Source organism: Jatropha curcas, chromosome 1 (genome assembly GCF_041381405.1).
Source record: "Jatropha curcas cultivar XTBG-Jc1 chromosome 1, XTBG_Jcur_1.0, whole genome shotgun sequence".
In the NCBI taxonomy this organism is placed as follows: domain Eukaryota; kingdom Viridiplantae; phylum Streptophyta; class Magnoliopsida; order Malpighiales; family Euphorbiaceae; genus Jatropha; species Jatropha curcas.
Window position 1 is genome coordinate 21369289 of NC_143151.1, and position 72089 is coordinate 21441377.

Below are 72089 nucleotides of genomic sequence, written 5' to 3' on the forward strand. Positions count from 1 at the left end.
TTTTATTGTTTCTTAGATGGCTATTCAGGATACTTCCAAATTCCTATAGCCCCTGAAGACCAAGAAAAAACTACTTTCACTTGTCCTTATGGCACTTTTGCCTATAGGAGAATGCCTTTTGGGCTATGCAATGCCCCCGCAACCTTTCAAAGGTGCATGATGTCCATCTTTTCAAATATGGTGGAAAAATTTATTGAGATATTCATGGATGACTTTTCTGTGTTTGGTTCTTCTTTCGATGCATGCCTTCATAATTTATCTTTAGTAATGCAACGATGTGAAGATACTAACCTTGTGTTAAATTGGGAAAAATGTCACTTCATGGTTAGTGAGGGAATTGTCTTAGGGCATAAGATCTCTCAAAAAGGGATTGAAGTAGACAAGGCAAAAATTGAGGTAATTGAAAAACTACCTCCTCCTAACACAGTGAAAGGTATAAGAAGTTTTCTTGGACATGCAGGATTTTATAGGAGATTCATAAAGGATTTCTCAAAAATCACTAAACCTCTTTGCAATCTATTAGTTAAAGATGTTCCTTTTGATTTTGACAAAGAGTGTTTAGATGCTTTTAACAGGTTGAAGAAGGAGTTAATTTCAGCCCCGATCATTACTACACCAAATTGGACTTTACCCTTTGAATTCATGTGTGATGCTAGTGATCATGCTGTAGGAGCCGTGCTTGGACAAAGAAAGGACAGGAAGTTGCATGTTATTTATTATGCAAGTCGCACATTAAATGATGCGCAACTAAATTATGCAACTACAGAAAAAGAATTGCTAGCTATTGTTTTTGCTTTTGACAAATTCAGTGCATATCTAATTGGAGCTAAAACAATAGTCTACACAGATCACTCCGCCATCAAATACTTGCTGGAAAAGAAAGATGCAAAGCCAAGACTCATTCGTTGGGTACTTCTATTGCAAGAATTTGACCTAGAAATTCGAGACAAAAAGGGGACCGAGAACCTTGTTGCTGACCATCTTTCTAGACTTGAATTGGGGGTAGAAGATACAAGCGAGCTACAAATCAATGAAAGCTTTCCTCATGAGCAACTTCTTCTAGTAGCAAATGCTCAAACCCCCTGGTACGCTGACATAGTTAATTATCTTGTTTGCAAAATTCCTCCTCCCAACTTTTCTTACCAACAAAGAAAAAAAATTTTTCATGATATCAAATTCTACTATTGGGAGGAGCCATTTTTGTTCAAGTATTGCAGTGATCAGCTCTTCAGGAGATGTATACCGGAAACTGAAATAGAAAGTGTCCTTAAATTCTGCCATTCAATGGAATGTGGAGGTCACTTTGGAGCAAGCAAAACAGCTGCGCGTGTACTAGAAAGCGGTTTGTATTGGCCTAATCTCTTTAAAGATGCTTATAACTATGTTCGTCTATGTGATCGTTGTCAAAGGTTAGGTAACATTTCGAAGAGACACGAAATGCCCCTAAATAGCATCTTTAAAGTCGAAATCTTCGACGTATGGGGTCTGGACTTCATGGGACCTTTTCCGCCATCATATTCAAATCAATACATTCTAGTGGCGGTGGATTATGTATCAAAACGGGCAGAGGCTGTTGCTCTTCCAAATAACGATGCCAAAAGTGTGATGAGCTTCATAAAGAAAAACATTTTTACAAGGCATGGTACTCCAAGAGCAATAATCACGGATGGAGGTAAGCATTTTTGCAATAAGTATTTAGATTCCCTTCTTGCAAAATATGGTGTCACTCATCGTGTAGGTACTCCATATCATCCTCAAACAAGTGGACAAGTAGAGGTCACTAACAGAGAAATCAAAAAGATCCTCGAAACCACTGTTGGACAATCAAGAAAGGATTGGTCCAAAAAGCTAGACGATGCTCTATGGGCCTACAGAACGGCATTCAAAATGCCTATAGGTATGTCTCCATATCGCATGGTGTATGGTAAGGCTTGTCATCTTCCTGTAGAGTTAGAACATAAGGCATTTTGGGCCATTCAATTTCTCAACTTTAATGCCAAAGAGGTGGGACAAAAACGCTTGTTACAGCTAAACATGATGGATGAATTGCGCCTCCATGCTTATGAAAGTGCTAAAATATACAAAGATCGCACTAAACAATGGCACGATAAGCGCATTATCATGAGGGATCTAAAAGTAGGCCAGCAGGTGTTGCTCTATAACTCTAGGCTCCGGTTATTCCCTGGTAAGTTGCGCTCTAGATGGTCTGGACCATTCACAATCAAGGAAATCTTTCCTCATGGCGCGATTGAAATAGTGGATGGTAAGTCGAATCGAAGTTTCAAGGTAAATGCTCAACGTTTGAGAAGCTATCATAATGAAAACTTTGAACCCATCAAGAGTACAATTGGTCTTGCTTAGCCTAAACTAAGATAAGTGCGTCGAACTTAACGACGTTAAACAAAAGTGCTTATGGGAGACAACCCATCTATTTTTCTTGCTTAATTTTTCGTGCATTTATTTATTTTTATTTCCTATTTCATTTGTCAAATCCCCATATTTTCTCCATAAGTGTGCTTTTGTCGTAGATAGAATTTTTGTAGGAAAAGTGGAAATCCAGAGCAGAGCACGCCCTAGCCGTGCTGGTTGGCACGCCCGTGCCATGAGGTGAGCAGCCAGCACACCCAGCCCGTGCCCCAAAGCACGACCGTGCATTCTTCCAGGGTGCTTCCACTTGAGAGTCAGAGAAGAACACGCCCTAACCGTGCTCAGTAGCACGCCCGTGCTACGTAAATGGAGAAAAGGCCACTTGAGAGTCAGAAAAGAGCACGCCCTCACCGTGCTCATTAGCACACCCGTGCTACGTAAATGGAGAAAAGGCCACTTGAGAGTCAGAGAAGAGCACGCCCAAGCCGTGCTCAGTGGCACTCCCGTGCTACGGACGAGGGGAAAGAACAATTGAGAGGCAGAGAAGCGCACGCCCGTGCCAGGTACGCTTCTCCTTTTGTTTTGCAGGTCAGAGGAAAGCACGCCTAGGCCGTGCTAGCTAGCACGGCCGTGCCACGATCAGACCCACTTATTAATTGGCGCCCCTATTTAAAGAGCACGCTTCCAAACCCTCTCTCTTCCATCCCGCACGCCCTAGCCGTCACCTATTTTCTCTCAAACTTTCTCTTTTCTTCTCCCTTTTCTCTCAAATCAAACACTCTCCACCCAAAATTTTCACATAATCAACTCTAACAATGCCTCCTAGATACAAACGCAGCAGACCCGCATCCTCCGTTGCTGCTCGAAAGAGTACAACTACACGATCCTCCACGGCTCCTCAACCTCCTTCACCTCCTGCACTTCCATTCGAGTTTGCCTCATCCGATCAACAAGAAAGGTACACAAAACTATCTCTTCGGCCTATTTTACCGAATAGATTTATTGATGAGGCTGCTTTAGCACAAGTGGGTCTTAGAGATATTATGTTAGAACCACTTAAGAGAATAGGATGGGGAGAATTTCTTGCTATGAAGGATCTAGTCTATGCACCGCTTACTCTAGAATTTTTGAGTTCCTATTCCTCTTTTATTCGGTTTTTACCTACATCTCCCCCAAGCATAATTAGGTTTAGGCTGTCTAGCCAGGATTTTGAGCTGTCTGTGAATGAGATTAGCCAAATTTTCGGGTTTCCCACAGAAAACAGTCAAATACAAGTGCCTAGTGATTTTAATGCATATAATACATGGCAAGAGTTTACCGGTGAAGTAAATTATAATCCTAGATATTCAAAGGCATCCAAATTGAGGAAACCTTCCTTGCGATACATTCACAAATTTTTGTCAAATACTATATTCGGAAGGAGTGAGAGCGACGGAGTGTTAAGCTTGAATGAATTATATTTCCTGTGGGCCATTGAAAATGGGGTTTTGTTGAATGTTGGATATTGGCTCTGCCAGAGATTTGCAAGGGTGGCTAGAGCCGACAAAGGAGCTATAATGATGGGGTGTTTTGTGACCCGCATTGCTAGATATTTACAGGTTTGGCAACCACCTAGATCAGTACATGAGAGTGTTGGAGGTGGTAAGGGCACCCGACTAGATTTAGATGTTATGATACATATGAAACTGATTGAGAAGGTCGGGGATGCATACCAGGTGGTGGGCGCTCCAGAGGTTAATACTGATGATGCAGAAGCAGAGGCAGCAGGAGGTGCTAACATGGAAGAGGATAATCCTCCTCCTTTTCCCTCTTCTTTTGGTGCAGGTACTTCCGGTGCTGGCCCATCGTTCCAAGGCACATCCAACATGTCGAATGATGAAGTCCTTGCAAGAATGATGTCTCGGATGGACCTCTTTGACACACGTCTTAATGGGATGGAAACGATGATCGCAGACCGTTTCCAGTCCATCGAGATTATGAGCGGCAGTATTGATTCTCGGATGGACACCATGCAAGGCCAACTCCAAACCATCCTCCAACTTCTGCAGCCACCCCCACCGCCGGAGAATTGATGGATTTTTTCTTTTCTTTTCTTTTCTTTTATTTCTGTTTATTTTTCCAATACATTGTCTTGGTTGCTTTCATTTTAGTTTATTTGTTATTTGACTTTTTATGACTTTTTCGTAGTTTGTTTGTTCTTAATGTTTAGTTACTCTTTTAGCTAAGACACATTCCACAACCATTCCATTGTATTGTTCAATACAATGTTGGTAAGATTTCTTCTTCTCTCTTACTGCTTTCCTTCTAGTAATGCAATAAGTTTGGGGAATTTATGCACATTGGGGACAATGTGATTGATTGAATTGGGGGAAGGGAATTTTGGCTAAAATTTTGTTTTTGTTTAACATGTTGGAATGATTACAAGGAAGCTTGAAGGTTCTCATGTCTAGTAATGAGTGTTAAATATAGTTGATTCTCAATTCTAGCATATTTAAGTTTTGAATTTGCATTTTTGACTCAATCATGTTCATTAATCTAAACTATTTGTTTCTAGACTTTTAAACACTGATTTTTATGAAAGTTATGATATAAAGGTGTGTTCTACTCTAAAGTATTTTAAACCCTGGCATTCCTAGAACAAAAATTAGAACTCCCTTCGAGGCAAAAAATTTAAATGTTTACATTTTGAAAGAGATGATTTAGGCAATTTTTGTTGATCCTTATATGTAGCCTAGACCACCTAAATGAAAATATATGACCTTTGAAACCAACTTTGAAGCCTTAAACCGTTAAATTTTCTTCGTTACCCTCAATGAACTGAGCCATTAAAGCCAAAGTCAAATCTCCTACCCTAAGTACAAAGGATTGTATGATTAAAAGATTCAACGTTTAATTAGAATATAGCAACAAAAGAGGGAGAACTCATCAATTAATGCTAGCAAATAAAGAAAAGAAGAAAGAATCAAGAAAGAGGCACATGAAAAGCAATCAAAAGAAGGCAAGAAGAATGAAAAAAAAAAAAAAAAGGCAAGGAAGAAAAGTGACAAAATATTAAGAAAAGACCTTGCACAAGATGCCTCTAGCTAGTAAGAAAGTTTCAAAACAGACACTCCCTAGAACTAGTAAAAGTGTACTTAAAATAGAATCTTGAATATTATACATTCTTTTGTACTCTTTGACTATCCTTTTATCCCTTCTTTTGATTAAGCAAGAATTTGCACCAAGAAAGCCCCATTACAACCCAAAATAAAGACCTTTTGATCTTTTAATCGTATGCATTTAAATCGTGGAGAAAGGATGACTAATTCTGCATATGGGAATGCCACTGTTACACTATCAATTGTCTCATTTTTGAAAGGTTGAAAATTCTTTAGATAATTCATGTCCTACTTATCATAAACTGAATAAATATTAGTGTTGACAATCTCTTTAAACCTATATTTTACTCAATGAATATGCTTTTATTCAAAAATAAAAGTCGAGCTTAAGTATGCATAACATGGAGAACGATTAAGTTTATTCACTTATTTTCTAATCATGATATCTTGAAAGATTATGGAAATCATCTCCAACCATGTTAAACTAGTGTCGTCAACTTATTTTTCCTTTAGTTTTCTGTTACTTGAGGACAAGCAATAGTTTAAGTTTGGGGAATTTTGATAAGTGTAAATTTTATAGTGTTTTTAATATAGTTTTTGTTAGAATTTTAGTAAGTTTTTATTACCTTAATTGATTTTTAATCACTTTTAGTATAATTTTGTTCAAAAGCTTCCTTGATATTTAATCCACTTGATCTAAGGGAGAATTGTAGGAATTTGTCGAAGAAAAGAACCTTAGAACACAAGGCACTCAGCTTCTAGCACGCCCGGGCCGTGCTAGAAGGCACAACCGTGCTAGAAGCCAAAGAAACCAAGGGAGAGACAGAAGAGAGCACGGCCAGGGTGTGTCACAAGGCACGGCCGTGCTACAATGAGGCCAGGGCGTGTCAAGCATAGCACGCCCATGGCAAGACTCGGCAGACTTCCAGAGAAGAGCACGCCCTGCCTGTGCTTTGTAGCACGCCCGTGCCTCAGTGCTTCACTAGCCCGTGCTACCTAGCACACCCCATGCTTAACTTGCCAGACTTCCAGACTAAAGCACGCCCAGCCCGTGCCATGAAGCACGCCCGTGCTGCGCAGGCGGAACCAGCGTGAATTTAATACGCAAATCAAGCTTTTCTCACCTGGGCCGACTTCAGGGAGTTTCCTAAACACACTAAACAAGACCTGGACCTATTCTAGGAGAAAAAGGAGTCCTAATCAAGAAGAAATCAAGAGCCTAAACAGTCATGATCTCCTATAAAGGATTTTGCACTAAATAAGGATTCTATTTCCTAAAAGGAGTCAGACTTGCCTTCAGGACCCCTATATAAAGAGGGGAATTTCTCATAGCAAAGGATCTCGTTTTCTGTGCAATTCTTTACATAATTCTCTTCTTCTCAAAGATTTCAAGCATCTAATAATTGTGCCAAGATTCAAGGAAGCCATCAACATAGTTGTGAAACAGTTTTTATTCTAAACTCTCATCTTGTTTCTTTCTTTTACTATTGTCTTTAATATTGATGGATGATTCAAGAATGATTGAGTTTAATTTAATCGCTATGTCTAGCTAAACTATTATACTAGGGATTTGATGTAATTTAATTCGATTCCAGCTTATAATGTTAGATTTATTTTTCTTTGTTCTTGTTATAACTTATTATTGTGCTTAAGGCCTCCAGGCAGAAAATTTCCCCTGGATTGATTTATTTCAATAATCACATTCGGGAGAAGGGTTATTGATATGAAAAAGATAATAATTTACTTGAGAATAATAACTTGATGTGGAAACTATATGGTTTGACTCAAGGGGGGTTTTCATAAGTTAATAAAGTATTAAGTTGTGGATTCACAAAACAACCATAAAACCTAATGATCTGATTTATGTTTAATTTCACTATTAAGATAGGTAATTAAATTGGATTAGAATAGCTAACAATAAATCGGGAGAGCTTGTTAGTAATCTTAGGGTTGTTTCTCCTACTTGAACAATTAAACTTGATTAATGAACTAAGAGAATAAGCTGGATAGAATTGAATGAAATCAAATTCCCTAGTATCTTAATCCTTTGATTTCTTTTCACCTGAATTTTGTGTTTGATCTCTTTTGTTTTTACTTTAAATTTTATTTACTTTACAGCGGAATCCTTTACTCATTGTCTAAATAATAATAGGTTAACATAATTTTGGTAATTGATAAACAATCCCTGTGGATACGATACTTTCTTACTCTATATTACTTGTTGCGATTTCGTACACTTGCGAAAACCGCCTGTCATTTGTATAATCAGAAGGTTGAGTTTTTATGACCACATTAACCGTCCTGTCAGGTAAGTATTACGATCCACTTCTATTTAGTAATTAATTTTTATCGTATTTCATTTTAAATCCATTATTTTATTCCTTATTTATTTCATTTTATTTCATTTATTCATTTATAATAAATCGGTCCATTGACCGCTAACAAGTTGAACCATTTTTGTGAATAAATTGGACACCGTTATGTTGTACCTTTTGTGTGTTGTATTTCATTTTTGCAGGAATAGATCTCACAACTGTAAAACATAAACAGGTATGATGATATAATAAACAAAATACCTTAAAATAATAATAAAAAAGAAAAAGAGAGTAAATAATATCATAAAAATAATATAACTGTACAACCATCCTAAAAAAATAAAAATATAAAACTCCTAAATGTTCAAAAAAGTGTTCAAAAAAATGGCTGAGACACGGAGCAGGACTACCGCTGCCTACGTCTCGGACCAGCAGCAGCCTGAGGGGGTGGAGACAGTGGCACATCATCAGAAGAAGAGCCGTCATCATCTTCCTCAAAGGAGTCGAGTGGGATGCCCTCAACCTCCAACCTCGTCCGAAGCCGGCCTACCTCCGCCTGGAGTCGGCTCACAGCACTAGACTGACGAGACTGATGCCTCCGCAGCCTACCGATCTCCAGGTCCTGTAAAACAAAAAGGTGTAAGGAAAGATAAAAAATAATAATAATAAAGAAGAAGGATAAGACACAAAAAGGCTATACTTACTCGCTCATGTACATCGGAGAAGAGCCGACCGATGTAGGATCTGGCGAACCCAAACCGCTGAGAAATCTCCTGGTACCTCTGGGCCGGCACCTGCAAACAAGAAAAATCCATTAAAAGGCTATTCAGGTAAAGTACTCCCAACTTTATAAATTCGGTTTATAACTCACATGTGTAGTGTGCTTAGGGTCCAGCTGCACTGGGGGAGGAGCCTGCCGAAGATCAGCAGGAATGATGATGCCCGATCCTAAGCCTAGACCAGGATCCAGCACCACCTCCATGCCCGGTGGGAACAGGACATCACCCAGTACCACACCGGCCGGTCCAGCCGCAGCACCCGCCCCAGCCGCTGCCTCTGCCCTGTAGTGAGCCGCAGTCTTATGCGTCTTCCGCTCCTACATCAAGTTATAGAAGAAGTAATGGTATCAGTGGTCTGAGATAGGGAAAATAATAATGAAAGTAAATAAGACTGAAGATCAGGAAAGTCACCTGGGTGTACTCGAGAATCTCGGGAAGCCGCGCTTGCATCCGAGAGGAGAAGTAAGTAGGGAAATCACCGACGAACAGAAAATCGTTCGCCGAGAAGCCCCTGTACTCCGCCTCCAGATCCTCCCGGGTCAAGCCCTCTAGTACCAATCAGCCCAGTACCCCCGCATCAGCAGCCTCGACCGGGTGTGCAACTCAGCCACCTCCCGACCCGGGTAGGAACTCCAAGCCTCGGAATCCCATGGAGTCAGGAACAGCTGCAAAAGAATAAGAAATCAGTGATTGGTGTGCATTCAAAAAAAAGAGAGAAAGAAGGGAAAAAGCTAAGCTAAATGTTCAGAGATTCTTTTTATACTTACATCGGACAGCTCCCGGTCGTTAAGGAAGCTCCTCCAGTACTCAGGATCCTCGCCACTGGCATAAGTATGATGACAGTGGGCCAGATAACGAGGGATCCTCCTAGACTCGGCAGGAGAGTCACCGCTCGGACCACCCGGATAGATACGATACTCGTATGACCATACCTGCAACAGAGAAAGAAATGGTATCAGTCGGTTGAACAGTTGAGAATGATAAAGAAGAAGCTGAAGAGTGAAAGAATGTTGCCTTTAGAGGCCGGATGAACAGCCAGTTTGACTCACCGCTACCACGGGTCCAGACATCCAGACCGTGATAGAGATGAGCCAAAGCTAGCGTGGCCCAGTCGAAAGACCTGACCTGGCTCAAATCCCTCAGACATGCCAGCACCGCCGGGTCTCCCTTATTCTGGGAGGTGCATAGCAACTGGGATGAAATGATGTAGAAGAGGAAGGACCGAGCAGCCTAGTCCCTCTCCTCCCGAGTGTGCAGGAGCAGCAGGTCGGGCCTCCACCGACAACTCCCTCTAAGCAGCCAGTCTGGTCCTGATCCTCTTGGCCCAGAACCGGAAGACCACCTCATAAGACACGCATCCCTGCGCGGTGTACCTAGTCTGTGTGGTCACACCGAGCAGAGAGCGGACTAGCTGAGCTCCGAGAGTAGCCGTCTGGTACCGAGTATCCAGTGGGGGAACTGGACCGGTGAAGCGGAGACCGGTGATGGCAGCATAGTCTACGGGCGTGAGGGTCATCTTGCCGAACCCGAACACGAAGGTGTGCGTACAGTCGTTCCACCGCTCCATCAATGCATATCGCATAGCCGGCGGGAAACGGGGCTGTGTGCGGCGTAATCCTGCAGCATAATCCCTGAAGCCTGCAGCGACAACCCGAGCTCGCATGGGCGGGTCCAGCAAATCCCAGAAAGCGGAGGCATCAGTGGCTGATCCACCCGAGCGGGCCTTGCCCAGATCAACCTGTAAGAAAAATTTCCAATTTCAAATAAATATAGCACTAACAATTATTCATTTTCTTCTATGGCAAGAAAAATAGAAAACCAAACCTCGGTTTGAACCGTAGCTGCGTCGTGCAACTGAACAGCCGCGTCACGCGTCTACACAGCTGTGTCACGCAACTTGACCCAAGTTGCGCACCTTGAAGCACAGCTGCATCGCGCACCTCAACACCCGCGCCACGCCCCTCTACAGTTGCGTCACGCAACTGTTTGAAGTTTGTTATCCTAAGAACAGATGCGCCACGCGACTACGCAGCTGCGCCATGCATTTCGACAGTTGCGTCACGCAACTGCTCAAGGCTCTGCCTCGTTAAGAACAGTCGCGTCACGCAACTGTTCTTCCAAAGAACAGCTGCGTGACGCAACTGTCGAAGGTACGTAGTATTCTAATTTATGCCTAAATTCACTGTGGGTCCTGTTTATATATGGCACAACCCAAGAGGGGGGTGAATTGGGTTTTCTAAAAATTTAACTTTCAAAAACAAAAATCAGAATTCTATTGCAGCGGAATTAGAAAGCATTTGTGAGAGTTAGTTATCAAGTTTAGAACTTCCTCACAAAGCTTATTGCAGGATTAGAAAGACTCTGTGAATAACAATTATTGCATTTAGAACTGCTTCACAAAGCTTAAGCAATTTTAGAAAGACTCTGTGAAGAACAGCTATTGCGATTAGAACAGCTTCACAAAGTTTATTGCTATTTTAGAAAGACTCTGTAAACAACAGTTATTGCATTTTAGAACTGGTTCACAAAGCTTTAAGCAAGATTAGAAAACTGATTATAATTCATATTGTGAATTATACTGAATATAGAAGGACAGATTAGAACTTGGTATAATCACAATACAGAAATCCAGAGTTCTAATGTTCCACAGAGATAAAGCTTATTCATGATTAGAATCAGAAACTCATTAACAACTTTGCATTTCTAAACAGATTAACAGTTGCATAAATAGAATATAATCAAGCAGAACTTCAGAAAGTAAAAGAAGATAAACACAGAGATTTATAGTGGTTCGGCACTAACCCGCCTACATCCACTCCCCAAGACGCATCTTGAGATCCTCCACTATGTTATCTCTTTTCAAGGGTAAGAGACAAACCAACAATACAAGGAAATAGATCAACACCTAGATCTAACCTTTATCCCACTAGATTTTCCAAAGGTTCTAGTTAACCTCAACCCTTTCTGATTTTGCAGAGATCAGAAACTCAAATCAAGACATTAGAATCTCACACAAGGAGAAGGTCGCTTGATAACCTATAACACCATAGCTTTTCACCTAAGCTATTACACAAAAGTTTTTCAAATAAAAAGCCTGTCTACAACAGATTACTGAATCTATATAGACAGAGAGAAATGCAAATATAAGCACAGGAAGAACAGAAAACGAATTTAGAAAACAGATTTAAAGATTAGAACTGTTCTTCAGAAAATGTTGTTAATAAATTTTCTTTTCTCTTAAAAATTTTTCTTGAAGCAAAGAGACGAAAAGAAATAGGGGGATTCAAGAGAGAGCTTAGAGAGATTTAAACTTTGAACAATAGACTCATACTCTTTTGCAAAACCCGTTCTTTTTAAGAGAGGAAAGAGTTTTTATATGAAAAGATGATATTCTCTTTTGAAGTTAACGTTGAGATTTTAATGAGCAATAAAGTTTCTGATGTTTTTAAACTAACGAGGCAATGCATGGGTTGCAATTAAAAGGGTTGTTTGACCACATTTAATATTCACACATGCAAGGTTTGGAGATGAAAAGTTCAGTTTAGAAAACAGTGTAATATTTATATCAGAAATAGCCAGCTGTATCAGAAACAGATAGTTGTATTAAATTAGTTTAGAAAACAGTGTAGCATTTATATCAGAAACAGCCAGCTGTATCAGAAACAGATAGCTGTATTAAATTAGAAACTGCTTTTTAGATCAGAAAATGCATTTTGCAGAATTTCATTTAATAGCTACCAAAAAAATATTTACTCCAAAAATATTTTAGATGGAAAAACGTGAAGAGTAAAGATTTTGGCTATAAATTTATTCAAAAACATTTCAAAACAATTTTGAGAGAGATAAAATAGATTTGTGCTTATAATATCATTTACTCTCTATCCTACAATAATTTCCTAAGACTCATTATAATACTAACCAATAGAAAATATCTTCATTAATCTTCATGGTCTTCAAATAAAAATCTTGGGATGTAGGAACTTCATTTCTTCAATAATTTTCAATAATAATTTCTGCATAAAATAATATTAGCACATACAAGAATATTAAATTTATTTGTTTTGTATAATCATCAAAATCTCAAGATAAAATTGACCCTTGAGCCAACATTCACTATGTTTGTGTTATTCTCATGCAATTTTCAGGACAAAATCAAGTCGCCTAGAGATACCAATAAGCAAGCATCAATAAATCAAGTCCTAACACAATGTAATGGGATAAAATCCTAAGTTCAAGGCGAGCTAGGGTTTTTTTGGCACCTCGAACAGTTGCGTCACGCAACTGTTCACACAAGAACAGCTGCGTCATGCAGCTGTTCACACAGGAACAGCCGCGCCACGCAACTCCTACCTGCGTGACGCGACTGTTGACGCGCGCACAGACTACAAAAATCAACCATATGCTACAGTTATTGATCAAAAGCAGTAAAATCGAAGAAAATCTTTACTTACCTCAGTCTGAAAGCCGCGCATCCGGCTCGTCTCGTATCTCACCGGAACTCAGTGCCCGGCAACGGAAGGAGCTGCAACGGCTGCGTCCCTGGAGTCAGCGGGTTCCGGCTCACCGGCACCGGCTCGCCGTCAAAGGTCGGAATATCCGGTAGCGCCCCGAGGGTCTCCATCTCCAGAGTGTAAGCGAAAGTGGGGATTTCTGATATCTGAGACATCGCTTTCAGTTGAAAAGTCCAGAGAGTTTTCAATTGCTTAGGGTTTGTGAATAAGTGAGAATGAATCGGTTAAGAAAGCAGTTACTTATAGTAAGCGGTTGGGCCCAAGCCCACTTCTCCAAGCCCAAAAAAAGCAACGGGCCCATTATCTTCTTTCAAGCCCAATAGGCCCATGCGGCCCATTTAAAAGCCCACGATGGTCTGTTTCAGCAATTTGACGTCGATGTGCGGCTCGTACACTTCAGCAATTTTGTCTACTCAGCGCACAGGGGGCAGAAACACCAAATTGCCCAGATTACCCTCAGGTCAGTTTTCTTTCAACCACTATATCATAAAGGGGTATACTTAAAAATGCAGATAACAAATTTTTGTTAAATCTTTTAAGCCAAAATTTTTGCTAAAATTTTTGCAAAATAATTAAAATATGCCTACAAAAGTGGATATTTTTTGTCCTAGGCCGGAATTCCGGACTGGGGGCAAAAGTATAACCTTTTGCCTTAATGCGAATCTTTTTTGTAATTAATGCATGGGAACATGTGATGTTCCAATATTTTTCTAACAAAAGGCAAGGTCTGTTTGTACACGGATATTGCTCTTTTTCTTGTAAATAATTTTTCAGGCCAACCGGTGATGGTGCATTGCGAAGCTGATTGAGTCAACCCTTCCACCGAGCAGTGATGATGTATTGCGAAGCTATTTGGGTTTTCTTTTCTCGATTAGTGATGATGAATTACGAAGCTAGTCAGAACAATTTCAAAACAGTGATGATGTATTGCGAAGCTGTTTGAAATCCCTTCCCCAGTCAATGATGTTGAAATTGCGAAGTTGACCCGGATAAAACCAACATCTTTCGAGCCGATCAAACCGAGCCTCGAGGATGCCTCCTTCAATCCGACTGGAGCCGACAAAGCCGACCAAACCGAGCTGAGTGGGTGGCCAGATAACCAAATCAAACCCTTCAAGCCGATCAAACCGAGCTTTGAAGACTTTTTCATCAAACCAACATCTTTCGGGCCGATCAAACCGAGCCTCGAGGATGCCTCCTTCAATCCGACTGGAGCCGACAAAGCCGACCAAACCGAGCTGAGTGGGTGGCTAGATAACCAAATCAAACCCTTCAAGCCGATCAAACCGAGCTTAGAGGATGATTGCCGGATAGAAGGCGCGTCAATGAACCACTTTAACATTAATTGGTTATACAATTAATAATAAAGTGGGGGGCAAACTATTGACGCGTGGTTTTATGCCCCCACCTAACCCAATGATGATACGAGGATAAAGGATAAGGTATCACGGTCAATCAGAAGTGTTTGAACCAAAATTTGAATCGAACCGGCCCAAAGGAGTCTGACCCGCGTTAGGGTTGCGTCACACAGCTATCACCTGCGTGACGGCACTCTTAGTTGCGTCACGCAGCTTTCGGTTGCATCACGCAGCTACTACCTGCGTGACGCGACTATGTTCTGTTGCCCTACCCATATAAATACAACATTTTATGCTAAAAACGGGGCTTTTTTCACTTTTCTCTCATTTTTCTCTAAGAATTCTAAGGATTTAAGCTAAGTTTTCGATTAAACGGCTAGGGTTTCTTCCCCAAGAACTCAAGTGAGTAGACTTGAGGAAGATCAAGCCATCAAACATTTAGTTTTGAAATCAAAAAGCATAAAAATATAAGAAGAGAAAAAGAGAGAAAAGAAAGAAAGAGAAAAGTACTTTGTTTTGTGGAAAACCTGATAACTACATTTCTGGGATCGTGAAAAAGGGTCCTTAAGCTAATCCAAGTGCATGCAATCCTCGAATCTGAGGGCTAGGTAACCATTTTAACCTTTCTTTTTCATTTCTAGTCTTTTATTTCTTAAAAATCCTACTTTCATAGTATTTAGTTGATCTGTTATTGGTTAGACGTAATTTTGCCCCATTGTTGGACTTTTCTGAGTTGAGTTTAATCATTTTTGATAAAAAGAATACGTAAAAAGAGTAGTTTGAAAGGTAGTTGCGGACCAGAGCAGCCGCATCACGCAGCTATTACCTGCGTGACGCGACTGTTCATGTCCAAAAAGCCCTTAACCTGGACTGGACCACCCGCGTGACGCAGCTGTTCGTATACTTAGTTTATATTTTGTTTTTTTTATATTTGTATCTAGAATTTTGCTTTGAATAAATAATTAATATACCTGAGGATTTTAATAAAGTCACGAACAGTTCCGTCACGTAGCTAGGAGTTCCGTCACACGACTGTTCTTCATAGAACAGTTCGTCACGCGACTGTTCTTCATAGAACAGATGCGTGACGCGATTGCCTTGAAATTAGAGAACATTTCGTTTATATTATTTCAACTTTATATCATTATGTAGATTTTTAATCTTAATCCAGAAAATGCACAATAATGGGCAAATTGTGTTTAAATCAAACCAAATCAATTAGTTTATTGTGATTATGAGATTTTAAGATTTATTTTTTGTTGTTTATTATTGATTATATTATTAAACTCGGTTTGTGGCCCGCCTTTAACCATAAGGCAAGAGCGGGTCTTTTAATTATTTTTGCCATGTATTATGGATGAATGGTGGATGTGATGATTAATTTATGATGAATGCAATGAATGAACCTAGTTGGGACGATTAATTAATTTTCCGTGTAGAAACTCGGTTCGATTTATTCGGGTTGGGTTTAGTTAAATAATTGACTTTTCTAAAATAAAATCAATTAGAAATCGTAGGTTAAAAGAGGCCGGTTTTCTGAGCGTCGACTTCCAACGGGCCAACGTACCCAATTCCCTTACCCAGAACCTCATTGGTTTGTCTGACCAGTTTTTCTAAATAATATGGCCTTGAATAAAAAATGGGTTAAATGGAGTGATTTAATAAAAATAATATTGGAAACAGTCCCATTGCCGAAATAATGGGTGGCGACTCAAATGTTTTATAAGACCGATTTATCGACATCGCATATCCAAAAAAATTTTTTTTATCACCTTTTTCCAAAACAACAACACCAAAGAAAAGATGTTTTTCGGGATCCTTTTTCCGGGGTTTTGGGATTTCGACGAAAACAAGCCAACATATAATTGTAATTTTTATGCTTCCTTAGTTTCTAGAAAATAACTTACTAGAAAATAATTTACTGGAAAATTTTTATAAAAAAAAAATACATTAATTTCTAATATTTGGCTATTAAATAGAAAATCACTTAAAAATAGTAATTTTTCAGCATTTGGTACAATATTAAGAAAAAAATTAATTTTTCACCATATAAATAATGCATTCCTATTTATTATATTTTACATTAATTGAAATATAAATCTAATTAAGTACATGAAAAAGAAATCAAATAAAAGATTAATCATTGCAATAAAAAAATTATTGTAATAATTTCATTTTAAGTCCAAAATAAAAGTTATATATTGGCCTCAAGTGCTAATATATGTGTCTGTATATACGTGGATCCTGTTTTATATGACAAAGCCCAAGAGGTGGTGAATTGAGCTCTCTAAAAATTTAACTTTTAAAACTCAAGTTAGAATTCTAAAGCAGCAGAAGTATAAAATTTTTATGAGAGTTAGTTATTGTAATTAAAACTTCCTCATAAGGCTATAAAAGGTTAGAACATTAACTATAACTCAGATTTAGATTTCTTCAAAATGTATTAGGATATGTTAAAACTGGAGAAATCATAAACAAAAATCTAAAATTCTATTAATCCACAAAGATGGAGGTTTTACACTTTCAGAATTAGAATAATATAAACATCTCTGCATTTCAGAAAATATAAAACAGATATGAAAATATAGCAAGTGCAATCAAACAAGATCTCAGAAATTAAAAGAAGATTAACATAAGATTTATAGTGGTTCGGCATAAAACACCTACATCCACTCCCTAATACTCAGTTTGAAATTCTCCACTATATTGTCTCTTTTAAAGGGTAATAGACAAACCAATTTTATAAAAGAAATAAATCAAATACCTAGACCTAATTACCTTTAACCCACTAGATTTATAAAAGTTTTAGTTGGCCTCTACCCTTCTGTTTTACAGAGAACAGAAAACTCAAATTCAAGACTTTAGAATCTCACTAATGGAGAAGGTTATTTGATACTCCTTACAACACAGCTTTATCACAAAAGCTAAACACAAATGTTTTCAGCTGGCAACATTTCTCCAAAAGTTTCACTAACTTGGGATGAATATGCTTTATTAATGACACCCCAAAATCCTGAAATCCATAAGTTCCATTCCTACTTGGATTACTAGCATATAACAACCTAGCAACATTGATATTGTGATTATTGATTAGTTTAAAAAGCATTTTATCAGCACTAGAAATTTTACCAATAATTTAACATATATTAAACAAGGAAAATAAATCATAGCAATAAGCTTATAAGAAATGGGATATAAATTGATACATAAATTTAGTAGGTTTGATTAACGAACTACAAAGAAAAGTCAAAGACAAGAATTATAAGGCTAAACAATACAAATGAGAATAGAAATATTTCTTCCGTTCCAATTTAATAGCAATAAATAAACATTTTACTTTGTTTCGCTTTTAAGTGTTCATTAGGATTTTAAGAGTATATTAATAATTTTTTTTAATTTTATCTATATCTATTAGGTGTAATTTATTTTTATTGTTTACATTTATTTTTCTCTTTTTTATCATTACTTTAATTGTAGCTAAACTAAAGTTTTGACTAAACATATAAATAAAAGTTTTTCATTATCTCAAGGCATGAAAAAATGAAATGGATGTACTACTGTAATAGCGGTACTTTAATATGAGATAAAATTGGCATTAATTGGTTTTATAATAAAATTAAATGAGAAATTTTTAATTTTAAGAGGGGCAAAATTTAATAGCAGTACTAAATAAATGTCCTTAAAAAAAAAACAAAATACATGAATATATAGTCATCCACATTTTATTAACTCCAATGAATATTTGTCATTATCATATGAATATTTGTGAAGAGTTACATATTTGTGGGAATCAATAAAAATTAGTAGTTCCCTTTAACAACTCTTTAATAAATTATAAAAATTATAGTGAATAAAGCACTTGATTTTCAACTCTTCATATTATATAAAGAGAATAAAAAGATGAATCAAATTACATATGATGAGCTACTATTTTTTTAAAAAAAAAAAATCTAGAGTTTGATCTCAAATGCTGCATTGATTACTTTTTCCTAACTATATATTTATAACTTTTAACTACCTTACGACACAAATTAAGAATGTTGTAAAAATTTTCTTGAGAGATAATAATAATATTTAATAGGTAAAACGTTTTAAAAACTAGTGAAATTAAATGCAGCTAAAACCAACTAATCACATATTCTTTAATCCAGTCAAATTGAATTAGAAATACAATATTATCAGTGTTGCCTGTAAAGATCAATTTATAGATGATTCTAAATTAATAAATAGAATAAAAATAATGCATATATGAATGGATAGAGGGAACCTTATTAGTGATATATTAAAACGAAGGTCCCATTGTAGAGCTGCAAAAATAATATATATAGACAAACATATTTATATCGGCATATAGGAATATATGGATGGAGATTCATTATTTTTGAATTGAGGATTTTTGAAGAAATTTGAAGAGAATGTAAATTTTGGGATCTAAATAATTAGATTCCAACTTATACAAAATGTGTTCTCCATTTTTTATATTGAAGCTACTATTAACAATAACCATGTCAAATTAGTTTTAACAGTAAAAACAAAGCTTTTTGTTGAATAATATTAAAGTTTTTGAATTCTTAGATTAGATATTCAATTCTAATACCATAATTAAACAAGTAAAATTAAATATTTATATTTTTAAATTACAATTGCAGGTTTGGAAAGATTATCAAATTTGAAGAAATTAAAGGCTTTAGACCTTAGCTACAATAGTTTTAACAGAAGCATATTATCATGGGTAAAGCCTATGACATCGATTAAGATTTTGAAGCTGAGTTCAAATTACATGGGAGGTTCCTTCCCTTTTCAAGGTATGCTTTCATTTTTAATTTCCATTATTTTTGTTTACAATAATTTTTTTCTCTTTTACTGAAACTTTAATTTATTTCCCCATTGCATGGTTTAGAGCTAACTAAATTGCAAAACTTGGAAGTATTGGATCTAAGTCGTAATGATTTCAATGGCACCTACCAATGCAAGGTAAATATGTACTAATCCTTCTGCTTATTAGCATATTATCATATGTTTTGACTTTTGAAAGTAACAATCAACCAGTCATTGAGTTTGCACAAGAGATTTGATTTTAGTTATATTATTCAAGTGTTAAGTTCCGGACTTTATTAAAAAAAATTTAAAGAGTTCACACAATTTTTGAATCATCTTGTAATTTGACTATTATCACAACTAATATTTTTGAAAATTTTCTATCATATATTTTAAATGCAATAAATATTAGCAAAAATCATATAAATTCAATTGAAAGTTGTAAAAATTATAATATATATAATTGTGGGCCAAAATATGTTAGCTAGAAGTTAGCTAAAAGATTCAAATTGTGAATTTTGTTCCTCAACTCAAAAATGAAGAGAAAAAGAAAGAGTTCGATAAAGAGAGATCAAAAGCGAGAGGTGGGATCAAAGTGCAAGAACACCCAATCCATTTTTCATTGTCCATAGTTGATTAAAACAAGCTTCCTCTAACTCCGTTCAGGTTTTACTTGTTTAAACTTTTATAAAGAAGTGAGATTTCAAATTGTTAGAAGAGAAAAGAATTTTAAAATTATCATTTTTATTTATCTAACCATCCCACTATATTTAAACTATAACAAAAATTAAAACTTTAAAATGCTAAAAAAAAAATTGATTAATCTGCAAAAACACTGTGAACTTCGCGACTTATTTGAAGATCACTTTAAGATGAACTTTGTTCGTCCGACACTCTAACTTATAAATTTAGATATATTGTCACCCTAAATTTAAATTTGATCTAGAATTTAATTATAATATAATAATATAAAAGTAGGACCCACCAAACTAGTTTGAGTTATCTTAACCCAAGCTCCTAAAATTAATGAATAAAATGCAGCATATGATTATCGGAAAATCAAAGCTTTAATTTCTTTTCTAGATTCAAATCTCTCTCGCTTTACACAATCGCTCTTCCTCCATGGCACTTTCTTTAAAAAGCAACCACAACAAAACTAAACCCCTTTCGTCTTTTCTATGTTGATCTTGTCCGTGAGGAGCTCAATGCCTTCCACTGAGATATAAAAATAGTGTTTGGGTCAAGGTTTCAAAGCTCAACCATTCAACAATAGATTGAATCACAACCTATGATTGATGGACATCTTTCTATCACAACCTATGATTAAAGATTTTATTTCGATTTTGGATTTATGAAATGAGTTTCAGCTGATTTCTTTGAATGTGGTTTTCTCAATTTAAATAAATATTTTGATTTTTATGAGAAGATTACTTAAATTACAGTTTTTCTATATTGAATGAAAGAGTGCAAAAGTTAAAGAAAAGAAGTGGGAAAATAGAAGGTGGTGACGGTAATATCATAAGATTTTTTTTTTTTTCAAATTTAGATCCACCCATTTATTGTATATTTTTATCATTATAATAACAGTTATTAATCATAGTAGTTAATTTTACCATTATAATATATCTCTTTATTTTTAGAAATTTTTTAAATTTAAATAATTAATTGATGTGGTGTATTCGTAATTTGAACTTATTTTCATGTTAATTGGTGAAGTGAGTTTCTAGATTAAGAGATAATCTATCTATTTATACTATATATAAAAGTGGAAATGGGAGGGTGAAGGGGAGGGGGGAAAATGATGGGATCGCCTATCTATTTATACTATATATAAAATTGAGAACGAGGGGGAGAGAGAGGATAATAGGATTGCCTATAATAACCTTAGTTAGAGTTTAGAAATTCTAAAATATCCTTAGTAATTGGTTAATTGATAATAGTTTCAGTTTTTAATAATTGATAAATTAGAGTTTTTTTAATACTTTTTTAATTAATTGATTAAAATAAATATATTATTATATTATTTTAATATATTATTCTAATTGAATTTTCAATTATTGATTATTTACGATATTAATTGTTTTAAAAAACCGATTATTATTTTAATTTTAAAATAAACTTCAAATCGCAAAAAAATAAAAAATAAAAAATAAAAACATCTATAAAAAATATGTTTCACACGTTATATATATATATATATATATATATATATATATATATATATATATATATATATCACTTTTAAAATTTTAAATTTTTTTTTATTTATATCTATTTATCTATATCTAAGTTTTTCAATTTTTTTATTTATAAAAGCAACACTTTAATTTTTCTTTTCTTTTTTCATGCATATTGGTTGTCAAAATATCATATAATATTATATCATTTTCAATTCCTTCAAAACAGTTAGACGATTTTCTTCTGTAAACAAAAAAACTGCACGTACTATAGGATTTTAAGATATCTATATATCTCAATATCTCAATATAGATTAATCGAAATAAAATACTCTAAAAAAATCAAAAATGAATATAATGGTCCTCAAAGCTTTCAATTCATCGAAATTTACGGATCCCAATACTATTAATCTAAACGGGTATGAAATCGAAAATCAAAACGATCATTTTTTTTACTGATTGAAATTTGTTTATATGGAGGTTCAAGTATATTTGAGTTTTTTATTATTATTTATTTTAGAGTTTTGTTTCTTTTATTTGATTTTCATGAACTCAAATCAACATCCAATAACATATGATCATATTTTTTTAGTTTTTTTTTTTTTTAAATCGATGTTAATTAAAGTCTAACCTTATCATTTTCAAAAAAATATAAAGTCTAATCTTATAATTAATAATAATTTTTCATTTTATCGTCTACAATTATTTTATTAAATATACTTGGATTTTAATGTTATCCTATCCTATTAAAATAAGTTTAAGAAAAATATTATTCGCTTATAATATGAATATTACTTAAATAGAGATAAATTTTAATTTAAGGTTGTTATACAGACAATCATGCCTTAATATTATATAAATATCTAGAGAATATAAGAGAAAAATTATAATCATACTTAATACTATATAAGAATAAATTAATGAGTATAAACAATAAGTAATATCGAATAAATAATAATAAGTGACGCGTGTCACAAAAAACACTAGTTTAAATAAATGAACGAACCAAAGATAAATAAACAATGTTTGACAAATGTGAATGCTTCAACACTCCACTCTTTAGTACCATGTTGTTTATTTGCCTTAGATTGCTTCATTTTGCTTCGATGCTTAACATAATTGGAATATATATATTTGATTCTCCTGATAAAATTATTTAATTTCTTTCTTAATTTTAATTATACTAATTAATTTTTAGCATCGACTTTGATATTTAAAGTTCAAGCATTACTTTTTTTTTTTGTCTTATAGCAATAGATAAGTTTGTTTTAGGATTTTAATCTTATATATAATTGTAAATTTTATGCTTCATTAGTTTCTAGAAAATAACTTACTAGAAAATAATTTACTGGAAAATTATTTTTAGAAAAATACATTAATTTCTAATATTTGGCTATTAAATAGAAAATCACTTAAAAATAGTAATTTTTCAGCATTTGGTACAATATTAAGAAAAAAATTAATTTTTCACCATATAAATAATGCATTCCTATTTATTATATTTTACATAAATTGAAATATAAATCTAATTAAGTACATGAAAATGAAAAAAAGAATCAAATAAAAGATTATTCATTGCAAAAAAAAAACTATTGTAATAATTTCATTTTAAGTCCAAAATAAAAGTTATATATTGGCCTCAAGTGCTAATATATGTGTGTCTATATATATATGTATTAGGATAAGTTGGAACTGAAGAAATCATAAATAGAAATCCAGAATTCTATTAATCCACAAAGATGAATCTTTTACACTTTCAGAATTAGAATAACATAAACAACTTTGCATTTCAGAAAACATAAAACATATGTGAAAATAGAGCGAGTGCAATTAAGCAAGATCTAAGAAATTAAAAGAAGATTAACACAAGATTTATAGTTATTCAGCACTAATCTGCCTACATCCACTCTCCAAGACTCATCTTGAGATTCTCTACTATATTATCTCTTTTAAAAGGTAAGAGACAAACCAACTTTATAAAGGAAGCTAGTCGAAAATCGCGCTTCGCGCTAGGTATTTAAATATTATTTTATTAATTCTTATAGTTGATTATATTATTATTTTTCATAAACTATTATGCATTGTCAAATTGTTAGGTAGAACAATTAAGAATCCTACTTGAAATAATTAATAATGGTCCAAAATGATTTGTAATAAAATGACTATAACGTTGTTTGCAACAGCATAATATTGTAATCAAGTTTCATTATCAAAATAACCCCATAATAGAGGAAGTACCATATATTGAAATTTGCCAAAGATGATTAAAGAAACTTGGTAAATTTCATTATTAAAGATACTTAGATACTTGGAATTAATTTTAAAGATAAACATATGGGATAAATGAAAAAAGAAAGTACAACAAACGGGAGCCTCAATTACAATCCTATAAATAAAAAAAATTTATATAATAAAATTGAATCATAGAGTTTTATAACGACTGTAAACAACATATAAGGCATGTTTTATATAGAAGCTACTATTAACAATAATCATGCCAGATTAGCTTTAAAAATAAAAAACAAAGCATTTTGTTGAATAATATTAAAGTTTTTGAATTGTTAGATTAGATATTCAATTCCAATACCACAATTACATATTTAAATTTTTAAATTATTATTCATTGATTTTGTTGGCTAATAACTCAAAAATTAATTTAAAACAATAATTAAATAAAAGCTTTTGTTAAATAATATTGGAGTTCCCACATTGTGAACTTAGAAATTCAAATCTAATTACACCGCAATTAAGCAAGTGAAACTAAAAATAGACTTTTTAAAATTATTCTTTGAGTTTGATGCCTAATAACTTAACAACTATGAACTATGCAGTTGTGGAAAGATTATCAAGTTTGGAAAAACTACAAGTTTTAGATCTCACTTATACTAAGTCGGGCAGAAGCATATTATCATGGATAGCTACTCTTGCATCAATAAAGATTTTGATTATGAAAGAAATGTACAATCTTTTTAAAATGTAACAACAATAGTAATAATTTTTCTCTTTTTCTAAAATTTTAATTTATTTTCTCATTGCATGTTTCAGAGCTGGCTAGCTTGCAAAACTTGAAAAAATTGGATCTGAGTTTAAATAACTTCAATCTAAAACAAGGTAAATATTAGATTCCATATATGATTGCAGATTGTTATTAGCTTATTATCATATTATTTGGCTTTTGAAAGCAATATTCAATTAACAATTGAGTTTTCAATCACTTTGCATGCAAGAGACGGAATCAAATAAGGAGGAAAAAAAATAAATATTTATATCAGTTTTTGAGAGATAATAATGTGTATTAGGAAAAATGATCTACGTTAGTATCAGAAGATTAGAATTCCATTTAAGTACTTAATACCTTAGATATTTTAATTATTTTTTACTTTCTTTTTTCAGATTTTATAGCTCTTAAAAGTTTGGAGATTTTAGATTTGAGTTGGAAGGACTTAAGTGGTACTCTTCCACCATAAATTTCTCTCAAAGCATTATCTTTACGAGGCAACAAGTTTAATGGCTCCTTGTCAAGTAAGTATATTAAAATTTATAAATTTCTTAGTTTATGGCTAATCTTTTAATATTTTTCATTTTCCCATCTAAATGTTAGCATAAAGTAATGGTCCTATTCCCATCATTACGTTTTTGGTTTCTCATTGAAACGTAGAATAAGTATTCTCATAATCAATGCCAGGTCTTTGCGAAATATCTTGTAACAACCCAGACTGACCAAGGTCTTTGCGAAATATCTTGTAACAACCCAGACTGACCAAGATATTGTTTGTTTTGGGCCTCGGCTCGCATGGTTTTGTTCCTGGGTGCCGAGACAAAATAGGCCCGTAGGCCTCTTAACAGTCTAAGGTCTGTCCATACTTATGTACATTACTTGCACCTTACACTTAACCGATGTGGGATTCGCCTAGGGTGTTACATTCACCCCCCCTAAGGGACTCAGCGTTCGCGCTAAGGTTTGCCCCACCACTGGCCAGAGGAACAAGGCTCGGGCTCTGAGCCCAAGCTGTAACAGCCCAGACTGACCAAGATATTGTCCGCTTTAGGCCTCAGGCCTGCACGATTTTGTTCCTGGGCGTCGACACAAGGTAGGCCCGTACCCTCCTTACACCTTGGCCAGACCACCCAAAAGGCCTCTTGACAGTCTAAGGTCTGTCCATACTTTTTTCTTCATTACTTGCACCTTGCACTTAACCGATGTGGGATTCACCTAGGGTGTTACATATCTTATGCAACAAGTCTTGCTTTGTACCTCACAATTTCATTATTCTCATTTCATTTTCGCACTGATACCCAGTTGTATCCTACTAGCTTAACATTTATTGGTGTTTAGACTACTGGTCCAAAAAACTTTACACTTTTCAAGTGACTTTAATTTTGTGTCAATTGCGCTTTCCATTTAGGCCAATCATCTCCTTGTCTACATTCTTTGATAGATATAGGTTCAAGATCCTCGTCATCTTTTAACAGGCAAAATTGTAAGTGTACAAAATCGCAACAAGTAATAAAGAATGAGTAGACTATCGTTCCCATGAGGATTATACACCAAGTACCAAAATTATGTTAACCTAGTATTATTTAAACGACAATAAAGAGAATAATTGTAAAAATAAAAGAAATAAAATAAAGTGATGAAAAAGAACTCAAGCAAGAATATTTGATGAAAAGAAATCAAGGATTAAAAACTACAGGGAATTTTGACTTCACTTAATTCTATCCAATTTAATTTATTAGTTTGTTAATCAATTTCAATTGTTCAAATAGGGGAAACAACCCTCAAATTGCTAACAAGCTCTCCCGATGTATTGGTAGCTATTTTAACCCGATTTAATTACCTATTTTCTAATAGCATAATCAAACATGAATTAAATCATTAAGTTTTATGGTTCGTTTATAAATTCACAATCTAAGGTCATTAACTTATGAAAACTCTTAGAAGTCAAACCATATAGCTTCCGTATCAAGTCATTATTCTCGTGTAATTTATTACCTTTTTTCATAGCAAAAACCCTTCTCCCAATAGTGATTAATAAAATAAACCAATCCACGTGAGAAACTCTGCCTGGAAGCATTAAGTTTAATAATAAATTATACTTTGAACAAAGAAAAGCAAATCTAATATTATAAATTGGAATAGAAATTAAGCTACATCAAATAAAACTCAATTAAATTTGAAAATAATTCCATTGTCAATATGAATAATAAAAAGTAGAAACAAGAATAAGAGTTTAGAGATAAAAACTAGTCAATGAATAGCATAGACGATTTCCTTGATTCTTTAAACAAACTTGAATGCTCGAAGTGTTAAAAGAAAGAAAACTAAGAAAAGAGTAGATCAAAGATCTCAAATCCAAGATTCGATATCGGATTGTTGTAGTGATCTCTCTTTATATAGACTTCCTAAGGTGTCTTTTAATCCGACTAGGAAACTAACTGGCCTACTTAGGAAGAAATATTATTTGAATAGGAAATTGGTTTTATGTTATATTTTTTCCTAATTAGGAGTCTTATTTGACCAAATAGGACTGGAACTGAAACAAGATAAGTCTGCTATTATTTCCATATAGCTCCATGCACAAGCCACGACTAGACTTCAAATTGGCACAGGCTAAATAATTCAATTTGGCCCACTTTAAATTTTCAGCTTCCTTGGTAACACCATGGCCAAGTCGTGTACTTTACTGACTTGGCCATGTTGAGCATTTAACTCCATTTTTCAGCTTCAATGTTCTTTGATGCAAATTTTGGCTATTTTCCTACTAAAAACCTTCAAATCAAGCTTATCAAGAATCAAAGAAACTTAACTAAAAATATAAATAATTCTAAACAAAAATTAATCAAAGTAATTAAAAAATGCTAAAAATCCTTATTAAAATTAAACTAAAATACAATAAAAATAAGACCTATCATCTTTTACAATATCAAGCGCTACATTATGTGCAAAAATTTCATCGACTTTTATTTTAAATGGGTATAACCTTTGTCCAGACATGACATAATTTATTGAGATCTCATTATTTTTAATAATTTCAGGTACCTGAGTTTCTTTTAGAAACTTATTAGTCATGTCAGGAACTTATTAGTCATGTCAAGAACTTCTTCCGTAGTTTGCTCTTCTAAAATTTTGTCATATTGAATATTTGCTCTTTTTCTTTTTCTAGAATTTTTATCCTTGGAACTAATTGGTCTACCACGCTTCAGGCGTGCCTTAGACTCATTTGCACAGGCAATTTGTCCTTTAAGGGCTTCAATTCTAATATGAGCATTTGCAGCTGATATATAAGATTTAGTTAGTAATTTTAGGTCAGTAAATGCGTCTGACAATTGTTTTGCAATATTTTACAAATGAATTATCTTTTGTACATTTCTAAAAAGGTTCAGGTACCTAATTTATAATCGGGTTCGAGTTTAGATAGTGCATTTTAAGCGGGTACTCGACTCGCTACCATCTTTAGACCCTTTTTTTTGTATAAATTTTAAGTATAAAAATCTAGATTTTTGTTTATGTCTTTATTTATGTATTGTCTCATTATTTTAATTAATAATTCTTTACTACTCACATATTTTTAAGATTTAATATCATTAACATAATTAGTATAAAATAAATTAAAAAAACATCAATTAAACTATTAAACATTTTAATAATATTTTTTGTTAACGTTTTAACAAACATCAAAATTAAATTGATTTGTTTCCATGTATCAAAAAAAATTGTTTCCACAATACTTTAGATTTAAATTTGATGTTTAAGAGAGTATTGATTAGGATTTAACTAATAAAATGTATTAGAGTCTTATTTAAACACTACAACTATATTAGAGCTTGAGTTAGAGATAAATTCATAAAAAATAAAAATAATTTTTATTCATCAATTAAACTATTAAACATTTTAATAATATTTTTTTGGTTAACGCTTTTAATAAAAATAATTGATATTTGTGATTTATGAATTATATTTTATTTTTATAAAGTTTTTTTTTGAGAATAAAAATAACTGAAATATTTTAAATAAAGTTTTAATTATAATAATATTTAATAGTTGGTTATTTATATGTTAAAAAAAATAAATTATTTGATATTTAAAAAATTTTAATATGTGGCCAATCAAAATACAAACAACTAAAACCAAAATCCTAAAAAAAAAAAAAACAATAATTGATGGCTTAGTCGAGGAAGAGCAAAATAAGATAGAAAAGTCTATAAATAACATGCCATGATCAATTGCAAGTACAAAGTTTTTGAGCATTTACAGCAAGCAACAAAAAGTTGGGAAATAAATTGAAGATAAAAACCTCAAGTCATGTTATCTTCCCTTACAATGTGGGCAAAGGATGTATAGGCCATACTTTAATGTCACGGGCATAGAGCGGCCCAGCTCTCAACCAGTTGTGCCCGAGCAGAACACTACCCGCCTGCATGCAGACTTTGCATAGGGTAATGGACCACTAGGGCAGAACGCCTTAATCCGCTAAGCCGCCTCAACCCATGCAGGTTGAAACGCAGCTTGGTACGCATCTTCAATTAGGCCTCACACGGTTACGGAATTTGTCCGTAACATTAAACTCTATGTTTTAACGGAATATTTGAAGACAACAAACAAAGATTTCAATCCCTAAAGAATGCAAAGTAAAGTAAATCTGCATCTAATAACAACTCCATGTTCTTGAAGTAATAAACATCTAATTCTGAGACACATTTATCCATCCATTATGTCTTCAAATTGCTGTTTGTTGTCAGTATAGATATCAATAATAATACAAAAAATATCAGCTGATATATATCAAGACTCTAAGCAAGATATGTAAGAGTTAGAAAACAATACAAATTCCAAAAAAATAGAAATAGCATACATACAGAAACCTTAATTTATCGATTGATACCTTAATAATCTCATTTACAAATCTTTTCCAGCAAATAAAGAAAGGAACACCCTCCAATCAATTTCAATGCAATCCCAAAATTTCCAAATTTGACCAAATTCAAAATCGAAAAAAAAGAGAGAAGCAAAACAATAGACCTTAAAGACAGCCTCTGCAACGAACTCCTCCGGCTTGAGAGTAAGTTTGTGCCAGAGTTTCCTGGGCATAACGATTATATGCATCAACAAAACCATAATTTATAAACAATTTTGAGTTGGTTGTAAAAATACTTGAAATAGCGACGACCAGATCACCAAAAAAATTTTAAAAATTTTTAAAGTTGTAATTATCTAAAAGTAATTTTATTAAAAATAATAGTTAGTTAAAATAAAAGAAATTTAAAAACTTCAAATTCGTAATAATCTATACATACCTATGGAACTTTGAAAATACATTCAACATCCAATTAAACTGTAGAAAAATAAAATAAAACTATAAAAATGCCTAAAAAAAGAAAAATAGAAAGCTGAAAGGAGAGAATGGCTTAAAACTTTTTCTTTGTTTCAGCTTTCATATATATACCAGTCGAAATTCCACGCTTGGCTCGCGGTGGGTAATTGATATTGTTTAAATAAGTTTGTTATGTTTCTTTTCAAAAAAAAAAAAAAACAAATGTTATGCTTAAGTTATATTATTATTATTATTATTATTATTATTATTATTATTTAAAAAATATTATTTACAATTTTATGCTAAAGTCATTAACAAAATTGCTTGCAGATTCAGATCAAACATTAAATTCATATCAGTTGAATAATAAAATCATTCATCCAATGAAAAACCAGGTTAAATGACAATGATACAACACGATAGTTGATAATGAAGAAATGAACGTACTAAACATGCACACATATCTAACTGATAAAAGAACACTCAAACCAATAAAATAATACATGTGCACATTATATATTAGAAATTATTTAGAATAGATGATAAATAAATGAATTACCTTTAAAGAAGGTGAAGAGTTATATATAATATGTGTTTTAGTTGGGTTAGGTTAAAATATCTATAATAATTCAAAATTTAAAAGTTAAAGTTGCAGTTTAATTAGGTTATATGATTAGATTAAATTAAGTTTTAAAACTTATCAATTATTCATATTAAATTAAAAAATTAATTGCATTGGCCAATCAAAATACAGAAAAATAAAAAAAAACTTAAAATTTTTTTAAAAAAAGAAAAATATAATGCTGAACAAAGAGAACTCGTTAAACATTTTCTTTGTTTTAGCTTTCATATATATATATATATATATATATATATATATATATATATATATATATATATATATATTGTTCAAACATAATTTAATATGGACATTAAATGAATTCAAACTCAAATAAATCATAGCATATATGGATTCATTAGTCAACTAATAAAGATAGATTTCTTTATTTAACATATGTATATTAGACATAATAATTATATTACATTAAATCTATTCCCGCGTTTAAGTGAAGTATTATTTATTATTTATTTATTTATTCAACATTTGGGAGACTTAATTTAATCACATCAGAGATGGTTAACACTATTGCTTTCACAGGTTTGTGCTACTTGAAGCGACTTGAACAATTAGACCTATTGTCTAATATGTTTGGAGGCAATTTCCCTCTTTGTCTATACAATTTGACATCTGTCAGATACTTAGATCTATCCTATAACTATTTCAGTGGGCAGATTCCTTCATCTTGGCTATCTAGTCTCAAATCCCTCAATTATATTAATATTGGACATAATCTTTTTGAAGGGTTATTCTCTTTCAACTTGTTTGCTAACCATTCTAGTCTTGAGTTGGTCGACTTCAGTGACAACAAAATTATGTTTCAGACAAAGTATTCGGGTTGGGTTCCACCATTTCAGTTAAAGGTTCTTGTCTTGCAAAATTGTCATCTGTCTCGTATTCTTGAGTTTCTCTATCATCAGTTTAGATTAAAAGTGGTCGACTTGTCTAACAATAAAATATAAGGAAGGTTTCCTGTTTGGTTGCTTGACAACAATACAGCACTAGCCCAACTGAGCCTAAGGAACAATAGTTTCATTGGTCCATTTCATTTACCAGCAAACTCTAGCTTCAATATTTCTTGTTTGGATGTCTTGGATAATTACTTCAATGGACAGCTTCAAGAAATTGACGAAAAGATGTTTCCCAACATTGAGTTTCTCAATTTATCTAAAAATCATTTTCAAGGCGATTTTCTTTTCTCGCTCGGCGACGACTGTATATTGGGAAGCTTGGATTTGTCTTTTAATAGCTTCTCAGGTGAAGTACCGGAGAAAATGATTTCGAGTTGCATTTCTTTGCGAATTCTAAAGCTATCTCATAATAACTTCCATGGCGAAATATTCAATGCCCGATTTAACCTTACTTAAGGTCTTTGCATTTGAATGACAATAGTTTCATGGGAACTCTATCAAGAATTTCAGCCCCCCAGTTCTCTTTCCTATTAGCATTAGATCTGAGTAACAATAGATTTCAAGGTGAGATTCCACGCCGAATGAACAGCATCACAGATTTGCATCATGTAAACCTTTCTCATAATTCTTTTAGAGGTGAAGTATCATTTGAATTTTTTTCAGCTATTTACGTAGACCTCTCCTATAACAACTTTTCTGTATCATTGCCTTCTTGTTTCAACCAGATTCCTTCACAATTTGAAGAAACAAGGTATATAAATTTGTAAGGTAACAGGTTGATTGGATCAATACCAGATGGTTTTCTCAACAAATCTGGACTATTGGCATTAAACTTGAAAGATAACAACCTCTAAGGCAGCATTCCCAATAAATTCAGTACATTTTCAAAATTACGGGCTCTTCTATTGGGAGGAAATTGTTTAAATGGTTTCGTTCCAAATTGGCAGTGTGAACTAAATGAGCTCAACTTCTTAGATCTTTCAAGAAACTCTTTTTCTGGCTCCATACCCAACTGCTTATATAAGCTCTCCTTTGGAAGGACGAAAGTTGATGGTGATCTTTTTGAAACACAATTATTTTTTGGTGGCATATTATTGTCGCAAAATGATGTTTACATTAGTGGAGGTGCCCTAGGCGAACTTCAGTTCTATGGAGAGCAAGAATTATATCATTGTCGAACCAAAAATTGAGTTTGTTACAAAATATATGCCTTACAATTATGAGGGTCATATTCTGAAGCTCATGCCTTACAATTACTAACAGGTGAGATTTCATTTTAGCTAGGGAAGCTATTTCAGATTCATTCCTTGAACTTATCCTATAATCAATTGATAGGATCGATTCCGGAAACATTCTCGAATCTTAAAGCATTAGAGAGCTTAGACTTGTCTTATAATCATTTAACTGGAGAAATTCCTTATGGCTTAGCAGATCTAGACTCCCTAGGGGTATTCTCTGTGGCTCACAACAATTTATCAGGTAGGATTCCAGACGAACGACATTTGAGTACTTTCGACAATAGAAGCTTTGAGGGAAATCCATTTCTCAACCGATCTCAGGTGGAGAAAAAATGCAATCACGAATCACTGAAGTCATCACCAATGCCACGTGCAGAACCAAAAGATGGAAAATGGTATGAGATTGACCATTTGGTCTTTTTCGTAAGCTTCTCAGTATCTTTTGCAATTTTCTTTGTGGGGTTCATCACTATTCTTCATGTCAATCCTTATTAGCGAGGAAGGCTTTTTCATCACACTGAGCAGTTTGTGTTGTCATGTTATTACTTTGTGTATGATACTTTCTCCAAGTTGTTATTTGGTCGTCTATTCCATTAACAAGTAATGGTGGTGGAGGTTGATGTATTGGTGAAACTTATTTTAGATTTGCCATGGTTTGAAGTTTGCTTATGAATAAAAGACAGTGAGTTCGATTTGGATATGTATTTACTGAGTTTATGACAAGTATTTAGACCGAAAATTCTCCAGGAAATAAAAGCAGCTTCTCAATTATACAAGGGGAAAATAATTATTTCGTCCCTGAGGTTTGCCATAATTATTTAAGTAGCCCCTGATATTTATACAAATATTTATAATGTCCATGAGGTTACTTCTGTCATATTAATTGGTCCTTCCATCTAAAAAATATACTTTTTCCGTTAATTTTGAAAGGAAAAAACGAAATTATCCTTTATAAATTTTTATAGATATTATGGAAAATAATTATTTCGTCCCTGAGGTTTGCCATAATTATTTAAGTAGTCCCCGACATTTATATAAATATTTATAATATCCCTGAGGTTCACTTTCGTCATATTACTTGGTCCTTCCGTCAAAAAAACACACTTTTTCCATTAATTTTGAGAGGAAAAGACGAAATAAAAGCAGCTTCTCAATTTTACAAGTCATCTAAAAAATTCTCATTACCACATGAGAAGCTTGAATTTCCCTATAAGCCTGAATTAAATATTCTACTGTAGTTTGTTAATACAAGAATGAAGCAGATTCAAATTTATTACTACAAATGCTATTATTGGTAAGAGCATTGAATTATTTGACGTCTTCTATTTAGTGTTTTTCAATATTAAATAGACCGAGAGGGATGTTTGGTGAGAAGGGGATGGAAAGTACCTTTTAAACACATTTCATATTTTTTATTAATTTAATTTTTAAATTTTTGATTGATACAAATAAAATATAAATTCAAACATAACAAATAAATTGTCTAAATTTTTATTATTAAATAAGCTTTAATTTTATATGCCTAAACTTGAAAATAAATTTTCTAATTTAGAACTAACTATTTATAAAAAAATTTATTTTAAAAATTCAGTTATTACCATTGTTCTGTAGACCGGACTTGTCGGTTCGACTAGTTTAACTGGGAATTGGATTGTGATTATAATATCCGGTAATTTTATTTTTAAAACTTTCTGAATTAATCAAATAAAAATCCGAAATTTTCTTTATGGAGCTACGTGGGATGGATCTTTTTAGCCCGAAAGATCATATTGGGCCTAAGCCTACATCGGAACGCCAAATTTAAAACCGAAAACTCTACTAATAAAGTTATATAAAAAAAAATCTTAATTAAAATTAGTTATTTATCTTATATCAAAAGTTGTATTTATTGTTTCAGGACTTTTCTATTAAAAATAAAAACAAAACCCATTTCAAAGTTGTATTTATTGTTTCAGGACTTTTCTATTAAAAATAAAAACAAAACCCATTTTATAGCATTGTGTTGTTAAAGTAATATTCTAAAACTAAATATTATTGAATCAACTAATAAAAAGCCTAGAGTTTAAAAGAAATCTTAGAAACATTGAAGCCTTGAAGAACCCAAACCAAACCGCTAACTAAGTTGATCGAACCAAGCATAAAGCATTAAACCCGTTAAAAATCTTGAAGTTTTCCATTTGAATTGACCGAACCAGTAAATTGAGCCTGACCAGATATAGACCAATCAAGAACAGAGAGAGAAACAGTCCACAAAAAGGAAAAAGGAAGCTCGAAACCTCCTCTTCGCAATCGCAGACTGCGATTTCCCCCTCCCTTTTCCCGATCAGATTTCCGGCCACCAAACTGACGAAGCCAGGTGGCGATCGACTTCCTGGACACTGGCGATCTCAATTCCGGCCTCCATTTCGCCGATTGGAGCTTGACTAGGACGAATAGATGCTCTCTCTCCTGTGGTGACGCTAGCCTGCTCCGACCAGCTTTTCCGACTTCCGGCGAGTCCCAATTGGCAAGACTGCTATTGGGATGCTCCTCTCTTGCTGCTGACTATTTCCTTCTCACCGAACAGACCTCCAATAGCGCAAATCAAAGCTGTAAGGATTAGATAGCTAAGCCAAGCTCTTTCCGGTAGTTTCTTTCACTAAGGTAAATCGAAAACTAGTCATTTCTGCTTTACTCAGTATTCTTTGAATTAGTTTGGCTTTAGGCTTAGAAATTGAAGGACTTTGAAATGTTAGGTTTTGAAGTTGTGAATTTTGAGGATTTGTTACAATATGGTATTTTCTATAGAGTTTGATCACAAAATTGAACTCCTTATATATCTTGCTTTGGTTTGATGTATGATGGCGAGATTTTGGGTCTGCCACCCTCCGGCCACAGTGGACGGTGACGGTGGCCGGCGTCACTCTGCTGACCGGAATAGTCCTGAATAGGCAGAATGTTGGATTTGTCATGTGGTTTCCGAATATGCAATTAGAATTGCAACCTGAGCTCGATTAATAATTAAATCGTTCATTAGCGCATATTTTGTGTATAGACTTTTAAAATTGAAATTGTCCAGAACTCAGTTATCCTTGTATTGCATAACTGACCTGTTACAAGGTAGCTAATAATCAGAAACTACGTAGAATTGTTTAGCTACTTAAATCTATATATGTGGAAACATAGTTAATAAACTAAGAATAGTTAATAAACTAAGAAGTAATGCAAATTCGGTACATAGGCTTCTAAGCTGAAAAATCGCAGAAATGGATGAAATAGCAGTTAGCATGACCTTAGAAAGACTTGGTCAGTTAATTAGATAATTGTTAATTTAGTTTAACTAGAATCGATTACTTTTGTGAGCTAAAGTTGAGGAAGTTTTAGTTCTATATAAATATAACCTTCAACCTTAATACCTCCAAGTATAAATTATAAACCTAAGAACAAGCAACTACTGTTCTTAATTAAAATACAATTTAGGTTAAAGTTGAGGATGTTTTAGTTCTATATAAATATAACCTTGAACCTTAATACCTCCAAGTATAAATTATAAACCTAAGAACAAGCCACTACTGTTCTTAATTAAAATACAATTTAGTTGTTAGTAAAAGAATATACTAACATGTAGCTCAAATATTGATCAGTTGAGCTATTCACTATAAAGGGAAAAAGAACTATTTGTGGTTTGTTTATTTTGATAATGTAATTATATAGCGTTTTGATAAACTAAGAATATGATGTTAGTTGGTATTAATTATGAATTGAGTAAATGTTTAGATGAATGAATAACAGTTATAGCGGACGGGATTAGTTGTTTTGAATTGCCCAATGGATGGGCTTTGAGAATTTATTATTGAATTGTAGTTTTAAGCAGGTGGTTTTAATCCAATTTTTAGGGGAGGTTTTGTCGAAATTTCTACAGAATCTAGATCAGTTTTACCTATAAATAGGTTGTAGGATTTATTTAGGGTAATCCTTTATTATTATCTAGGAGAATGCTTTATTTAATTCTTTCCTCTCCTTCCAATTTTATTTTATTAGAATCACTTTAATTCGTTCATTGCTCCAACAAGTTTGAATTCAAATTATAGTCTTTCCTCATCTATCATTGTAAGTAATAATAAATAGTACATACTATTTGCATTATATGGAAAATCATTATTATATAACGCTTTGTCTATTTATTTATTTATTTTCCAATTACCAATTAGCATTTGTTGCTTTTATATTTATATGTATTTGCATAAGAATGTCTATTTGTGCACTTGCATTATAATATTTAATTGTTTGATGTACTTACATTTAATTGTACTTCTTGATTACATGTGTTGTGATAATGATGTGCTTTGTTTGTGTGGAATTGAGATGAAGTGCGTCATCGTAGGTTTGTGAGGGCAGTCTATGATACCGTCGGCCATGTATGGGGAGATCGGTGCCCCTGTGTGCATCTGATGATATATATTATATAGAAAATCACAGGATGGCCTCCTATTGGTAATGGAAAAGAAAAGATGGAATAGAAAAATAATGAGAGGACTGGTTAAGTGAGGATTAGATCAGTCGGTCAAGTATCAGCTCCCTGATGCACACGTTATGAGGGGCGGGCCATGTGTGAGAACGGCTTGTCGAGGGTTTTAGTGACCTACAGATCAATCTCCACTTATTTGATTATGTGAAGATGATATTGTTTTTGGGTGCTGTTGATATGCCATATGTGTTTAAATGAATGTTCACTTTTAGAATACCTAGGAGCACGTTGTGTGACTGTATGAGCATGTATTATTTAGTATTATTTACTGAATTGAAGTACTTGCTTCCGCTTCACTTAATTTCTTTCAGGAATCTTGGTTACTGCCTCTATATTAGCCAGAAGCTCTGTATCCTTTGATTTACAGAGCTAGGTAGAATAAAGTTTAGTTGAATTATAGCCTCTTCTGAACTGAATTTTCTTGTTATTGTATATTTTGTAGAGATCCGCAATTACATTAGGAAAGTAATGTATGTAATAAGATATCCAAAAATATTTGATCTTCAGGAATAATTATTTGAAAATTGTGAATGGAACTTAGTGCTAAATATTGTCGGGCAAGCTCCATAGATACTTTTATGAATGCTGATGGATTGATCATAAAACAGGTCCGGGTTACTAATAATTATCGAATGATGATGATATATCGAATTGGGCCTTGGTTTTCAGGTATATATATTCATAGAGAGTTTGTGTTGTGAATACCCTTATTGGACTTGATGAATATTACTGGTGTCAAAGGCTTACTACGGGTCTCGGTAGCCTCGATCCTATCTGGGCTCTAGTGCCGGTCTGGCCCATGCAATGGGTCGTGACAAATTCGGTCCGAGTTGTATAACAAAACAACCAGTCTTAAAAATCGTAGTGAGCCAGTAAAAATTGGATAAAAATGGGCTAAAAATCGGTGAACTGGATCGTAATCAGTTCGATTCAAATTCTTGGTTGTTTTGAAACATGTGGGCCTTTAAAATTTACTCTTAAAAATTGTGCACACTGATTTTTTTAGTTTTTGAACCTCTTTATATCTAAACTCAAGTCCTAATATATTTATTAAAAATAATTAAATTGCCTAATTTTAAAGTCACATGTGAAAATTATAATGTATTTTATGATAATTTTTTTAGTATTAAATTTAGTAATATTTTATTCTTTTTGTATAAAATCATTTACTAATTTTTTAATTCTTTTTGTGACAGTCAAATTTGAGATTGTTTTTTATTTGATATGAAAGTTTTTTTTTTTTTGTAACCTATATTTTCAATTTTATTTAATAAATACATTTTAAATATTATATATAAAAACTTAGTTGAATCGTATTGAATTTGATTGCACTCTTCGATTCAATAAATTCCTAACTTCACTGGTCATTGGCCGTTTATGTTCTTAGAACACTGGGTATTACAACAATATATATATTTATATACATACAATTTAGAGCAAAATATTTTTTTTTTTTACCCTTAAAATTCATGTGCAACTCATGTTTACAACTGCTTAAATCCATGTATGAACTAATATACGGTCAGATTGTAGCATAATTGCACCGGTCTCCACTACTTAAATTACTCTTCGAACATCTACATACAAAATTATGAACATGAATATTTCTTTTCTCATATATAATATTAAGCATTCTACAATAACACAACCTATCAATTCCATAAGCTTTTTTTTTTTTTTAAGGTAAAAGGAAGAAATGCATTAAGAAACAAGATAATAAGAATACAAGCATTTGGGAATTGAATCTCACATGCATAAGTTAGCACAAAGATAACCTATAAATTTCATGTCATCTAGCAGTCTCCTAAATTAAATGTACTTAAAAATAACTTGGCTTAGAGGAAAGGAAGAAGTCTCACCATAATTCATAAGTACTTAAAAATATGTGCATTAACATTAATAAGTACTCCTTATATCCCATTTTATTTGCTTGTTATTCTTTTTTTAGATATCTCAAAATGTTTGCAAGATTTCTAAATTTATACATACAATTATTTTTCCTCTAATAACATTTATGATTGTTCATTAAATGAAAGATTTTTATTAATATTTAAGGATAAAAAAAAGGGTTAAATTGTTTTTGTTGACTAAATTCTTAATATACTTGTTTTGTCAAACCATGCAAACAAAATAGAACAGAGATATAATATATATATCACAATTCACATCATAACCTTTTTATAATCATAAGCATCCATCATCATCATTTCATTCACAATATTTCATATCATGAGGCAATCATTATTTGATCATCATAGTTCATGTTTTCGCTTGATTTTTACCCTTATGCTCGATGATGAAAATCCTTTAATTCTCTAATTAATTTAATGTTGGTAATTTTCCGGATTGGTAGGTTTATAATTTTTCTATATTTGGGCTTTTGCAGAGAATAAAATTGTTGGGTCTAAAAACTGTTAAAGGTTAATACTAGCTCATGATTAAAGCTTAATTAAGATTAATTAAGATTACCTTAATTAATTAATTAATTAATTGAGGAGGAGTCTGCTAAGAAAAAAAAAAAAAAAAGGAAAACGTGAAGAATAGTATGAGAGGAATTAAGAGAGTGAAACATAATTGAATACAAAGACTAAGGTGTAAATTAAAAACCCAGTCGCATGATATATAAAAAAAAGGATATCACGTTAAGAAAGGGGAAGGAAGAACAAAGAAAGCAAAAACGTGAAAAGAGGATAAAGGAAAAGACAGCAAAAATGCAGCAAAAAGAGAAAAAAAAAAAAAAAAAAAAGAAAGAAAAACCCTAGCAAAAAAGAAGAAGAGAGAACATAAAGAAAAGGTAACTCGGCAATTAACCTACAAAAAATTCGATTTGAGAATCAATAAAAGGTAAAAAATAATTCCTTGAGCTGAGAGCATCAATCTATTTAATCCATTCTTATTGTTTTTCTCTCTTTAGTTGCTTGATAGAGTTGTATTTTGATTCATTTTATTTTTTTCATTTAATCTATTTGTTCTGTTGTAAATAATCATTTAACTATGATTTTTATTATATAAAAATGAATCTAAGTAGTGTATAATCAACTCAATTTTGTATTAATATGAATGAAGAATATAAGTTTTTGTAGGTTAATTGAATGATTTTTGTCCTAAGAAAATATTGAAACTCATTTGTTTATATTAGAAATATACTGATATGTAGAGGCTCACGCACCTGTTGTTAAGCCTTATATACCAGTAACAGTTCTGTACGCAGAAGTTGCTCGTTTGTTTATCAGATATAGATTGGTACGTAAAAGGCTTACATATCCATTGTCAAGAATTTTAGTTTTAGGAGTTGCCACCCTCTTTAGGGAAAATTTTCGAATTAGTTCATCTTTGGAATCGACTAACTCAATTTTAAACAAGAGATAGGATTTGAGAGTTAGGTACGATATTGGAAAGGTATTAGGCACCCATATCGCTTGGTTAAACCGGCCTTCTCGTTGTCCATTAATTCACAATGATTTAATAATATAATTAACTAAAATTGAGGTGTAAAATACTTTTTAATGCAATTTTTGGAAACCATGTCAATCAAGCACACAATCTCATCCATACAGTATGAAATAAACCATCCAAAGAGAGAGGGGGGGGGGGAGGAGAAAAGATTACAAACCATTACCTAATTGTACAATCTACCCTTTAACCCTCCAAATTTCCCAACCCGTTTAATATTACAAGCAAGCAATAATAGGAACCCACTTAGAACCCTTTACATTTAGCCAATTTACAAAATAAAACAAAAGCAATAAAGAAGCATCCATTCAACGTACACAACATAGATAACATTTACAGAATTATGCAATACACTCAGAACCATAAAACATTCATTCACCAACAAATGATAAAATGATGCATGTTTATGTTTAAAAGTTAATGAATAACGAGTTAGTGCAACAATAATTATAATACAATGAAAAAAAAGGGTAGAAATTTAAAGGACGAAAAATTAAAAGTTCTTCAAAGTAAAGAACATTAATTTAAAGGTAATAATTAAATATTAGAGCAAGATTAGAGTGCAAGGTCTTGATGTTCATCATAAATGATGAATAAATACACCCATCACTACTCAAAGTCTTGTTTATTAATGTTTATTTAATCCATTTGTGGACAAAAATGCATCCCAGACCAATTAAGATTGGAGCTTTGCCCACGGATATCTGAATCGAGATAGTTTTATTGATTATTAACATTTTGGACTTCTGAAATGAAGTGCTTGGCACCACAGGGAAAGTGGCGTGTGCCATATGGGTGTGGTGTGTGCCACACATAATGGCGCCAGGCCCTTCCCTAATCAGGAAGCCACAGAGAATAAACAGAGCATAAAGAGCATGTCGTGGGGAAGTGGCATGAGCCACTTACTTGTGGCGCATGCCACACGTAGAGGAAGAGACTCTAAGGTAGTATGTCTCTAAGTTCCAAAGGATGGCAATGCAGGTGGAAAATTTGAATGATGATGTAACATCCTACTGAATCGAATCGTTGCATATACCTGAGTCGAGTCGGGTCAAACTAGAAACCGGTTAATGCCAGAGTGGGTAAAATGGGATGTACCATAAATAAGTAAAAGAAGTGGACTTACTTGAATGAAACAAAAGCAACAGCTTGACATCATATTCAGCATACAGAATGATATTAGCATGAAAGGACATAGGTTCAACCAGATTGTAGCGTCTCAGCTCGGTTCATTCGAGTTAACGGGTGGACCGGGAAGGGATGTTACAGATGAGGTAGTTATCAGTGCTATGGCTAAGGATTGCAGGTACAACAAGTTATTTGAAAGTTTGAGTATAGACCACTATGACTTTTGTCGAGCTCTTGTACGAGCGCACAAATACACAAAACTAGATGAAACCTATGAAGCTCAGAATCATTGATTACTTAAAGAGGTGAAGCCCAGGCATAGAAGACACTCTTCCCCAATGAGCAGACGTTAACCTAGAAGGAGATCGCCCCTCCAACTTTCACAAACCAGTTATGCTATTAGAACACCATATTCAAGGGATGAAAAATCATAGCAAGACCAAGAGTTTAACCCTTTGAATAGTTCTCACCTAGAGATATTGTCCTGGGCAAGAGGGCGTGGAGACCATGTCTAACTCTACTACCCCAAAAAGATGAAGGAAGATACTTCGAGTTACCGAGATAAGAGTAAGTATTACGAGTTCCACAGGGATGCTGACCATGAGACTGAGGCCTCCTGCAGTTAAAGAAAGAGATCGAGCACCTCATGCAAAAGGGCGAACTAAGAGAATTTGTGGGGAGAGCCCGAAAGGAAATTGAGAAGAAGGATAAGTACAAAACAGAATGCCATACCCTAGGCACAATCACACTATCTTTGGGGGCTCATCGGGAGGCGATAGTAATTTAGCTTGAAAAAGGAGAGCTAGGGAATTTTACTCCATTTTACCTAATAAAAACTGAACACAAGACCACCTATCTCATTCTCTAAGGCTTACGATGAGCATGTACGTGCTCCACACAATGATGCCTTAGTGATGGAGGGATCTTGGAGAATTTTCTAGTAAAGAGAGTCTTACTAGATGAAGGTAGTGTGGTTAATCTATTAACTATGGAAGTCTTTAAGGCATTAAAGTTAGACTAGGCGAAGCTGAAACCTGTCCGAACCCTAATAGTTGGCATAGCAGGGAAGATTATACAAGTGTCTGGATCCATAGATGTAACTTTAGAGCTCAGAACCGAAGATGCATCGAGAAAAATCAAGTCAAAATTCATGGTAGCAGATATTCACTTCCCATATAGTGCCATACTTGGCAGACCAACCTTGTATGAACTGGAGGCAGCCACATGTATCAAGTACCTCACTATGAACTTTTACTCTGATAAGGGCGAAGTTGTTGCTGTGAGGGGAGATCAGAAAATAGTTCGGGAGGCATACGTGATGCCATTGAAAGGGTTACCTTTTGCCCTACCAATTATGTGGCTGCCAAAAGGGGGAACCATCCACAAGACCAACCGAGCACCAACCTTTTGACATACCCAGACACACTTCAAATTCCAACCCAACACCTGTGGTTGAACTGATCAAGTGGAAAGTGAAACCAGGGAAACACTTAACATTGGGAGCTGAGCTATCAGGAGAGGTACATGACAATATTAAGATAGTTTTAGAGGGTAATGTTAACAGTTTCGCGTGGACCGCTGAATATATAATTGGGATTAAACCTGACATCACATCCCACAAGCTCAGCATTTACCCAGGTTATAAACTGGTAAAGAAAAAGAAGCAAAATCACGGTCCATAAAGACAACGAGTTATAGCAGCCGAGGTAGATAAGTTGTTGCAGGCAAGGTTCATAAGGGAGGTCAATAACCCTGAGTGGTAAATGTAGTTTTTGTGCCGAAATCCAATAGGAGGTGGAGGTTATGTGTCGACTTTACTGGTATGAACAAGGCATGCCTCAAAGATCCTTACCCTCTATCCAACATAGATCAACTGGTAGATTCAACAACTGGCTATGAAGTGTACTATTTTGTAGACAGAACAACAGGATACCATCAAATAAGAATGAACGTGCTGGTTGAGGAGAAGACGAGCTGCATTACAGATAGGGGAGTCTATTGCTATCAGGTCATGCCCTTCAGGCTAAAAAATGCAAGTGCCACATATCAGAGATTGGTGAATAGCATGTTCCAAGACCAGATGGGGCAAACTGTAGAGGTAGGTGTAGATGATATGATCATCAAGAGCACTCAATCTGCCAACCATCCCAGAGACTTACAAGAACCATTTGAAATTTTAAATAAGTTCAATATGAAGATCAATCCAGACAAGTGCATATTTGGGGTTAAAGTAGGTAAAATTCTTATGTTTCATGATATCACAAAAAGGGGTTAAGGCTAACCCTGAAAAGATCAAGGCAATCTTGGAGATGCAAGCACCTACTAACATTCATGAAGTTTAGTAGCTGAGTGGCCCAATCACAACTTTAGGCCATTTCATCTTATGCTCGACTAAAAGACGCATGCCTTTCTATCGAATCCTTAAGCAGTTAAAGAGTAGCAGAGTCATAGACACAAAAAAGAATTCCTATCTTCTGCTCCTCTTCTAAACAGACACAAAAAAGATGTGCCTTTATACTTTACTTAGCTGCTACTGAAAACACGGTGGCATCGGTGTTAGCCAGTGAAGAGGAAGGAGAACAATACCCATTTATTACACTAGCAAAGTCCTCAGTGGTGCTGAGTTGTAGTATCCAAATGTTGAAAAGCTGGCTTTTGCCATCCTTACTTCGACGAATAGGTTACGTTATTACTTCCAATCTTATGTTATATTTATCCAAACTAACTACCTTTTGAAAAAGATCCTACACCGAGCTGAAACTTCTAGGAGTTTGGTGGAATGGTCAATCAAGTTGGGAGAATTTGACATCAGATATACACCCCATACTACTATGAAAGCAGGAGTGCTTGCAGACTTCGTGGCTGAGTTCTCCAGAGAACATGAAGAGCGAGAACTAGGAGCCAAAGTCCTGAACCCCGACAATAACATTTGGCAATTACAGGCTAATGGGGCCTTGGGAAGTTCAAGGGCCATTGCAGGGATCACACTACAAGGGCCATGAAAGATAAAAGTGCAGTACCTGTGCACCTGGACTTTGCAACAACTAACAATGGCGCTGAATACGAGGGCTTAATCACAGGGCTTAAGGTAGCCCTTGAGGTGAACCCCAGTACTTCATATTTTCCTAGACTCACTGCTTGTGGTCAATCAAATTACAAGCACATTCATCACCAAATAGGCGAATCTAATCATGTACCACTCCCTAGCTTTATCGTTCTTACAAAAACTAGAGGAAGGTGGTACTTAGAAGATAACCCAAATAGAGTAGGAGAACAACAAGGAAGAAGCTAAGACTGCAGCATCGAGAGAAGAATTGCCAGAGGAAGTGATGCTCGAGCATCAGAACTAGTCGAGCTACAAGCTGAATGAAGTCTTCATGTCTTAACCTAACAGCAATTGGATGAGTCTAATTATTGACTTCATATAGAATGATGGCCGCCTGATAATAGATAAGAAGCGATCAAACTTTGTAGGAAAGCTGCAAACTATGCACTAGAGAATGGAGAACTATATAGGAGATCAAAATCACACCCTTGGGGTAAGTGCCTAATTGAAGAAGAAGAAAACTACATTGTAAGGGAGACCTATGAGGGTGTTTGTGGAGCACATGAAGGCTCAGATGTGATGCTTAGGAAAACACTGCTCCTAGGTATTACTGGCCAATGATGAAGAAAGATGTTCACCAATATGTTTGCCATTGCACTACTTATCAAAAATATGATCGCGTACCCAGGAAACCCTCTTCAAAGCTACAACCTTTAAGTTCAGCCTGGCCTTTTGCTCAATGGGGGATAGACATACTAGGACCTTTTTTCTGTACAATGGGAGAAAGAAAGTTCATAGTAGTTGCAATTGATCACTTCTCCAAATGGGTAGAAGCCAAGGCCCTCAACACCATTACCCCAACTCGGGTTATTAGCTTCTTTAGGAATAGTGTATATTTAGGTATGAGGTACCCCATAAGATTGTCATTGATAATGGTAAACAGTTTGACTTAGGAGACTTCAAATCGTTTTGTGAAGATTGGCAGATTGGGCTCCATTTTACCTCGGTAGCTTATCCCTAAACTAATAGCCTTACCAAAGTTACAAACAGAACCATTCTGCAAGACTTAAAGAAGAGGTTGAATGGGGAAGAAGTTAACTGTGTAGAAAAATTAAACAGTGTGCTATGGGCTTACAAGACAACACCTCGGCAAGTGACAGGACAAACCCCCTTCTCCCTTGTATATGGGATCGAGACAGTGGTGCTAGTAGAAATGGGTATTCCCAGCAAAAAAATAGGGGAATATGACGAGCTCGGTAGCAATGAGAGTCTGAAAATCAACCTAGACTTAGAGAAGATACTACAATTCGAGCTGAGGCATGCAGGCAAAGGATAAGAAGGTACTTCAACAGATAGGTTCAAAGCAGACAGTTCAAAAAGGGAGATAAAGTATAGTAAAAAGCAGAGATAACTAAGGGTTCAGCAGGCGTAGGCAAGTTAGGGCAGAACTGGGAAGGCCCCTATAGAGTCTCAAAGCAGCTAGGTCGAAACACATATAAGCTTAGGAAGATTGAAGGAGTTGAGCTACCTCAGATATGGAATGCAGACAATCTAAAGAGTGCATATTGTATTTCCACCCAATAAGGTGTAAAGTAACTTTATATTTAATAATAAAGTGACCTCAGGTTTTTTCACTTAATGAATGATGCATTAAGCTTTTCTTAAAGGATCTTACTTAGAAATTTTTCAACATTCTTATTAGTTCTCCAATTTGAACCTAAACGATCCCTTAACTAAGTCCATCAGTTCGAACATATATAGTTCTCCAATTCGGACATACATAGTTCTCCAGTTCGGACCTAAACGATCCCTTAACTAAGCCCACCAGTTCGGACATACATAATTCTTCAATAAGGACGTAAGCGGTCCCTTAACTAAGTCCATCAGTACGAACCTAAGCAGTCCTTTAACTAAGTCCATTAGTTGGGACATACACAGCTCTCCAGTTTAGACCTAAGCGATCCTTTAACTAAATCCATTAGTTCAGACACACAAAATGCTTTAGCTCAGACCTAAATGGTCCTTTAACTAAGTCCATCAATTCAGACATACTCAAATCTCCATATCAGTGCGGTCTTTTAATCTCTAGGGTTCAGAATTTGATAATAAAAGAAAGAATTAACTCTAACAGACATATACTTAGCCGCTACATTGACATAATAAAAAAGAAATACTGCTAAAAGTACTTAAAAAAAGAAAAGAGAAGCAGCACTTGAACATCAATAAAAACTTTCTTTTCATTAGCACAAAAAGAAAGGTGTCATATAGATGATTACAAGAGTTTCCTACATAAGGCTAAGTATAAAAAAGATCTCCCTATAGCTAAGTACAAGATAACATCACCTAAGACTAACTACCATTTTCCCCTAAAGGCAAATCTCTAGTGGTGCCTCGCCCTTAAAAAAAGATAGGGCGGATATCTGCTGATACTTTGATACCCACCTACTGGGAAGGCGGGTACCCATCTGCATTAGGATCTTATGACAAAGGGTTGCCTTTGGACTCTTTAGCATCCCCCTTTTCTTCCTCCTCCTCTTCATCATCAAGGTATATTTCATTCACCCAACTCCAGTCCCTGTCGGGATCCTGAGGTTTCGATTTACCCATAATTTTAGTCCTAAGTCTGAAGCAAGCTTTGGCCAAGTCTTCATCCATCGAGCTTTCTTGCACTTAAAGCCTTTGAATCTCATTTTCTAGCTCTTGATTTATTGTTTCCAAAGCCTGAAGTTTTTCAGATTGGACTCAAAAATTCTCTTGTAGTTCTTCATGTTTGGTATCTCGAATAACAAGCTCAGCCTTGTACTGAGCCTCTTACACCTTCATTGTGGCATTTAGACTCTTCAGGGTTTCCTCCAACTCAACGTTTTTGACATCTCTCAACTAGGATGGTCATTCTGCAGGGTACAAGCTGGCTCATACTTCCGTAAGAAATAAGTTTGTACATCTAGGGGTTCACCAGGTTAGGAAGGAGAAGGAATTGTCACTTCCCAAGGCCTCTTACTGCTAGGCTCGGTTGAAGGACTAGTAAGAGTAAGTTCAACATAAGCTGGCTCAAAAATAGCATCAGTGTTTTCCGTTGGGGGATCAACTGTCACTATTGAAACCCCTTGGTCTAATCTGCCCTCTGTAGCTTTTTTCTTCATCGCCTTGGAAAATTTAGCCATCTTGGAAGCCGTTGCGTTCTTAGGAACCATTTCTACAAAAAAATCATAAAAAAGAGTAAATTAAGAAAAGTCAATACAAGAAAAAAAATGCCAAACCAAATAAGAACTAAACTTACCAAAAGATGAAGGGCGAGGCCTTATGGGTCCACTAGGAGAACGAACAGGATAACCCTCTGCAATCACTTGCCTCAGATTCACCGACAACAACCCCCTAGCTTTTATCAAATGCACACATTGTTGATCCTCAGGGGTTGGTGAAGGTGAAACGCAGCGCATAGAACCACTAGACCACTAATTCAGAATACAAAACCCGCAAGGATGCCGAACTATGAAAATTTATGTTTCTAATTATTTAAGGAAAAGAAGTTGGACTGCTTCTAAATGATGTTGCAGTTATTCTTCGCCTGGAGGAAGTAGTGATCCTCATTCACTCGAGCATGGAAATGGTAGATCTCCCGCACTCCAGAGTTGTGAGGACCGTCCTACCCCGATGAGCCAACTCCATAATGCCGCACAAAAGCCTTAAGCCTTTAGGTGGAGTTGGCTAACATTAATACCATACTCATTGAAAAAAAGACTTCAAAGGCTCAGAAAGAGGTAGCCGAACCCTTGAAATTAAAATTTTGGGGTGATTCATATTTGATGTTAGAAGTAATAATTTTAAAATAAGATTTGTACAATAATCTGACAAAGAATCATATAACCACCTATTGGTTAGAACCAAGTCCAAATAAACAATAAAAACAAAATAGGCAACTGGCAGTTAAGTTATTTTGTTAATGTTAGAAACTAATAACGTTAGTGAAGTGTTTTTTATTTTTATTTTGGGTTTGAATACCATGATTTTAATTATGATAAAAAGAATAATGTTGATTATTTACAACTTGATATTTGACAAGTTTAACATTGTATTCATTATCTAATCTTTCCTATTAATCATCTTAAAGATTGTTGGCTCAAGGTCAATTATCTTAAAGATTTTGATGATTAAACAAACTAAATAAATTTAATAATTTACATGTGCTAAAGTGTTTTTATGTAGAATTTTAAAAGAAATAAAGAGCTCATGTTCCTACAACTCAAATATTATTATTGAAGATCATGAAGACAAAGTGAAGATTTTTTTTTTTATTGGTTAGTATATATGAGTTCTAGGAATAATGTAGGATAGAGAAATAATGTTTTTTTTTTTTTTACATTGAAATAATGTTATTAAAAGCATAAATTATTTTTTTTATCTCTTTTTCAAAATTATTTTGAAATATTTTGATTAATTATTTTAGAGGGAAAAACCTTTAATCATCGTGTTTCATGAAAAACCGAATGAAAAGGCTTTTGGAAAAATATTTTGGAGGCTATTAAATGTACTTTCTACAAAAGCGCAACAGTTTTGTTCTGACAAAATTGACACATTCTAATGAAAAACAATCCTATTTTCTAAATTGCTTATCCACCTACCCAGCTTTGCTTGTGTGTGCAAAAAAGGGATCTGACAGCTTTTTCAAAACTATCTCATGCACTACCTTGCTTTTTGAAGATATGCCCAACATTATTTATAATAGGAATATCATTCCCTTTGTATAAAATGCCTCCCTCTCTCTAAAACATTTTGTATGAGTAAGAGATCATTTTTTCAAATTTTCAAATATATTCAAAGCTCTTCTCTTCAGCCCTCTTATTTCTTGTCTTCTCTATTCTTCTAGAAAAAATTTTAAGAGAAAAGAAATTACAACAACTCTTTTGAAAAACAGTTTTGATATTACATTTTGTTTTGAAATTTATTTTCTATTCTTATTATGTTTATAATTGTATTTCTCTCTGTCTACATAGATTCATATAAGCTGTTGTAGGCTAGAGATTTCTAATGAAAATATTTATGTATAGCTTAGTTTGAAAAGTTATGTTGTAAAGATTATTAAGCAACCTTCTCCGTTAGTGAGATTCTAAAGTTTTGATTTTGAGTTTTTTGTTCTCTATAAAATAAAAGGATAGAGATCGACTAGAACCTTTGGAAATCTAGTGGGTTAAAAGTTAGATCTAGATTTTTGATCTATTTCCTTTTTAATGTTGGTTTGTCCCTCACCCTTTAAAAGAGATAACATAGTAGAGGATCTCAAGATGATTCTTGGGGAGTAGATATAGGAGAGTTAGTGCCGAACCACTATAAATCCTTATCTTAATCTTCTTTTAATTTTTGAGATCTTGCTTAATTACCCTTGTTCTGATTACACATCTATTTATGTTTTCTAAAATGCAAAGTTGTTTATAATTTTCCAATTATGAAAGTGTAAAAGCTCATTTTTTGTCGATTAATAGAATTTTAGATTTCAATATTGTGATTTCTTCAAGTTCTAATTTATCCTATCACATTAAGAAAAAATTTGAATCTGAGTTATAATCAGTGTTCTAATCTTTTATAAGCGTTACGAGAAAATTTTAATTATAATAACTAACTCCTAAAAAGTCTTGCTATTTCCGCTGCTTTGAATTCTGACTTGAGTTTTAAAAGTAAAAATTTTTAAAAAGCTCAATTCACCCCTTTTTGGGTTGTGCTATATAAAACGGTACCTAAAATCCTTCACTATAATCCTATTTGGGGAGAAAAAAAAAACTATCTCACTAAATTATAGCCATATTTACACATGTCTCCTTTAATGTTTTAAGACTAACACACGCCTCCCTAAATTAACAATTCATTACACAACTACCTCCGTCCAAAATTAGCCTACTTTTTTGTTAGTATACCTCATAAATTAAGGTCAAAGGAAAGAGAAAAAAAAGACAATTCTACCCTTATAGAATTAGCTAATTGAGCCGATTCAAATCGAAACCATAAAAAATTACTGAACCGAACCAGAACCCTTCTAGAATTAGCTAATTCAACCAAAACCACAAAAAAGACTTTCCTTTTCTCCTCAGTAACGGGATCTGCGGTCGCAAGCTTTGGTCTAGCGTCTCCTTTGTCGCCTCTCAGTTTCTAGCAAGCAACAAATTAAGCTTGGTCGGAGAGTCATGTTATCAGCAAAAATGATCTCTTCTCCATCCTGTCGGCTCGACTCTTGGACCTATGGCCTGCTTTTCGTTCGACAAGAGAGGAGGGTGTGGTGGAAGAGTCTAATCGGTCGGTCCTTGATCTAGCCGAAAAATCAAAATAAAATGTTGAAGGAGGTTGAGGTGGAGTCGCTCCATTCAGAAAAGCGAAGGCAGCTCACACTCTATCACTGCGCCAGTCAGAAAAGAAATGGAGAGAGAGAGAAAGAGCGAATGGCTGTGAGACAAGGGCAATAGGGAGGAGGTCACTACTTGCGGACACAAGCCGGTGATTGGGAAAGTTGAAAAAAAAAAATAATGAATTAGCAGTAATGGCATCTTTGCCGTGGGAAAGGGAAAGAAAATCAACCCATGCTTAAATTCATTTATTTCCATTTATTTTTTCATAATTCCATTTTTGAAGGCCTTGATCTCACATTGATAGCTCCATGCTTAATTTATGCTTCAAATATGTGAAGATGAGAGAGTTTAGAAAGTGCAGATATGTGGGCATGAAAGAGGGATGGCGTTTCCATTTTTTGTGGAGGATTCAAGCAGAGAGATGGAGGAATAAAAGTAATTAATTGTGAAGAAAATTTTGCATATTATAAATGTTAGTATGGTCAATTTATTTGCCATTTGATGGAAATTTGAGTAATTTTGGATGGAAGAATGCATTTATGTAATGGAAGTAAAAATTAGGGATGCTAAAGTCAGTTCCAAAACGTTGAAGGAGGAATATGTAAATATGGCTGTAATTGAAGGGTAATGGGGAAGGGAACAATAGAGTTGACAAAAATACCTCTTACTAAGTCTATAGATTGACAAAAATAGTTTTAAGGCTTTTAATTTTCATTGGTCAAAAAATAAAGGTAACTTAATTGGATTGATCATATTAGTTTCCTATCTGAATCTCAATTCTATGGGCTAATAAAATAAAATAAGTGTTATTACAAAAGATTAGAGTTATATATTTTAATTTACTAAGTTGATTGTGTAGTGCGAAAATCATTTTAATTAAAATTTATTGAAGAAAATATTAATATAATGTGTAATATTATACACAACCATATTAATGTTAACATAAATATTTGAACAAATGTAAATAATTTTATCTTAAATCTTGACAAAGGTAAAAATTAGAATAAATCAAATACAACTTAAATAATAAATATTGATGTTACATATCATAGACATTAATAAACACGATATTAACAAAGTTATATGCTCTTTATTTTATTTTGATTTTGTCAAATGGGAACAAAACAACTAATGCTTTCTTTCATGCAGCATTGGCCGGTGTAAAGTCTAGATGTTTTTGTCACGACACTTTTTTTTTTTTTTTCTTAGCCTTGAACCTAAAGTCTTGAGCCTAGTGTATGGTAATTATCCGTTGTGTTTTTCATATATATATTTTTTTTTTGAAACTATAAATTAAGGTAATAAAATAAAAGAGAATTTTTAATGTGCAAATTATTATTATTTTATGCTTATAATTTTTTAAAAAAATATATTGATTTAATTATTTTTCTAATAAATTTTATTTTTTGAGTATTAGTAAATTTTATGTTTTATTGAGCTTTTAAAGTGTCAGTTATTATAATTTATGCTTATAATTTTCTTTTATTTAATTAATTTTGCTACTTTCATAATATATTGTACGTAAAAAAAATTAAATCATAATATATACAACGAGTACACGTGTAACATGGTCATAAAAACTATATATAACTGACTGGCAAACTAAATGATCAAACTGATAAATCTCAGTCTAAATGGAGTTTACCGGTACATAAGTAATCTAAGTTTCTAAAAAATGAAGTCACCAAATGAAAGAGTAGATTTTTTCCGAAACTGAAGCCGATGAGGTCGGAGAGCCGTAAGTTATGTCATTCTAAAAATAAAGCGGGAATATAGACTAATTAATCAGTAGTTCCATAACCACATAGTGCAAAGAAGGTTCTTAGTGCTTTCTCTAAACCGGACCTTGGTCCAACTCTAGCTACGGGGAATTTGAATGAAAAGTGGTGCACCAGGCCTTGAGCACTCCTGTTACGAAGCCAAGAGGGACTGAAATACTTTCATTGACAGTATAGTGGTGATAGTCTCACCTTGGGCTATGCTTTCAACTGAGCCAGAATAAGAAATTTTAATATCTTAGTTCATCTAATCTAATCTATTTAATTTATTGATTTTAAATCATGCAGAAAATTCTTTATTCAGTCTATATACTTTAAAATTATAATTTAATACTAATAAATGTTAAAATTAATTACTTTATATATATATATATATATATATATATATATATATATATATATATATATTTCCGTTTTTATTTATCATGCTATCCCTTCTTTGATTGCACAAAAATGGATGAATGGCTAAAATTCAATTCATCAGTAGTTGCTTGTTTTAACCAAATGTTTTTTTAATGAAATCTTATATGTTAAATGAAGTCTAATTTTATAATTAATAATAATTTTTTATTAAATATATTTAATTTTCAATATTGTCCTATCATATAAAAATTATTTTAAGAATAATATTTATTGACAGATTTTTAATTTAAAATTGTTACATGGTAATATTATAACAATCTAGATAATGCAAGAGAAAAATTATAACCACAATATTATATAAAAACAAATTAAGAAATAAAAATAATGAGTAGGGATTGCAAAAATCTACAGGCCAATGGGTATGAATCCAACTTGAATCCAATCAAATCCAAATTTTAGAATTTTGATTAGATTTGGATAGGATACGAGTAAAACTCTAAAAATATATTGTGAATATGGGTTTAAATGAGTTTTACATTATCAGACCCAAACCCTTTCTATGGTCATCCCTAATAGGGAGTATAAATGAGTAATGATAACATATAATATGCATCATAAAAAAATTAGTATATAAAGAGATATTCCTTGATTCATTTTCCAGCAATATAAAATATTGATATTTTTGTCACATATCGATGAGAAAGAAAAGGCCAAAAAGCGACCATTACTGTCACGAACCATGGGCTGGACTGGCACTAAAACCCAAGTAAGCATAAGGCTCTCGAAGCTCGTAGTAAACCTGAACTACTAAAATTCAACCATATCAATAGGAATTTCAAACAATCAGTCCATAATGCCATTCGTTCTAAATCTCATAATTATATTATACTTTCGCCCAAATCTAGCATCTTAAATATTTCATAGTTCGGACCCAACTATAATACGAAGCATCCATAATATGGGCTAACTGGCTCATGCTTTCACATAGATGAGTAACTAAACATCTACATAAGTTTATTGGTTACAATCCTCCAACTGCGGAGTTCACTAACAGATAAATATAAGTAAATTTTGATAGATATAACTATAGAATAAGATAATTACTGAAATTAGGAAATTTTATTTTCTAGCTCTGCAGTGAAGGAAACAGAGCTTTAGCCGAAATAAAGAATAATCTACTTCCTGGAAAAAACAAAAGAAACGTGAATTTAATAATGAATAATAATTATTGCATAACACAAGCATTCACACGAAATGCTTCCTAAAGTACTAAATTGAACACACAGTCGGTAAAGCACATGGCACAACATCAGTATCCACAAGTAATTACACCTTTAGGTAATCAAACCAGTGGAAATTGGTCAATGGCATCACCGAAACCCCCAATAAGCCATCCTCACACATGACCCATCCTCTCATGACGTGTGCACCAGGGAGCTGATCCCCTATACATGATTGACCAGTCTAATCCTTACTGACCAGTCCTCTCATTTTTTTTATACTCTCTTTTCTTTCCATACCAACAGGAGTCCATCCTGTGGTTTTCCGTATAATCTTTATCATCGGATGCACACGGGGGCGCCGATCTCCCCATACATGGTAGACAATATCGTAGACCGCCCTGACAAACTCATGGTGACCCACTTCATCCCAATTCCACACAAACAAGGCATAGAAATATCACAACACAAATAATCAAGCATCGCATTTAAATGCAACACATTAATAAACAAAGATTATGCAAATGTACAAATATACACATATATACAACAAGTAGAAAAGTAATGAATTAAATAAGTAACAATCAAATAAATAGATAATTATAGCATTATGTGGTAATGTAACTATGCATGATGCAGATGGTAGAGCACTGTTTATTATTATTCACAGTGGTAAAGAAGATAAGCTTTTAAATTCTGGTTCGCAGGAGCAGTGGACGAACTCAGACGATTTAATAAATCATAAATGCAAAGGAAGTAACTAAAGTAAATAAAGAGATTTATTTTAGATATATCATATTAAAGAATTATTCCAAACAAACCTATTAACTTATCCATTAAATACAACTAGCCTAGATTCTATCGAAATTTCGACAGCACCTTCCCCAAAAATGAGACTATCAACCTGATTAAATATCCCAATAACACTAAGTATTATTCAATCAATACACACAACCCATCCATTGGACAATCAAACAATTTTATTTCTCTTCTTGCAACCAAAGTAATCACATCAATATTTAATCGTTAATGTCAAACTTCAACTTAATATATAACTTTAAGTAAATAAATAAATAAATAAATAAGCAAATAAGTGAAAATAGCTATTTGCTTAACCTCTACATGTTACTAATTAAACTATCTAATATAGACCCTTAACAATCATATAAAACTATTGCTTATGTATCCAATATTCGTTAACTAAAATCTCGTATTACAATTTAACAATCCATGAATCATCATTCTTATTAAACAAAATTAAAAATAACAAACTTATTTAAATCATCTATCAACCATAGATAATCGACGAACACTAAATCTTGAAAGCACACTCGCTTGCATATATAGGTCCTTCTAAAACAACACAAAAATTTAGGGTAACTGCTACCAATTCACAAACTTTGGAGTTTTTCTATACCAAAATTACATATTACACATTAAATAATCAATCTTTAGCGAGAATTAAATTTACAACTTCATTGTACCATGGTATCAAGCAACAATTTATTTTTAAATATTATCATCTTTGATTAGTACTTGAATACATAGATATATATATAAGCATAACTGCATAATTAGCTTTCACGATTAATTCTTTTCCATATTCTTTAATTTGTACCTGTACATATAAAACCTCAAGCTCACCCATTGCATACACACTTATATAAATATATCGCACAAATCATCCATAAATTTATACATGTCTTTCTTTTCCTCAAGAATTTAATATACGGTATCATTTCCTGCTTTGTTAAGCATAACTTAACGAAAATAGCTAAGGTTTTACTAAGCAAAACTCAATGAAAATAGCTAAGCTAGCTGCTGCCATATCAAGGGAAACTTAGATTTTTAAGTAATTTCAATGCTACTTAACACGTATCCCCACTTAAGAGCTTGATTGCAACCTCATATACTCATGTTAAAAGCTAGAGTTTAAGTGATTAACAAAAAAATACCTGCTGCCATTTAAGAATTATTCTCAATTCTCATCAAACTCTATCATTCGAACATCTACTTTCGCAACAAATTATGCAAAGCAAATTCATACCACCAATATAATCTTATTTCAATCAAAACCATGACCTTCTCCGTTTAGAGGCTGCCACCTTCAATTCATACATATTTCTAAGCTAGAAACACCTTAGTCACACCAAAACACTTATCAAAACATGTTTAAACTATAATTAGTAAGCAACTAAATTCTTTTATTTTTTTTCCAAATTTTTGCATTAACAATAGTAGCTAGGGATTTCATTTCTACACTGACTTAATTTATAAATCAAATCCTTCATATTATTTATTTATTTATTTTTATCAAAGAACTAATAAATTATACTAAAGAGGTTCGGAAATTGGCTTACCCAATAGTAAATCGCGTGGGAAGTCAGAATTTTCGATTAGAACAATTGGCATCTAGATCTATTCTCCAAACTGGTTACTGCCGCTGCTAGTTCGATCGGAAGTGAAGGAGATGGTGGTTGGAGAAGCTGCAAGTGAGAAGATCAGATCACAAACGCCGGCTAAGGACAAGTGTCGCCGGAAAAGCGAAGGAACAGGGCTGGTTGCGCTACTGTCCCGATCGGAACGCAACCGCAGTTCCTTGCGTTTGCTGTGCCAGTGGGTGAATGACGATGGAGAGGGAGAGTGCGGAGCTACGCCGTTGACGGGAGTGAAGCTGGAGTCGTCCGATCATGCTGGAGTCGCCGGAGAAACGAGAAGAGAAAAGCGAGCTGTAGATCGAAATCGCAGCTCACTCTCTCACTTGCGACGCAATAACAAGAAGCGGAATGGAGAAGCCGGTGGCCGGTGGAGTTGTTAGCGAGGAGAGGTGGTCCGTTTGGCGGCTAAGGACGGTGAACGGAAAACGGAGGTGTGCGGGGAGCCGTGTCGGCGGAATCAGGAAGGAGAGAATTTTTTTTTTTTTTTTGGGTTAGGATAGATCGGGTATTTCCCATATTCTACAAATTTCTCATTGTCCAAAGTCGGTTTAGGTTCAATTAGAATCTGGTTCGGCCCAAGTCAGGAATTTTGATTGGTTTTCAATGGATTTCTAATGGATTTAACATAGCATTCAGGTTTGGTTTAACAAATAATGTATTTATTATTAGAATTTATTTAAATAATTCACAAAATTATTTTTAATTGTAAAAATATCTTATAATATATTTGGTTAAAATTAATATTTAAACTTTTAAATGAAAAATTTTTGAAAATAATTTTTCCGATCATTTCCTTCTTAATTATTTTCTTCGTATTATAGTTTTTGAAAATAAATATCGTATTATAGTTTTTCCGATCATAAATTTGCAATTAAAATTAAAGGAGAAAACAAAGGAAGGTGACAAAATATTTATCTTCTTTAGTAGAAAATGTTCACCAAATTTCCTCCGGGAGTACGCTCCGCAAGTACATGGGTCATATAAGTAGTGAAAAAAATATCGTTCCACAAAGATTGGGAAATAGGTTATTAATTTTCTAGTTGATAATTATTAGGAAGACTTGATATAGTGAAATTGATTATTAGGAAGACTTGTGTAATAGCCTGAATTTTTATTTTCAAAACTTTTGAATTTTTAATAAATCAAAAATCTGAATTTGTGACTGTATGGGCTTCAGTGCCGAGTAATTTTAATTTGGGCCTAAATTGCGAGTTGGGCTCAAGCCCAAAACAAGTTATCGGAACTTCTAGTTGAAAATAATTTAAACTTTTTAGAATCGATATTGGAACACTTAAAATAATAATAAAAATTAGATTTACCGATTAGTAATCCTAAATTTAATTAAATTAATTAAATAAATCAAATTAAAGAGACTAAAATGGGGTTATTCAGTAAATAATTAATTGTTGATAAACAGGAACCGTAAATTGGCTTAAAGTTTCTTGAAACCAAGAGAAAAACCAGATAGTCAAACAAAAATAGAGCTAAATCATTGAGTTGAACCAAACCGATTCGAATCGAACCGGAATGGCCCAGAACCCTCTAGAAACGCCTTCTTTTTTTTTTTCTTTTCTCTTCTCCTTCCCCTGGATCGCGCGACCTCCTCCTCCTCCTCTCTTCTTCTTCTTTTTCTTCTTTCTTTCTTTTTCTTTCCTGCGCCTGCGACTCCGTTGCTGGCAGAAGCAGATCGCGCCTCCACCAGTTCAAGCGGAGCCATCGCGCGCCACTGCCGCTCCTCACTGTCGCTCGCCGTTCTTCTTAGCCTCTGTCCAGGCGAGCACCGTCGGCAGGAGCAGCGCCTCAACGTGTCAGTTGTGCCTCAACTTAGTTGCAGCTCCAGCGCGCCTCCGACCACCAGGAGCAGATCTGTCGCGCCTGCCATTGCACCGCCAGCTACTCCGCCGCCAGATCGCGCCACCACTGCAACTCAGCCCCTCATGCGTCGACCTCAGGTGGTCCAGCCGCTTCTAGCGCGCGTAGTTTCGATCCGGCACGCGTAAAAGTCCGATCTAGCAACCTGCGACAGAAATTTCTAAATTTCGGGTATAAATTAATTCTAATAATTTCATTTAGCAAGTTTGATTAGTTGAATTAATTTAATTTAGTGTTGATCCGTCGGTTAATAAAAATATACGTGATTAATTAAAATTAAATTCTGGTAATAAATAAAATTGCTGGGAAATTATGATTTATAGAATTAAAGAAAAATTAACAAAATATTGTTGATGTGGATAAATGTGAAGGACGGGCTAATTGACTGGATTGATTGCCCGCTGGATTGGGCTATGAGAACTTGATAAAATGATTGACTGAGTTAATTGGTGGATAGTTGAATTGTAGGGGAGGTGCTGTCGAAATTTTGGTAGAAAATAAAATAAAATTTATTATGGAACATTAATTTACTAACGGCACTTATCTGAAATATATAAACAAATAAATAAATAAACAAGAGTAATGAATTTATATATAGTTTAATAAATTAAATACCGACTAAAATTATAATCATTATTAATATTCATATTTATGTTAGTATTATCATAAAATATTACTTAACAACTAACTAAACGTTTTATTTAAAGGCAATAACTTAGAATAAATAAATAAATAAGGAAATCCAATATATATATATATATATATATATATATATATATATATATATATATATATATATATATATATATATAGTTTAAATTAATAAGTGAATTAAATAACTGATAACCAAGACTAATACACGAATAAGAAATATAATCTGTCAAATTAAAATTCTTACTTAGAATTTTATTGTTTATTTTAGAGGTGTATAAAATTCCGAAATGCGAGGACAAAGGCTGGAAGCATGTGGCTAGAAAGGCAGTCCCCTTAGAGGACAATAAAGAACTGTGAGTAGTGTTAGATAACTAGTATCATCCGCTTGCATTCATGCATTCACGGCTAAATGTTATCATGCATTATTTTGTTGAATTGCCATATTATGATGCACTATTTGTTGATATTAAAAATTGTTTGATTACTTGTGCTATGAATATACTGTGCCTTGTTTGTGTGGAATTGGGATGACGTGGACCACCATGGGTTTGTGAGGACGGTCTGTGATATGGATCCTGAATATGATATGACATGGAATTTGACCGTCGGCCGGGAAAATGGGAGATCGGCGCCCCCGTGTGCACCTGATGATATGGATTGTATGGAAAACCACAGGATGGCTTCTTGTTGTTGCGCACCTGATAATCTAGATTTGATTGTAGCCCGCAGGGTGGCCTCCTGTTGTGAGCACTTGATGATCTAGATTGGATGGAAACCACTGGGTTGCCTCCTGTTGGTATGGAAAAGAAAAGAGAGAATGGAAAAACAATGAGAGGACTGGTCAGTGAGGATTAGACCAGTTGGCCGTATGGGGGATCGGCTCCCTGGTGCACATGTATGAGAGGGCGAGCCATGTGTGAGGACGGCTCGTTGGGGTTTCAGGTGGTGCCACTGACTGATTTCCACGTGATGTGATTATATGAAGGTGATAATAATTGTGATTGCTGTTGTATTGCCATTTGTGTGACAAACTGCATGATCATATAATTAAACGAATGATCAAATTAAAATGTTTTAGTATTTGTGTGATTGTGTGGGGTGAGAGGGTTATCTAACCCTACTCATTGAGTTTGGCGCTCACCCCTGCCTATTATTTTTTTTCAGGTAATAGAAAGAAAGGCCTTATGGAGTTGACACATTATTTATAGAAGACTGTTAATAATTGAAATATCAATGTAAATGTAAAAGTAGAGTTCCGCAATTGTATTCCAACTGGGTTGTAAATGAATAAATAGAGTATAGACATTTATTATATTGACTGTACGGTGGATATATTTGTAAATAGAATGCGAGTTTTAAATAATGCAGGCTTACTACGGGCTTCGGGGGCCTTAAGCCCACCCAGGTCCTAGTGCCGGTCCAGCCCACGGAAATGGGTCGTGACAACTTGATATAGTGAAATTGATTTAAACTAAGTTGCAATTTCAATTAAATAAATTCAAATTAAAATTAGTAAGAGGAGATAATCAAAAGTAGATTCAAACAAATAATGGTTGAGACAATCTAGTTATGAGATCTCTATTAATTCTAGTAGAACCCATGAAGAGTTGATTTATGGTGTTCAAGTTCCTTTCTCGAGTTTAAATGGACTGTTAAAAACTACATGACATCTACTCTCATAGTTTAACATGATTAAAACGTTATTATGCCAATTGCTGAAGGAGAACTAAGCTAGGGTATCCAGATCTAGGTTTAATATGTGGGATCCGATCTAGCTTATCAATCCCTCGATCTAATAAACTAATCTAAAATCATACAAATATAGGGCAAAACATTTACAGGCATTAAGCTCAAACACATTAATTAGGAATTTCAGCATTTAGACATAAATCAAACTATTCAAAATTGTATTTTAAATTAATAGAAAAATCCCATAATTAGATCTGGAAATTTAACTTAACATTATTACAAATTTATCAACACAAATAAATACACAAAAAGAATAGAAGGCATAAATGACAAACTTTGGGAGTGATTGGTTTGTTGGCCTCGGTGTTCCTCCTAGTTGTGTCGTAATAACACTAAGGCTACTACTATCTCTCCTCGTGTGTGGCTACTCCTAGTTGGTTCTCTCCTTACTTTTCACTCTAACATGCGGGGCAACGAGTGCCAAGAGTGAGTATCCTCAACATCTTCTCTCTCCTTGCTTTATATAGAGCTCTTTACTTAGTTGTGATTGGCCCACTTCACCCACTTGCACCACTTGCTTCTGAAAAAGCTGCTCTCCCCCACCCATGTCAAGCAAAAGAATTTATAAAGTAATAAAAGGGGAGTTGCATCTGATCTAGGTGCAAGGTTTCTTCAAAACGCTGCAGTTTTTACACCAAACAATTTGTAAGAAGATCATTTCACAAAATTATATTTGCACTTGGTCCAAATTCTTCCACGTTGAGCCTCTTCCTTCCTTTCTTTCTTCTTGGGCTGGATGTCTTTTGGGCATCGAATTTGTTTGGCTTTAGGGGCATTGTTTGGATGTCAAAAACTTGTTAACTTCAAGAGCCTCCTTTTGCGTTGATAAAAGCATCAATTGGTTGCTTAAAAATAGCAAGTGTTGATATTGCTCAAGTGCCAACCAAACAAAAGAGAGAAAACTATGCAAATGGAATTTTATCCTTATTTTTAATTAAAATAAATCGTAAAACATATGCATATTTTATTGCTATCAGAAAATTTTAAATAACACTCTTTAATCGTTTTGAGTGTCAAGTAGTTTTTTTATTCATTAGAAATTTTAATAGGTCGAAATAATATGATACGCTATACAATAAGGGTAACTTTCTTCTTGATTTTTCAAATCGGTGAACTCTTATAGTTAAGAAGACTCGTACTGAAAACCTCCCACTTTTCAAACTAGTAAGATGGCCAACCAGAACATACTTAATTGATTTAAAGTGTAATTTAATTTGAATGACAATTTTGCATTATCATCTTTGAAATTATAGATAGTGCAACTTTATTATAAGTGTACAGTTCTATTTCTTTTTTTTTTATTATTATTTTTCAATCCTATTCTTAATTGGAATTGAGGTTGTTATAGTTATAAAATGTTGAAATTTGAGTAAATTTAACAATAAGGTTAAAATAGGATGAAATTATAAAACTTGTAAAATTCAAGATATAATTATATATTAGGCCGAATAAAAAGAATAGTTCTATTTTGTTATTTTCTTAATCGATATTTCATTTTATGAAACTATCTTTAATGGATTGTCTGGTTAATTTTATCACATCGATCCTATAAACATATAAAAGCGAGGGGTCTCGAATTTAAGTTCTCTCGACCATTAATGAATAAAATGAGAGTTATTTTTATTATACAACCCACGATATTGTCCCGGTCCATTCAGCCTCCTAATAAGATAAAAAGAAGAAATAAATTCTTTTATAAGCAATTTGGTCATTGATTTAATTAGAGCATAATGAATTTTGATTGTTTCTTGGGGATATGCATAATACAATTGGATTATCATCCACATTTACATTGAGTTTTTTTTTTAAAAAAAAAATTTATTATCACTATTAGGTAATCTCTACACATTTTAAAACTCCATCTATTTTATCACTTCGTAGAATTACTTAAAAATATTCCATGTAAATTTAGTTTTTCAATACACAAATAATATTATCATTCTTGAAAATATCGTTATCAATTAAAATGAAATAAAAATAGCATAAAAAATTTTATCATATTTGTTGGATCGTAGTATTTTAATTTTAATATTATCTATTTAATATAATAATTGAATGTTTTTTAAGGTTCATAGATTTAATTGTTAAAATAAAATAATAGATTGAATTGTAAAAAAATGATTTTTTTTTAAATAGCCTTAACATTGAAGGATGCATGATATATACGTATCTATATAAATAAAATAAATTCAAATATAAATTCACCCTTAGACTTTCATATCTCAACCTTGTGGCACCGTCAACTTTGAGATTGCACATCAAGGCATAATCTAGTAATAAGTGCATATATAACCTGTTAATAGATCTAGTTTGAATTCGCTTTCTCTAATAATAAAAAAAAATTTTTGAGGAAGATCTATTATGCTCGTAAACTTATAAATTTTTGAATTTTACATACTAAAATATTGATTTGATGTGTTGTTATATAACTTTTGGACTAATAAATTTTACATTTCTAAACCATGTTATAGGTACTTAATTTATCAAATTTTATAAACTATCAAATTTTATAAACTGAGGTGTTAAATAAAATAATTTTATAAATTAAAGTGTTTAACAAATGTAATTTTAAAAGTTAAAGTGTTCATCAGTCCAAATAAAAAGGGTTAATTATAAATTTAGTGTCTAGACTTTGAAAAATATTCTATTTTGGTGTTTCAATGAAAAAAGTTTACAGCCAAATTTTTGAACTCATTAAAAATTTTCAATCAAGTGTTGCTTGCTTACGTGGTATGCTATAATTACGTTGGAAAGATGACTGACATGTTAAATATTGTTGGCGTATCAAGAGGTAACGTGACAATCTTTGTAGACATAAACCTGGATTTTACTAATATAGCCTTTTCATTTTTATTCTTCTCTTATATTTTGTCTTCTCTTTCTATTAGGTTTAACGTTCTCTAAATTGAAAGAGGGAAATCAAGAACAAAAGTTGTTCTCATTGGAGATGGAGACTGGAGTTTGCAGATATGGGAAACCATGTATTATCCAAACTTCATGGACCGATTGAAACCCAGGAAGGAGATTCACGTCTTGTGAGACAATAGCTGTAAGTTTTTAAATTTCTTGTAATTTTCGTTTAACTTTCATTTGCAAATGAAATATGAGATTGAGGAGGGATGTTTGCAGGTGAGGCAAAATGGTGGCTGTGAGTTCTTTGAAAGGGTGGACCTTGTCATTTGCAATAGGTCAAAGCAAATAATTCTTGGATTACTAAGAAAAATTAATATCTTGAAAGAACAATTGAAGAGGCAAGACAGAAGAGAGAAGTTGTTGTGGGTTTGAATGATTATATCTATCATTCTAATCTTCTTCAGATAGAATGGTTTTGCTTTAGTGTCTAGGTTTTAGTTTCAATTTCTGGATTTGCTTTTATGTTTAGGATTTCGTTTAGTGTTTAGTGCTTGCTTTCTATGTTGAATAATGTAAGCATTGAAATGAAAAGCTAACACTGTGGCCATGCATGACAACTGTTTAATGAAATGCCTCAAAGAAGTGTCGCTGATTTTTATTTAATTTTGTTTCCCCAATTGAGGACGTTTTTGGCAATATGATACTCAATGTTCAGGAATTACAATTGCACTTAATTACCATAAAGTTAAAGCAAATCTAACATTAATATAGTCCAACTACTGTTATGTCACAATCCGAAACCATAGGCCGGACCGACACTGAGGTCTAGGTAAGCTTAAGACTTTTAAGGCCCGTAGTAAGCCTAAACTACCAAACCCATATAAATTCGTGTATATATATATATATATATATATATATATATAATCCTAGCCCAATTTCAAATATTTCGAATAAGACATATTTTCGGGCCTATTAATAACACATCTCATACATAAATTAGCACACCTATTTAAAGACAAGATTAGAGGTACACAAAATCTACAACTGTGGAGTTTAAGAATAGTTGGAAGTATTGAAGTTTACACATATAATAATACATAATTTAACCAATTGCAAAAATTAGGCATTCACTTTTATAAACCTGCAGAGAAGATTGCAGAGCTCTAGTTGAATCGACGGGCTTCTACTTCCTGACAAGTTAAATAAAATGGGAGTGATTTTTGCAACTCAGTAAATAATAATAAATAATGCATATCACAAGCACTCAAGCAAAATGCATCTTAAGATACTAAAGTGGACACTCAACCAGTCAAGCATATGGCACGAACACAGCACCCACAAGTAATTTCATCTTTAGATAATCAAGCAAGTGGAAATTAGTCAGTGGCGCCACCGAAACCATCGATGAGCCATCCTCACACATGGCCGATCCTCTCATGACGTGTGCACCAGGGAGCTGATCCTCCATACATGGCTGACCGATCTAATCCTCACTTGACCAGCCCTCTCCTTTTTTTTTTAATACTCTCTTTTCTTTTTTCTTTTTTTTTTCATACCAACAGGCGATCACTCTGTGGTTTTTCCATATCATATATCATCAGATGGACATGGGGGCGCTGATATCCCTGTACATAGCCGACTATATCGAAGACCGACCTCACAAATACATGGTGGCCCACTTCATTCCAATTCCACACAAACAAAGTACAAAAAATCTACGGCACAATTAATCACCAATTTATTCAATGTAATGCACCAAATCAAATCTTAATGCACAAGCATATTAGTATAATTATATATTGGTATTATCATAATATATTTATGTTATAAGTAAACAAATAATATATATAGTAGTAATATAATATTATAAAAATAAATATGAAGTAAATGTTATGCATTTGCAATGATGGTATGCACTATTTATTATTACTCACAGTGATAGAAGAAGGAAGAAGCTTTAACTCGGATTCTGACTAGAAGGAGCAGTAGACGGGTCTGAACGATCTAAAGAATTTAAGAATACAAAGAAAGAATTATATCAGATAAGAACTAATTTAAATAAATAATTAAGGAATTAATCTAATAAACAAACTATTTACGTATTTAACTGCTAAAACTAGACTAGTTTCCATCGAAATTTCGACAGCATCTCTCCTAAAATTTGAACCATCCACCTGTTTAAATGTCAAAATTTTTAATAAATTTTAACTCAATTCACACAGCCCATCCGTCGGGCAATTAATCCAATTGAGTTCCCATCCTCCTTTAATCTCAACATCACATCACAACCACAATTTATCAATTAACACAACCCTCAAATATAACTTAAAGTAATCTTCCAATTTATTACCGTAATATTATCAATTCCTCTTATCCCACGTCAATACAATTAACTTCTATAGCTAACTACCAAATAAATAAAATCTTTCATAAATATACATATAACAAACCGCATACCAACAATCTTTATACGAAAGAAATTCATTTTTGTGCAAACCAACCAGATATTAAAAATTAAGATTCCATCTAATATGTAACTGTGAATACTCAAATTTTGAGGCTCAAAAAAGCCTGTTTTCCCGGACTGCAAACAGTCCGGCTGGACCGGAGGCCATTCGGAAAGTCCACCGGAAGTATGCCAATATGGTACTTGAAACGTCCGAAAAATTACAAGGATCGCAGAAATGGTCCCGTAATATTTTTTGGAGGTCCGGAACTCCCGGAAAAGCCTTTGGAACGATAGACTAGCAAGTCCGCCGGCCACGGCGGCAGCGGCCGCCGGACTCAGCGGCGGCGGTTGCCGCCACGGCGGCAACGGCCGCCCTCCAGCCCGGGTTTTGCCTATAAATACAGCCCCGGTGCGACTTTTTTACTCACTCAGTCTGTGTTGACGGACGCTCCTTCTCCCCTGCGCTCCTTGCGGTTCTTTTACTGCTTTTCTGCATTTAGCATAAGCTTTTATTATTCTGTTGTTGTGATACTTGGTCACTCAAATTGAATTAATTCTAATTAATATTTCCCAAACGAGGAGCTTAATCTGGAATTTTCAAGCTGAAGCTAAGAAACGGCCGCCAGTTAAATTAGGTAATAACGAAACTCTGCCTGTTTAATTTCAGCATTTGCATAATTCTTCTTCTACTCCAATTCTGAATTAAATTGCTGCATAAATGTATTCACGTCATCAATTCGGCAAATAAACTGCCTCAATTAAAAATGATTAAGCTTGAATGCCCGATTAATTAATAATCGTGGTGTTAAGCTTAAATCCGACAATATTGGCTAAAGTATCTGGTCAATTAATGACTATGGTATAATCGCCTTTATTTTGAACAGTCCGGCTTAAGTCCAATTAATTAATAATTGTGGCTAAAAACCTTAATTAATCACGTTTTTGGCAACAAATTGCCTACAGTTTAATTAACCATTTTGGCAATAAATTGCCTACGGTTTAATCAATTTTTGGCAAACAAATTGCCTATAAATAAGATTAACCATTTTTAGCGACAAGTCGCTTAAATCAAAGTTTTGGCAAAATGCCTTGACTTAATCAATCTTTTGGCTAAAAGCCTTAAATCAATCATTTTGGCGACAATCGCCCAATCAACTCTTTTGGCAAACAAATTGCCTAAATCAACCCATTTTGGCTAAAAGCCCTCAAATAATCACTTTTGGCAACAATTGCCTAAATCAATCTTTTTGGCTAAAAGCCTTAAATCAACACTTTTTGGCAACAAACGCCTAATCAAATCAATCAATTCTTTGGCAAAATGCCTAAACAAAATGCACGAAGCATACACACACTCATGCATTAAGCATACCCATTCAAAGCCCTTTAAAAAAGGCCTATCGAACTACGTCGACTTTGATCTTCCATTCAAACGGAAGTACGTAGGCACGTTTGGGATTTAACCCCGAGCGGCAAGTCGAAAGCACTTAAACATTTCATTGGTCCAATTACATCATTTACCTTGCAAAGCATTCATGCATTGGTTAGTTCATCAACATGACATGGTCTCGGGATCCACCTCGGGTTCGTAGACTGTGCCTTAAACATTGGGATAATTAATCTAGTAACTAGGTTAATTAAAATTGGAGTCAACTTAGGGTTTTTTCCTAGTTTACCCTAAAATAACTAAACAAGGTGGCGACTCACACATTCACGTGCACTTCTACCCTTGGTCATATTCATTATATGTCTATATTTTGGGGAAGGGGTTCACAGTTTGGCAACTCCGCTGGGGAATTATGTAATCATTTTGCATAAAGTGGACTACGATTGTTGTGTAAACTAACCTGCCCTTCTTTAGGGTATTATTTTACTATGCTTTGTTTTGCAGGTTACCCCAACAAAGATTAAGTATTCTTTCTTTAAGAATGCTTAATAAGGAGAATTTTGGACCTAATTGAAATTTACTTTAAATCATTTAAATTTGTTTATTTATTTGCACGAATTGAGAATCTTTTTCTCTATTGCATAAAAAACGAATTTCAAATGAATTTCTTCTCTTTCTGTGCAAACTTCTGAGTCTGGATAGCAAGTAGCGCTGATCGGCAGGTCTCCTTGATTATGTCGATGGACAGCCAAAGCGTCCTCCCTGTTACCGCAAACCATCCCTAATCCTTTTGGGGGTGGCCCATGAGTATGCGTACTGTCGGACCCACGCGAAACTCCTTGTTTCACATGTGGTTAGGTATATCCATGCTCAAGGTTCAAGGGTCCCTTAATAAGCCAATTCTCTATTTGTGTCATAGCCTATAGAACCTATCCTTTAGGGCTGTATGCACCCAATGATGTGAATCATATCATTAAGATGAATTATGACGTGATGTTGTGCGCATTCATGACATATCACCTTATATAAACACAAAAAGAACACAAAACATTCTTTTGTTTTTAGTCATGCACAGTTGGACAAAGAGTCGATCTACCTCACATCAGCTACCCTGATACACGAATCATTATACCCTAATCCAATTACCCTTATACTTACAGGTACCCGCTGTTCGAGTGCCTATCCAAGTTCCAGTCACACCTACAGTGCTATCACCAACCTCACCAACTTCACCTGCATCAATGGCATCACTTGTTGACATCCAAAACCTTATGGACCAACTGGAGGCCAGAATGGAGGCCAGAATGAATGAGGCATTGGCTGCCCAAAGGACTGCCCTGATAGCTGAATTGGGTAATGGAAATGGTAATGGGGCTTCTACTGTTGGAAGGGATCCTGCCACTAATCAAGGACCCGCTGCTGCACCGACATCCTCAAACCCTACCCTTAACCTAGATGACATGCCCTCCAGAACTGCTTCTGAGATGGAAGCTCAGAAAATGAGAGAAAAGCTGGAATTGTTGGAAAGGTCTATCACTGCCCTTAAGACACACAAGGAAGTGGTGGACGTGGACTCCTTGTCCTTGTTCCCCGAAGCAAGACTGCCAACAAAGTTCAAAATGCCCAACATGGACAAGTTTGATGGAACCACTTGTCCCAAAACGCACTTGAAAATGTATGTGGGTGCCCTAAACCCGTTCGGACTGAACAGCGAGCTCCTTGCTCAATTGTTTCAACAATCACTCACCGGTGCTGCTTTGAGGTGGTTTGTCAGCTTGGATCGGTCTAAAATGAAGACCTGGGAAGACATCTGCAATGCGTTTAATACGCAATACCACTATAACATAGAGGTGGACGTTACTCGGAGAGAGCTGGAGACCACCAAACAGAAAAGCAATGAACCCTTTTCCTCGTTCCTTACGAGGTGGAGGGCCAAGGCCGCCCAAATGATCAACCGGCCTTCTGAGCATGAACAGGTGGACATAATTATAAAGAACCTGCTGCCTGTCTACCAGTAACAATTGCAAACTCAGTACCTACCGACGTTCCAGTCGCTCATTGCCACTGCTACGAAGGTAGAGGATTTAATTCAAATGCGGCAACTGAAAGAAGACTCGGGAACCTCAAAATACATAAAGCCTAACCAAGCTAGCAAAGTCCACGAAGTGGCAAGCATCACCCCCACGAATCCTTTACGTGTGGGAAATATGAGAAATGGCAGTCAGTCAAGAAGTACATATACTGATCTCAGGATGCCAATCCTTTTGGTATTCCGAGAGGCTGTCAAGGCAAACTACATCAAGCCTTTGGAAGCAAGGCTGCCACCCAACCCATTACCAAGGAACTACAGAGCTGACGAATACTGTGAGTACCATCAGGGTAACGGGCACAAGACTGAAGCGTGCTGGACGCTTAAGAACTGCATCCAAGACCTGGTGGACAACGGTTCAATTATTCCAAGGAGTAAGCCAAACATTAGTACTAATCCCTTACCAAATCACGGGGTAAATGCTATTGTTGCTGACCAGGAATTGATCGATCCTTTCGAACTGTTCCTAGAAATGAATGACATCTGTGTCCTGGACCTGAATGACTTATCTGAAGAGGTCGATGCAATAACCAGGAGCGGGAGACAGTATGAACATTTAGTTTTGGACAAAGTCCAAAATAAGCCCTACCAGAGGGCAGATGAGCCAAAGGAAGACCCGGTACTCTCGCAGTTAAAAAAGACCCAGGCTAGGGTGTCAATCTGGGAACTTCTGGCATCGTCCTTTCCTCATCGCCAAGCTCTTTGCAAGGCTTTGAGTCAACTTCAAACATCGATGGAGGTTAGCCCCGAGGTGCTGGTATCCACCCTCACCCAATCATCAAAGATGAAAAGCATCGGGTTTTCCGATGATGACTTGCCTAAGCAAGGAAGCAGTCACAACGATGCACTTTATGTTACTGTTCAGACCAGGGAAAAGACTGTGCCCATGGTTCTCATTGACAATGGGTCAGCATTGAATGTCTGCCCACTAAGGGTAGCTAGCTGTCTGGGGCTGGAGGAAGCAGATTTCAGTCCATCAGACCAGATAGTCAAAGCCTATGACAGCACCCTGTTGACGCGTAATTTTATGCCCCCACTTGACCCGATGATGATATGAGGACAAGGGACAAGGTTTCACGATTAACCAGAAGTGTTTAAACCATAATCTGAACCAAACCGTCCAGAGGAGCCTGACCTACGTTAGGGCTGCGTCACGCAGCTATTACTTGCGTGACGGCACTCTTAGTTGCGTCACGCAACTCTAACAGGGCTGACACCTCTGGCGCGCGCCCGTGCAATGACCTGCACTGTTTGTATGGATACGCGGCAACTGTACGAAAAGTAAGTCGCGTCACGCAACTTACGGGTGCGTCACGCAGCTTATAACTGCGTGACGCGACTATGCTCTGTTGCTCTAGCCATATAAATACAACATTTCACAGCAAAAACAGGACTTTTGAACTTTTGGGGACTTTACTCTCATTTTCCTCTAAAAAAAAAATCGCATTCTGAGTTTAAGTTTTTAGGTTAACGACTAGAGTTCTTCCTTAAGAATTCAACTGAGTAAACTTGGGGAAGATCGAGTCATAGATATTTTAGATTCAAAATAAAAAAAAAATACAATAAGATAAGAGGAGGAAAAGAGAGTAAAGAAAGAAAAAGAAAATGATCTATTTTGTGAAAGGATTAGGTGAATACCCTTCTGAAACTGTGAAACAACGCCTCTGAGTTAATCTCAGCGCATGCAATCCTCAAATTTGAGGGCTAGGTAACTAATCTAAACTTTATCTTTATTTCTAGCATTTTTATCTCTTAAAAATTCCATTTTCATAGTGTCTAGTTGACCTGTTATTGATAAAACGTAAGTTTGCCCACTGCTGAACTCTCTTGGATTGATTTTAATCACTTTTGACAAAAAGAACACGTAAAAAAGAGTAGTTTGAAAGGTAGTTACAGACCAGAGCAGCCGCATCACGTAGCTACTACCTGCGTGACGCGACTGTTCATGTCCAAAAGCTCTTAGCCTGGATTGGACCACCTGCGTGACGCAGCTATTCGCGTACTCAGCTTATATTTTGTTTTATACTGGTATCTAATGTTTCGCTGTAAATAAATAATCAACATGTCTGAGTACTTTTAAATAAGTTATGAACAGTTCCGTCATATAGCTAGGAATTCCATCACGCGACTGTTCTTCATAGAACAGCTGCGTGACACAACTGTTCTAGTCTACAGGACCATAACCAGAGTTCCGTCACGCGACTGTTCTTCATAGAATAGCTGCGTGACGCAACTGTTACAAACTCCAGAATAAAAGATAAAAGTTGC

General features: G+C 34.3%; 3 long non-coding RNA genes and 1 pseudogene across 4 annotated transcripts; 3 read left to right on the forward strand and 1 right to left on the reverse strand.

The window, feature by feature from the left end:
* The first annotated feature begins 2808 nt into the window (after positions 1 to 2808).
* On the forward strand, positions 2809 to 33100 carry LOC110010300 (uncharacterized; annotated as a pseudogene).
* A 1391-nt stretch (positions 33101 to 34491) lies between these two features.
* LOC110010301 (uncharacterized) lies at positions 34492 to 37541 on the forward strand. Of its 2 annotated transcripts, none has more exons than XR_016319598.1 (2): positions 34492 to 35146; positions 36867 to 37541. It is a non-coding gene; the product is annotated as an uncharacterized LOC110010301 (long non-coding RNA). The 2 variants fall into 2 exon arrangements; XR_016319596.1 differs by having other exon boundaries at positions 37322 to 37541.
* A 16435-nt stretch (positions 37542 to 53976) lies between these two features.
* LOC149499135 (uncharacterized) lies at positions 53977 to 57447 on the reverse strand. Its single transcript, XR_016318976.1, has 2 exons — positions 56694 to 57447; positions 53977 to 54295 (listed from the first exon to the last, which is right to left on the reverse strand). It is a non-coding gene; the product is annotated as an uncharacterized LOC149499135 (long non-coding RNA).
* A 925-nt stretch (positions 57448 to 58372) lies between these two features.
* LOC149499136 (uncharacterized) lies at positions 58373 to 60609 on the forward strand. The gene is made up of 3 exons (XR_016318578.1): positions 58373 to 58814; positions 59566 to 59650; positions 60462 to 60609. It is a non-coding gene; the product is annotated as an uncharacterized LOC149499136 (long non-coding RNA).
* The last annotated feature ends 11480 nt before the right edge of the window (positions 60610 to 72089 follow it).